Here is a 66,675-nt window from a genome sequence, read left to right as displayed (position 1 = left end):
GGGTGTCGCCACATCAGCACACATCTGCGGCCGCTGACGTAATGGAGGCCCTGCGCCCCTTCCTCCCTCGGGGCTGGCTGATCTCCATTCCCACGGAGGGGAGCAGGTATTTCCAGATGTGCGGGCCTGTGAGCCGGCCTGGAGGGACAAGCTTTCCAGATGTGCAGACGTGTTTGCTGGTCTGAACGGGGCCGGCGGGGCCGGGGGCCGAGGCGCCCCCGGGGGCCCAGGAATGGGATGGGGGGCTGCTCCCGGAGCCTCACCCCCCCCTCAGCTCAGGGGTCTGAGGGCGCCCCACACCGAGCCGTGGACAGGGTGCCAGCTCTGCTCAGGGACTTCAGGCTTGGGGGGCAGGTGCCCCGCACCTGAGTGTCTCCAGACCCACGCCACTCTCCTCTCCGGGTCACCTCGCGGCCCTCCACGGCCCCTCGGGAGGCTCGAGCTCCAGCTAACACCCCTCCGGTGGTCCCACCACCCCTTCTTCACCCTGTAAGCCAGCTCCCACACCCCAGGAGCCAGCGGCTTTGCTGGGGCCCTGGTCCTGGCCGGCCCCCTGCCTGCCAGCGCCCCCTCTGGGCCTCAGTTTCCCCCATCTGCCTTTGGGAGTCAGTGCCCACTCTGCATTTCTAGGATGGGTCTGGGGTCAGCAGGGCTGGCCTGTGCACGAGTCTGGGGGCTCAGCCCTGCGGGCTCCCTCCTCTCTCCCGGCAGCCACAGGCCGCGGCTGTTCCCAACAGCAGGGGGCACTTTGGCTCTTCGGTCGGACCCTCATGCTCCCAAGCAGGCCTCCTCCCGCCCCACACCGGCCTCGTCCCCGGACCCGCAGCTGCTGAATGGGCCCTCTGTGTGCTGGCCACTGGCTGGGACCCACCCACCTTGGGCGGTGGGTCTGGGCCGCCCCGGCACCAAGGGGCGTGAAATCATGGAAACTTCGAGAAATTCCCATCTTACCTAGGTTCAGTCCTGCTCAAATGCAGAGCCACGCTGGCTGCCAGCAGGCATGGCCAGTGCAGGCCGCCCCTCTCCTTGGGGCCACGAGCCTTGCTGTGGCCTCTACACGCGCCTTGTCCTCCAGCTGAGCAGCCCCCAAACCACCCACAGACCCTGCCCGCCTCCTTGGCCTACTTGCCCCCCTCTCAGAGCAGGGCAGGAACAAGTGGGGGCCGAGGCCGGCCAGCCGGATACAGACAAGCACGACCTGGACTGGGTCCTACCTGGAAAGCCTGGAGACTGGGTCTGGCCTCAGAGTGTGGGTGGTGGGCGGCCCCCGGTCAGAGCCAGCAGGGATGGGGGCTGGCTCGGAGGTCCTCGGACCCCTTTCCCCAGGGAGGCTGGGGTCAGGACGCCTTGGCCCTCAACCGGTCCGACTGCCCTCATCTTTCAGATGAGAAACTGAGGTTTGGAAACAGGAAGGGCCTCGAGGCGAGCAACTGAATGACCTTCCGTGGGCCTTCCTCTACCTCCCCAGGCCCCACCCGCACACCTGCGGGAGCCGGGATGGAGACGAGCAGAGCCCGGCCAGCGTCCGCCTGGAGGAGCTACGTCTGAGCCCCAGCTCCGAGCTCCAGGCAAGGCCGGGAGCAGAGGAGACCCAGTCCAGGAGCCCGGAGGGGACTGTCCAGGGCAGCCTGGGGCCGGGAGGCGCTGGAGAGACAGAAGAGCAGGTGGTGGTTCCAGCGGGGGTGGGCGCTGTCCGAGCCCCGGGCAGGCTCTCTGCTGACTGCGGGCACTGTCCGAGCCCCGGGCAGGGTCTCTGCTGACTGCGGGCGCTGTCCGAGCCCCGGGCAGGGTCTCTGCTGACTGCGGGCGCTGTCCGAGCCCCGGGCAGGGTCTCTGCTGACTGCGTGTTCTGCTACCTTGCTGGACTGGCTTCGAGAGGGAGCCGCCCCCACTCCCCAGACTCTAGCACCCACATTCTAGGAGGGTGGAGGGCCTCACTGACCCTGGGATCAAGTGAGAACTGCGGAGAGTTTGAGAACCAGAGCATGTCAGGGCTGGAACGGGCCTGAGGCCCAGGGAGGGGAAAGTGTTTGCTCCAACAAGTCCTGGATGGGGCAGGAGGGGTGCAAAGGGGGTGCACTCATCGTGTAACCTCAGATGCTCTCTTTCTAGCACCACAAAAGCCAGCAGCCCAGGACACCCAGCCCCCTGGCCTTGGAGGACGCTACCGAACAGAGCTCACCTCCCCTGAGCCCCAGCACCAAAGTAGGTCAAGGCCCAGAGCCTGCTGCCTTCTCTTTCCCAGAATCACGACCGAATGGCAGCCCCAGAGAGGCAGCCACACGTCACCTCCAGGAATAGGGAGCACATCCTGCCCTTCCTGCGCTATTCCCCCAAGCCCAGCACTCAGCCCAACCCTGAGAAATGAATCCGTGGAAGGCTGGACTGGTGGACAGGAGCCACGGGGGCCGTGGGGGGGGGGGGGCTCTGGCTGAAGGCTCACGTCTCTGCTCGCTCTCTCCAGCTCATCGACAGAACCGAGTCCCTGAACCGCTCCATCAAGAAGAGGTGTGTCTGCTGTTTTCCAGACTAGGACTTGGGGCTCCCCAGGAGAGGGTTGAAGAGAGGGGTCTGGGGGCCAGAGATTCAGGGGCCTGAGGGGTGGGCTGCACCCGCCAAGGGAGCGAGCATGGGGCGTGACCCTCCTCCCGCCCTCCAGTAACAGCGTGAAGAAGTCCCAGGCAGCCCTGCCCATCTCCAAGATCGATGAGCGGCTGGAGCAGTACACTCAGGCCGTCGAGGTACGCTGAGGCCTCGCCTTTTCTGCTGGGTCCTTCTTCCGTCCACACACCATGGTGCCATCCGACCGAGACCCTCTGTCCAGGACCTCTCTGTCCAGCCGGGACCCCTCCACCCAGTCACGACCCCTTCATCCAAACAATGCGCCTCCATTCAACCAACACCCACCAGCCAGCACCCGTCGGCCGGCCAGGGCTCCTCCGTCCAACCCACGCCCTCCCACGCGAATGCCCCCCCGCCCCCCTCCCCCCCGTCCAGCCAGCCTACAGCCCTCCAGCCAGCCAACGCCCACTCATCCAACCTATATTCTTTAAAAAAAAAAGATTTTACTGATTTCCTTGGGGGAAAGAGAGTGAATGAGGGAGTGGATGAGTGGGGGCAGGGGCCGAGGGAGAAGCAGAGGCCGACGCCCGCTGGGCAGGGAGCCCGACTCGGGGGCTCACCCAGGACTCGGACACCCTGACCTGGGCTGCAGGCACACCTCACCGCCTGAGCCACCAGACGCCCCAGCCTATACTCTCGTGTCCAGCCGTGCCCCCTCCCTCAGCCGCCGTCACTCCGGTGCCCACGCCCCACCGCGGCAGCACTCTTCTCTCCCACCCACACCCTCCGCCTCCACCCGACCTGGCTCCTCCAGCCCGGTGTGGCAGCTCCCTCTCTGTCCCGACCCCCCCCCCCGTGTCCCCTGTGCTCTTCGGGTTGAGAGGCTGTTTCCCAAGGACACCGAGCGGAGGACCGTGCCCGTTTCGTCCCAGCACTCTGCTCCAGCCCTTCGCTGGGAAGGCGCCCCGGCAGAGACGCAAAGACGTGGAGGGAATCGTCTGTCTGTCGGACGGTCCCACACGGGCCTCGCTGACGCGGCTCCTGCGGCCGCTCACTCACGCAGGCTCCTTCTGCTCCGCAGACCGCCGGCCGGGCCTCCAGGCTAGTGCGCCAGCCCTCCATCGAGCTGCCCAGCATGGCCGTGGCCAGCACCAAGAGCCGGTGGGAGACGGGAGAGGTGCAGGCCCAGTCCACGACCAAGGCCCCCTCCTGCAAGGTAGGGCTCATCCCGGGGCGAGGCTTACCCCTCGGCAAGGCGAGCGTGAGACCATCCAGGCTGAAGTGTGGGGGGCACTGGGACGTTTGTGGGGTGGCCGTCGCCGGGCTGGCCCCAGAGTGGAAGGTCATGCGGGACAATGGGTTGGCCCAGGGCAGGTGGACGGGGCCGTCTTCGCCTAGGCCCCAGTCTGGTAAGGAGAGAGAGTTCTCTGTGGTGTAGGGTCTGCACCTGTGACATGTCCTTCCTGTGCCCCCAGGATATTGTAGCTGGAGACATGAGCAAGAAAAGCCTCTGGGAGCAGAAAGGAGGCTCCAAGGCGCCATCAGCAATGAAGGTAGTGTGCAAGCGTGCCTGACAGAGGGACCGCAGGCCCGGCAGTCGAGAGCAAAGAGGAGCTGTCCTCGGTGCACCCGGAGGGCTCCCCAGAGGCAACATCATGGCCCTTCTGTGGCTCTCACCTTTGCTCCTCCTTCCCCAGCAGAGCACCCCATCTGGAAAGAGGTACAAGTTCGTGGCCACTGGACACGGGAAGTATGAGAAGGTGCTCGTGGACGAGGGCTCGGGGCCCTAGGCGGCCCTTCCTGGTAAGTCCAGGGCAGTGGCCCTAGCACAAAGCGTCATGTGTGGGAATGTGGTGGCGTGGACAGGGCCCGCGTGTTACAAGCTGCCAGGGCAGCCTCAGAGCTCCCCGGAACCCGGGCGTGGCTCCGTCTCCCCACCGTGCAGACTCCCCGAACCAAGCCGCATCTTACGCAGATGCTGCTCTCCCGCGGCCGGCTTCAGCTTTTTGCAGCTCCGCGCCGCAGGGGAACTCGGACCTCCTTCCGGAAGGCCGGTGAGCTCATCCTGGCCACTGCACGGGAATGTCCTGGGAGTTGGGTCTGGGTCTTCAAGGGGCAAGAACCTTGGTCTCACTCCCCTGATGGGGGTCCACTCGAGTCTCCACCTCCCGCCCATCCCCTGGTGAAGCAACTTGGCCCAGTGCCACAGTGAGACACACTTTATTAGTGGCCCGAGTCTCGGGGTCCACGGACAGTTCCCATCACACCTCGGGTGACACAGCGGGCCGCCTACTGGCTGCGGGTTCCCTTTCTGTGTCCTGCTCCCAGTCACCTCCATGGCCCTCTCCCATCACTGCTGTCCCCATCGGGGCCCTGACCCTCGCCCTGGCTGCACACCGAGGCCTGAAAGCTGCCGGAGGCCTGGGGTCTCCTTCACGGCGCCACCCACCTCGCTGGGGTGTTCTCCTGCCCCAGCCCTGAGGGCACCCTCCTCCCCTGGCCAGCGAAGCTGGCCCCTGACTCACGGTGAGACCGTCCCCCACCTCCCAGCAGCGAGCCCGCTCATGCTTTGGCCCCTCGGTGAGAGAATCCGAGGGGGCACCAGAAGGGACAGGGCCTGGGGTCCGGCTCCCTGAAATGCGGAGCCTCTGCCTCAGCTCCTGGTGCCCACCGACGGCTGACTCCCCCGACCGGTCCCACTCTGCACAGCAAATGTCAATCTGTCCCCAGACTTCGGCGGCGGGTGGGGGGCGGGGGGCGCCGCGGAGCTCGCCCCAGAATCCTCCCCGCCCTGACGAGCCTCAGAGATCATGTCAGGCTCAGAGACCCTCCCCGCCTGCCTGCAGCCCCTTGGGAGCCCGAGGACGCACTCCTGCCCCTGTTTGCCCCAGGCCCAAGCCTAGGGCCGGCCACGCGGTTCGACCCCCCACCCCCGCACAGCATGGTACGCTTTCCTTCTCACAGGAGCCTTTCCCCCGCCAGCCCCCACACTCTGCCCCCACACGGACCCCTCCCCCTCCCCCTGCCCCCTACCTCATCGCCCTTCCGCTGTTCTCCTTCAGGCCACCCACCCCCCCTGCCCCCTCCTGGCTACCAGCGTCCGTCTGGCCCCAGTGTCCTCTTCAGGGGCCGTGGCCTCTCCCTGGACCCCCTGTCCCTCTTCAGTCCGCACCATGGTCCTGGACCCTGGGGCCACCCGGGCCAATCACTGGAGCCTCCAGCCGGCCGCCGTCCGGTTGAAGTTCTTGGGCTTGGGGCTCAGGTCCAGGACGGGGCGGACGGTGGGAGGGGGCCGGGTGGCCGCCTCCTGCAGCTTCCGGGCGTTGAACCGCGGCCTGCACAGGAAAGGCAGGCGGCCCAGGCCAGCCAGGGCACCAGCCCTGTCCTCGGGCCCGGCCGGGCCGCTTTGGGTCTTGGCCACCGACATATGATACAGCACCGCGTCCCACATCCTGGAGGCCCGGGAGGCCGGGGGCCGGGACGCTGGGCCCACGGGGGCTGTCACCGCCTGCTCCCTGCACTCCGGGCTCTGCTCCGGCCCCAGCAATAGGGGTGCCTCCGCCTCCTCCACCAGCTGCTTCTTGAGGCGCATCCAGCCGCTGAGCTGAGGCTTGGGAGCCACCCTGGGGACAGGGCACGGGTGAGGGCCTGACAGTGGGACGGGGGGTGAGGCCCCACGGGGTCCGGAGCCCAGCTCGGCCTCAGCGGCAGGCCCCGATGCAGGGAGACCCTCCAAGGGTTCCACAGCAGGGCCCTCGGGGGCAGGATCGTGGGGCGAGGGTCCCCAGGAGCAGGAGGTAGGGGCAACAGGCAGCACAACCTGAGTGCTGGCCTCTCTGGGCCCTGAGACCTCAGAGCCCGGGGGCGGCCTGGGTGCGGGGGGCTCCTCAGGCCAGGGACTGGCTGCCTCAGTGGGCAGCGGGCGGATGTGGGCCACAGGAACCAGGGGCTGGGCCCCGGGAGGGCACGGGACTGTGTCTCGGTCCTGCCCCCCATGCCCCCCATTGGGGGCCGTCTGCTGGGGCTCAGGGGTCCTGGCCTGTGGGGATGGCACTAGCCGGATGTGCAAGTGGCTGACGTGGGTGACCCCTGCTGTGGGGGCCGAGACCTGTGTGAGGCCGCTGGGGGGCCGGGAGGGGGCTGGAGCCGGGGCCGCAAGCTGGGGCCCTGTGGCCTTGAAGTGAGCGGCCAGGCTCCTGCGCTGCGCCAAGCTGAAGGGGAGCGGGGATTTCTGCAGAGGTGATGCCACGTGGTGGATGACGGAGCTGCGGGCAGAGCATGGCCGGGCGGCCACGGGGCGCGAGGCCTCTGTGGGAGGTGGGGCCTCCATGGGGCACAGGGCCGTGGGCTCCGGGTCGTGGCTGGCCTCGCTCACGGGGGACAGGGAGGTGCGGAAAGCGCCCAGCGGCACGGGAGGCCCGGCCCCCATCATCTTCCTCCGGGCAGCTTTCCTCAGAAGCTTCTGCAGACGCACATTGTCCTTCCCCGGCTTGGGCAGCAGGGGCGGTGGGGGTCCAGAGGGCCCCTGGGGGCACAGGCCAGCCACGATGAGCATCGGCACACCCTGGGGAGGAGAGAGGCAGCCGTCAGGCTCGCCCTCCTCACGGCCAGCACCCCTCCCGCAAGGGGCACGTGGCTCCCCCATTATGTGGGAGGCCCGGAGGTTCAGGGGTTCCCCGCCTGACCGTCGGGGGCTCTGCTTTCCGACCACTTGGCACCCGCTGGGGGTGTCCCTAGCAAATCTGTCGGCGTCAGCGACTCTGTGGGGCGGCTGCCCCTCACGCTGACTTAGAAGGCCGTCCACAGAGGCCTGGGGCCCTCAGCGGGTGACGGGCGAGGATGCCCCCCGGTGCACAGGCTGGGCCGTGGGGCCCGCGAGCGCGCTCCAAGGGGAGGCACGTGCTGGGCCGGCAGCCGGCCAGGGCAGGAAGAGCGCCTGCCCGCAGACGCGTGAGGGGCGCCGCGCCGTCGCCGGTCAGACCACAGGCTCGTCCACTGCGAGCCAGCGGCGAGGGCGGCGGCCAGAGGCTGCATCATCAGAGGTAGATTGGCCGGGAGGTGGGAGCAATTTTCGCTGAGCTACGCTAAATGGGATATTCCCGCAGACATCCTGGCTGGGGTGGTCCTGGCCAAGCCGCCCGCCCTGGTTTCTGGGCACCACGTGCTTGCGAGGACGTTGACAGATGGCGTCTGGGCCAAGCCGGAGGCCGCCGGTTCGTGGGGGGAAGGAGCCTGGAGCGGCCGCCCTGTGGGGCTCTGTCAGGCGAGCGCAGATCTGCCTGGGGCTTACTCTTCACTGCGCCTGCTTCTGGGGGCCCAGGACCCCAGGAACCGCGGGAGCGCCAGGGTCCACTCTGGGGCTGTGTGGCCGGCGGGCGGGCAGGCGATGGGCAGAACCCCCTCCACCCTGAGTCCCACTGAGGCTCGGGGTCCCGGGGCCCAGCATCGGGGAGGCAAGCTTCCCAGGTGGGAGCAGACACAGCGTTTCGGCAGCCGGAAGAGGGAGGCTGCTGCCGGGCCGAGGGGGGAGCGTGGGCGGGCCCAGGTGGCCAGCGGGGCCAGGCTGGCGGCACGGAGGGCTGGGCAGGTCGCCCCTCCCTAGACCGCAGCCTCGTGCGCCCGCACGCCCCTGTGCTGTGCTGCAGCTCTCCTGAGACCACTGGTACCTCTTGGCAGCAACCTCCATGCTCGGTGGGGGGAGTCCAGCCCGAAGCCCACCCCGGCCCTGCCGCCGGAGCTGCTGCCATGGCCCGCTTGGCCTGCCCGCCCCCTCCATCACCCACTCCAATCGCCACCTCTCCGCTCCTCGACCCCCTGACCTCTCCCCACTCCCGCTCTCTGACGCCCACTGTGCCTCTCGTGGCAGGGGCAGGAAAGGGACTGTCACTGGTGATTGACCCAAGGAGCCACCCATCACAGAGGCCAAGGGTTCCCAAGGAAGGCCCAGGATGGGCCGAGAGAGAGCACCTGCCGGGGGATCTCCAGGTCAAGAGACAGCACCTCCTGCACCACACGCTCGGGCCCAGCCAGCCCCCAGCCCCTGCTTGCAGCCTCCTCCTCCCAGTGCAATAAAGCCCTCGTGTGTGCCAGACGCTCATTCTGTGTTCACTAACTGGGGGAGGGACAGTGTCAGCTCAGTCGTGGAGCCCTCCCCACCCACCCTGGACAGTGGTGGCACCCAGGCCTCCGGCCTCCAGGTTCCGACACCCTGTCCTGTCCCTGCCTTCTGCAGTGTTTGACTCTGGGATCCGAGGTGTATGGTGGCTTAAGTGCGGGGCTCATGACGGTTGAGATCCGGTCCTCCTCTCCCAGAGCACCTGTGATGCTTCCCGCCTTGACTGGCCTGATTAAACTTTACTGTGCTTGAAACAGTGTGCGTTTCTGGTCTTTGTCCCTAGACCGTGCCCCCCTCCCAAAAGAACACCCCCCCCTTGGGGTTATTCCCTATCCTGGCCCCGGGGTGCTGCTCAGTGAAGATTTCGTGGATGGACAGACGTAGGTGGTGGACAATGGGAGGGTGGAGATGGGTGGGTGGATGGATGGATGGATGGATGGATGGATGGACAGATGTATGATGGGTGAAGCAGTGGAAGAATGGATGAGAGTTGGAAGGGTGGGTAGATGGACCAGTGGAAAGATGGCTGGATGGAAGGATGATGGGTAGATGGTTGGATGGTGGTTGGATGATGGTTGGATGGTGGTTGGATGGTGGTTGGATGATGGTTGGATGGTGATTGGATGGTGGTTGGATGGTGGTTGGATGGTGGTTGGATGGTGGTTGGATGGTGGTTGGATGATGGTTGGATGGTGGTTGGATGGTGGTTGGATGGTGGTTGGATGGTGATTGGATGGTGGTTGGATGGTGGTTGGATGGTGGTTGGATGATGGTTGGATGGTGGTTGGATGGTGGTTGGATGGTGGTTGGATGGTGGTTGGATGATGGTTGGATGGTGGTTGGATGGTGGTTGGATGGTGGTTGGATGGTGGTTGGATGATGGTTGGATGGTGGTTGGATGGTGGTTGGATGGTGGTTGGATGATGGTTGGATGGTGGTTGGATGATGGATGATGGACAACGGATGATGGGCGGCTGGGTGGGTAAGTGAGTGGGTGGGTAAGTGAGGGAAGGAGGGTAGATGGACTGATGTGTAAATAGAAAGACAAGATGAATAAATAGCGGGTGGACAGCAGCTGGGGGGCGGGGTGAGTGTGCTGGTCGTGAGTGTGCCGGACGCTGCCTGGACAGACAGCGGAAGGGAGGGAGGCAGCCAGTGAAGGTGAAAACGGGTGCGTGGGAACAAATGGTCGGGTGGTCGCGAGTGGACCAGAGTGTGAAGGGGGAGACAGGCTGGAGGCCGTGCCCCCCAGCCCTGAGCCCTGACGCCCTCACCATCTGGGAAACCCATTCGAAGGCAGGATGGCTACACCTCTGGCATTCTAGGCCTGGCTCTGCTCGAATGTCCATTGTTGAGGTCTTCGGGTCGCAATCCGCCTGCCTCCCCGAGGACAGGGTAAATAGGTCCAAGTCCGGACGGTTCGGACTCCACGGTCCACGGCCGTCGCGTCCCACCACAGCCCACCTCAGAGACTACTCTGGGGGGGGGGTCTTCCCCCAGGGGACACACCGCTCTCCCTTCTCACCCAGCTGGATGGGACAAGGGCAGCAGCAGAGTTGACCATGAAAGGTCCAGGGCTGGACACAGAGCAGGGACCGGAGTGGATGACACCACGGGACGGGAGGCAGGTGGCAGATGGTGCCAGCCACGTAGCCCTGACCCATGCGGGCCCCGCTCAACCTGCCCAGCGCCCTGGGGATGAGGACCCAGGGCTTGATGCCTCTGAGTACCGCTGACCCCGCCGCGTCCGCAATGGAGCCGCCACCTCCCAGAGACTTTGGGACAGAGCCGACCCACTAAAGGGTCCCCAGGATCGGAATGGTCTCTGCCCAAGGGGTCCCTGGCCTGGGGTGTCCTGCCTGCCTGAGAGCCCCATCCGCCCCACCACTCCTCTGCCCCTGACATAGGAGCCAACCTGTCCTCTACAGGTCTTGAAGGAGCACCAGGGTGTGTGGGGTGGCAAGTGCCCAGGGCTGGGGAAGTGTCCCCAAAGTGCTGTGTCAGCAGCTTCTATCTGGGGCCTGGCAGAGCCCAAGTTGGTGGTGCTGGCACCAGCGAGGGCGCCCAGAACCCATTCAATTTCCCTTGGGCCCCGCCACCCCCACCCATGCAAACTGGGGCCAGGACCCAGACTGTGGGGGGCCCTGATCTCTCCCACTCCCCCTGGGGTCACCTCTGAAGACAGCTGGAGCCAAGATATTTGGGGCACCGCCTCTCGTCACAGCCTCCTCCCTGCTCTGTGGCCTCAACAGCTTTGCTGGCTTCAGAAGCTCGCACCCCACCATCCCTGGGCCAAGCTGTCCCCGAGGTCCCCCTAGCCAACACCTTTCTGGGGTGGAGATCAGTCCTCCGCTCCAACCAGGGCTGGGCCACCCCTACCCCTTGCTTCCGCCCCCGGCCTCCAGACCCCCTCCGGCCCCAGAGCAGGGCCCGGCCCTCTCCGCCCACCCAGACTAGGCCGGGCCCGGTGGGCCGGGGTGTGGATTACCTGTCGAAGGCTCTCAGAGGCCTGCGGCCTGTCCAGCAGTGCCGGCTCAATACTGTCCCGCTGCACCACGGGCCTGGTGCCCGAGGAGGAGGTCACGGATGCCCAAAATAAAACCTGTGCGATTCCTCTGACCTCAGCGCCCGCTCCCTGGCTCGCCCATTCACGGGAGAGCACCTGCCAGGGGCCAAGGCCACTAAGCGGGCAGCCACCCTCCTCTGCTGGCCGAGCAGGGCCACTGCAGGGTTCGGGCAGGGCCACCGCAGGTGCAGCTGCTAAGAACCACGGGCCCCAGCAACAGGGCAGCCAGCAGCTCCCAGGAGCCGGGCACCCGTGTGCTGAGCGGTGCCGGGTGCACGCAGGGCCCCCCGGGCCAGACTCCAGCAGGGCCTACGGACAAGGCCAAATGCTCCAGGATGTGCTGTCCTCACATGTGTGTCCACATCTGTCTGTGTGTACAGGTTCGGGGGCTGTGCTCAGGTCTCCGAGCAAAGCAGCAAGAGCCAGTGAAAGCCCCACCATGGGGAGGAGGCTGTCACGGTGAGCCCGCAGGAGCTACCGCGGGGGCTTCCCTGGAAGGGACTCTGCGGGTGGTCCCACTGGGCAGAGTCGGCCAAGGGTCAAGGGCGTGTGACCCTCCAAGATCTTGCTGGTCCAAGGACCAGGACAGGTGGAGGGAACAGCACTCAGAGAAGGAGGATAGGGCCGTCCCCAGCAGCTCGGGCCTCGGGGGCAGGCGGGAGAGGGTCTCTGTGTCCCTCGCTGAATGGCTGTAGGTATGCCTGTCCTGTCTTGGGTCCCTGTGGCCTTATCCCCAGTTTGGGGGGACTGTATGGGGTGCTAGTGGGACCCTTCCAGAAGGCTCCAAGGACCACGGGCCGTGCGGAGCTGGGGCTGGGGCACGAGTCTCCTGCCCACCAGGCTGTCGTCCCTGACTCGAAGCCTCCAGAGGGCAGGGGCCTCGGTTGTGTCTCCCCAGGGTTCACCCTGTCCCACGTGCTGGGTCACCAGCTGTTGCCCTGGACCAAGCTGTGCCGTGGACCCCACTGTCCGTGCTCGGCAGCCCCTTGCCCGGAGCCCTCAGGTCTAGAAGGAGGTACCCGACGGCTGTGGCCCTTCTCTCGGTTTCCCTCGCTGAGGGGCAAGCAAGGGGACCATCCGAGGCCCGGGCGAGATGTCGGCCAGCCGGACGGTGCCACCTAGAGTCCCGAGGATGGAAGGTGCCACGTGGAGTTCCACGGACAGAAAAGCCAGCCCCGGGGCGCCTGGGTGGCTCAGTTGGTTAAGCCACTGCCTTCAGCTCAGGTCATGATCCTGGAGTCCCGGGATCAAGTCCTGCATCGGGCTCCCAGCTCCACGGGGAGTCTGCGTCTCCCTCTGACCTTCTCCTCGCTCATGTTGTCTCTCACTGACTCCCTCTCAAATAAATAAAATCTTTAAAAAAAAAAAAAAGAAAGAAAAGAAAAGCCAGCCCCCCCCCCCCCAGCACAGAGCCGACCGTGCGGTGAGCAGCTCGTGGAGCTTGGCTGTGGGGCCAGAGGCCCTCACGGTCTAGACCCCCAGACGGGGAGCTCCCAGGCTGAGGGCAGAGGTATGGCCCTGGCCTTGGGGAGGACCAGCCCCTGGGGTGACGAAGACCCTCAGTGCTCGAGCTCCTGCCTGGACCGTAACTTCTCGAGCCCGTCTGTGCCGCACGCCCCAGGTCTGGGCACTAAGCAGGGCTCAGACCTGACAGACGCCTGGCTGAGGACTTGCAGAGCCCTCCACTCCACGGGAGACCCGGGCCCTCGGGCCACGTGCTCTGACGGAGGAGCAGGTGGGCTGCGGCGAGGGACACTTGCCCCAGACGCCGCAGAGGGCGGGCGGCTGGGCTGGGGGCGTCAGAGCCCCAGGCTAGGGCTGGTTGAGAGCCCTGGGCCACCCAGTCCGTCCTGTCAGCCCTCCTCAGCCCGTCAGGAATGTGCCCGCTGTCAGGGGGGTGGGGGGGTAAAAATAGAAGCTGACACTTCCTTCTCCTTCTCCACATGCGTCTGCCCATCCGTGCCTCCTTGGGCCCCCTCCTCTGCTGTTCCTATACTTGGTAAGGGGCCTGCATGGGCACAGCCCCTTCCCGCCTGCCCCACGCGCCCGGCCACCCAGTCCCCGGCCAATGGGCTTCTGGGCAAGATCAAATGTCACTATAACATGAGGTGGTGAGCCGGGCGGGCAGTGTCTGAGCCGTCCTGTCCACAGGGAGCCCCAGCCCTTCTCTCCAGACTCAGCCACAGGTTGGTATGGCGCAGGGCTGGGCAGGACTGGCCGGCCACTCGAGGCGCGTCCGGGGTTCTGGGGTGCGGAGGGGCCAGGACGCCGTGATTCCACATCTCCGCTCTGAGCACGGCAGCTCGGGGAACCCGCAAAGCTGCCCAGGGTCCCGAGGGTACTGGCGCGGAGGGTGTTGCTCTGAGATGTGAACACGAGCAAGCTGTCCCAAACCGCAGCCGGGCAGCCGGGGGGGCCCGGGGAGGCGGAGGGGCCTCCCTGGAGGTAAGGGGACGGAGAAGTGGGGGTCGAGGCCAAGAGCCCCGGAAGGCCACTGCCCACAGCTCCGAGGGCCGCCCAGTGCCGGGTCCTGGCTCACCCCCGGGGCCATCTGGGCCTCTCCACGGGGCTCCAGTAAGCGCAGGGGCCCAGGCCAGCTTCTCTCAGACGCCGGGGGCTCTTGGCCTCAAGCGGTCATCGCCTCCAATGCCGCCAGGTGTAGAGACCAACGCGAGGGGTCTGGTGGAATTCACCCCAGGAGCGGTTGCATGGAGAGAGGTGGCTGGTGGGGGCTTCAGGGACAGCTCCTAGAGGCCAAGGAAGGAGCAAACAGGGCCAGGCCAGGGTGGACTGGGGACCTGGGATCTATCCCACGGCCCTGGACGCATCCCACCGCTGCCCATGGGGGAGCAGCACGTGCGCCCAGAGGCCCCGCCCAGGCTGCTCGCCCTCCACACGGCCTCGCCCGTGCTGCGCCCCCAGCACCCTCACCGGCCAGCTCCTTCTGCACACCCTCTGCCCTCGTTGGGGGGGAAACCCGGGAGAGGTTCCCTGCAGGATAGGATGGGGGACCGAGGCTGTGCGGGGTGACGCAGCCGGGCAGGGACTCCCTCCTCCCCACCCCGTCTGGTCACCTGGGAAGGAGGTGTGTGTCTCCAAGGAGGTCTGACCTCAGCGGCTATATTCCCTCTACCCCACCCCCCAACGCCAAGGGCAGAGCATGAAACGGACATCTGACTTCCTGCCCAATGGTCGAAACGCTGTCCCCTGCCCCCCAGCACGCCCCACCCCAGCCCCTCCCAACAGATGGCGAGTTTGGGGGACAGAGCCACTCTGCAGTGTGGCCTCCGGGGCTCCCCTGGACGGGGCGGCAGGATCCCAGAGAAGCCGCAGCCTCTGCGGGGTCAGTGGGGCTTTGCCGCCCTGACTCACAAGGGGCTTCCAGGCACCCCACCCGGGGATACGGGGGTCTTCCTGCGGCCCCCCCGGGCTCCAGTCCAGAAAGCAGGAGAGCAAGGTGCCGGAGCTCAGGCCGGCCTGGGACACCGGCGGGGGCCAGTGGGAGCGGGCCAGGTGGAGACCTGAGCCAGTGGCCGCCCTCAGCCCCCCTCCCTGCATCTTGGGTTTCTGGTCAGAGGCGTCTTGGCTAATTCGGGTGCCTATTTCTGGACACCTCAGCTGCCACAGGCTTCTTAAAAATAACCCACCCCAGGCTCGGGCCACCCCGCCCCCTCCTGAGGCTGCTGACAGGTGTAGGGCCCGGCTAGGGTCAGGGGGGCCAGCAGGACGAGGCCCTGGGCTGTCACGGACCCTCCCACCCCGGAGAGTGGCCCCAGGGGGGTGGTGGGGGGTGAGGGCGGGGCCCACCAGGAGGCTGAGACCCCCAGCTGTACGCAGGGGGGAGGCTGTAACTTGAGGGGGCAGCAGAGTCCTGTTTCGGGAAAGAGCCATATCTCAGGCTGGGGTGTGGGGAGCAGAGATCTGGGGGTTGACGTCGCATGGAGCTTCAACGGCTCTGGAAAAATTAACATTCTGGACGGAGGCTTCAGACAGCCGTTCCCACCTTAGTGGTGTGACGGACACGCATGTTTAAATGATGAGCTTGTGGTTTCCTTGTCCGGAGCTCCTGGGGGGCTGGGGGCCCAACGGTCGCGTTCCACTGGAGCTGCGCTAGGCCGGCGTGAACTCTGTGTTTTGAGCCCTGGGCCAGCTCACGGAACCGGGGTCCCTGAGCGCCCAGACTCACCTGCGCACGTGCGGCCTGGCCCAGACGTGGACAGATTCAAGAGCATCCACGGGGCCTGGGAAAGCAGGCGGGGGGAGGGGGCGGCCAGACGGGGCTGTCCACGCTGTCCTTTTGCTCAGGACCCTGGGCTAGGGAATGCACAGAGAAACAGCCCAGACCCAGGCCCCGTGAGCTTGGGGCCCCAGCTGCTCCGGGGCGGGGCTGGGCGGGGGGTGGAGACAAGGAGAACGGATTGTGCACCTTGTGATTTGGGGAGGGAGGGCAGCACAGGGGCCGTGGGGGGCTCCCAGGGCATCCATGTAGGAGAACATGGGGTCCCTGCAAGAAACCGTCAGTTGGGGAAGGGAGCTCTGGGTTCACACCAGGAGGGCTGTCAGGGCGCCGGTGAGGCCCAAAGACCCAGGAAGCTCCAGCAGGTCTACAGGGACGGGGGGTCCCAGTAAACCCCTCAACCACCTCGGCGAAAGGCAGAGGCTGTCAAGAAATGGGCTCCAAGCCCCACCAGCACAACTTCCCTACTGTCCAAAACAGTCTGGACCAGCACCGGGCATCCTGGACGACCCCCTCGGGGAACGCTGTAGAGAGGATGTCTGCCCTGGTGGGGGTGGGCGCCACGACCTCCCAACATCCTGTCCAGCCCCGGGATTCCCAGCTCCCGGCTGGAGCCAGGGCCGGAAGGGCGTGGGGGGGGATCCGAGTTCCCCGAGAAGGACGGGGGGGGGGGCGTTCTGCAGAGGAGGCCCGCCAAGGCCAGAGTGCTGGCCTCCACCCTGTCCCTGGATGTCCCTCACACCCCCAGCCCTAGGAGCTACCCTTTCCAGCACTCCCAGACCGAGGCCATTCTGATTCTGGTCCCGTTCCTTCCCCTGCAGAAACCACCCGCCACCATGTCTGACGAGGAAGTGTGAGTACCAGCCCTAGTCACCACCCGCCTCGCGTGGGGCCCCCGGACCTGGGCTGCGTGCAGAGGCCAGAGGACCTGGGGCTCTTGGGGGACACTGAGTGAAAGCCCAGTTCACCCATTTTCTCTCTCTCTCTCTCTCTCCTCTCCCCAACCCTCGGCCCCCGACAGTGAACAGGTCGAGGGTAAGTGTCCATTGATTTTCCCCTACATCCACACCCAGTGGACAAGTCACACATGAGACAGGCCCATCTGACCGTCGACAGCAGGGCTCTCCTCCAGAACGCCTGGTGGGAAGCCGTGGTGGGAAGCCCGAGCTTTGCTGTGTTCTGCAGTGGGCACCACTGCACACGGGCTCCCCACTCCTGCTCCCGCACCCGGGGCCCTCTTCCTCCCAGGACACATCCCAAGATGTGGTTGTCTCCCAGCCTGCCCTACAGACCCGTCCGGAGCAGCCTTTGGCCTGGGGCCCCACCACCCTCTCCCAGGGGAATCTGGGCCCCCAGCCCCCGCCCCGGCAGGAATCCCAGGGTGTCCAGGGCCCAAGGCCCCCTATACCCCATCCTCGGTGGTTTGGGAGTGGGGCGGCTGGTTCCCAGGGTGGCCCGCTAACACGGCTCCTGTGTCCTATCATTGCAGAGCAGTGCGAGGAGGAAGGTAAAGCCGCCGGCCCCACGCCCCACCCCAGGCCGCCCCCTCGCCCCGGCTCCCAGCCTCAGCCCCACCGCACTCTCCACTCCCGCGGCCCGTCCCCCTCGTCCTGCAGGGCCACTTGCTACCGCACTCCCATGTCCGCATCCGCTAACAGACACACACTCGTCACTAATCCCCCTCCCGGCAGCACCATGTGGACAGAGCTGACGTGTGCGCCACGACTCTCCCTCGTGAACCCCGAGGGCCGGGCTGTGTGGACCCCGCTTGGGTCTCTCTCTGCCTCTGTCCCTGTCTCTCTCCATCCCTATGTCCCCGTGTCTCCCAGCATCCCCGCCTTGGGGCCCCAACCTCCAGGCTCACCGGGAGACCCCTCCCTCGCACAGCCTGTCTTGGGGGGGGGGGTAACTCCCAGTCGTGCCGGGCAGGTGTGGGGCGCAGGGGAGCCGCCGCACCTGGGAACCGCGCAGAGAGGCGGTTCTCAAGCCGGGTGGGAGGCCCTGGCATGCGCTCAGACCGGGGGAAGCGTCCGCGCAGCTCCGCCGGGCAGGCTCAGCTGTAAGTCGGGCTGGGTGCTATGTTTTGAAAATATTTTGAAAACACTTGGCTACCCTAACAACGTGAGCAAAGCATTTCTTTTTCTGTGCTGAAAAGGTAGAAAGACTCATTTCTGAGCGGGCCACGTGGTCCTGGGGAGCCGCCCCTTCCCCGAGAGAAGGCCACGTGGTGGGCAGGAAGGGTCCCCTGCCCCCCCGCTTTCCTCAAAGACCCTCAGTGTCCACGTCAGCTCGGGTACGCACAGAGACCATGTCGCCCGCCCAGGCCTTCCCCGGGCGCTTCTTACCACAGTGGGTCTCGTGCCCTGTCCTCACCCCCATCCCCCGCAGAGCAGGCCTTGGGCTACACCGAAGACACGCCACGCTGGGACGGGCAGGCAGGCGGCGGGGTCCCAAGGCCCATCCGGGGGGGCCCAGTCCCCAAGGAGGGAGAAAGGAGCCAGAGCCCTGGGGTCCCAGAGGGAGTCACAGGACAGAGGTGGGGTCTCAGGCCAGGTCTCCGCAGCTCACCATCTCCGGCCCGGGCGCCAGGTGCCCCTCCTCCCAGGGTGGAGACCTCCTTCCCCACCACCCGGCGTGAACCCCTAAATGACTGTCTTGTTTCCTCTCTCCCTCCTGCGCCCGCGGCTCCCACGTCAGAGGAGGCCCAGGAGGAAGGTAAGCGGGTCCGGCCCCCAACCCCCACAAGTACTCTCAGCGCTCTGCCTCCCCCCAGTGTGTCCCCACCCCCTAAGGACATGCCGTGTGCTCTTGGCCTAACCTCTCCTCTCTCCCCCCGCCGCCTGTGCACCCGGCCTCCTCCACCGCAGAAGTCCATGAGGAAGGTACGGGGACCTAGGACTTCTGGTCCCCATGTGGGGCCCAGGGCCTGGCTGGAGCCCACGCGGGGTGGGGGAGAGGGCAGGGAGGCAGCGAGGTGCCAGCCAGCAAAGGACTCCCACATGTGGCCCTAACATCACCCACTAACCACAGCCAACGCTTGACCAAGGTGGGGGGGTCCCCCAGGGCCAGGCACCCCCTGACTCAGACTGGGCTGCAGATGGGGCTCATGCCCCCAGCACAGGGACACTGGGTCGGTGGCGGGACGGCTGGACCCAAGCTCAGGGTGGGGAACTGAGAGGCCACGGCCGAGTCTGACCCCTGGACCAGGCCAGGGCCCCGGCCAGAGGGCGGGTGAGCACAGGGTGACAGAGGTCCAGCCCATCAGCCCCCAGCAGGGACACTCTGCGACCATCCCCTCCTATCCAGCCCCGTGGGCCCCTCCTCGGGCCCTGTGCTCGGATCAGTGGGCAGGGCAGCCGAGCCCGGCGCCCATGTCTGTGTGCCCCCTGAGGCTAGGACCAGAAGGACAGTGGAGGCAGGAAGTGCAGCCCCTCTGGGGCTGCTTCCCTGGGCTGTGGGCCCTGCCCGGCCAGCTCCCGTGTCCCCTCATCAGGCTGTGGCCAGAGCCCATGAGCCCCTGCCAATATCTCCTGGGGGTGAAGGACAGGCGAGACCCCAGTGTCCCCCACAGAGCCACCCTTGAGCCCTGGTTCCCCGTCAGGTCAGCGAGGCGGGGACAGGATCTGAGGACGGCCGTGCCCGCCAACACTGACCATGTCTCACCATGTCTCACTGGCTTCCCGCATGCCCCCTATCCCTTGTCCTCTGTCACTGACCCTCCCGAATGGCGACCGGTGCTCCCCTAACCTCGGATCCTCCGTCCTTTGACCTCTTGCTCTGCCGCCCTCCCTCCCCCGTGAAGTCCACGAACCAGGTACGTGCCGTGACTTCAGTCCCGTGTGGGCGCCCGTGCACACGAGTGACATGTGTGGGGGTGAGCAGGGGTCTGGGCCACGCAGGGACAAGAGGGGCCGTGGGACTGACGTCCAGCGTGGTTCCGCTCGGGCTCCGCGCCTCCGACTCCCACCGCCCCTGCCCTCAGCCTCCGCCCGGGCTCACCGCTGATTCTCTCTCTTCCCCGCCCCACGGTGCCGTTCCGCAGAGGAGGTCCAAGAAGGTATGTCCCGCCCCTGCGGACATCCCCGCACGTCTCCCCCTGCCTCGCTCCCTGGCTGACTCCTGCCACCTTCCCATGGGCTGGGGACGCCGTGGGAAAGGTTGGGTCTGGGTGCCCTCGGGGATGTGGGGGGAGGCCCTTCCGGGGCCGCAGCAGGAAGGTGGGGGCGGCCGGCCCTGAGCAGGAGCGCAGAGCCCTGGGAGGTGCTGGCCTGGGGAGGAGAGTGCTGAGGTCCACCGGGGGCTTCTGGACCACACAGGGTCGGGTGGAGACACAGGGAAGGCGCCTCCACCCTGCCCCGATGGCATGTCAGAGAGGGCGTCAGGAGGGGGCAGGGGGGAGGGAGGGGGGAGGCCAAGCGGGGTGGAGGGGAAAGTCAGGCTGGGCCGAGGCAGGACTGGAACAGCCAGGGGCCTCGCGTGCAAAGGAGCGATCGCTCAGGCCCCGCATCCCACCCACCGTCTGGGCCACAGCCGGTCTCATCCTGGCGTGAGGAGGCCCCTGGGTGGGCCGTGCCAGGGCGGAGGCAGGGGACACACGGGTTCGAGTCAGGGGCCTTCTGCTTGGCGGGGCTGCGGGGCCTCCGGGCTGGGCCTGAACCGCAAGCACAGCCCTGCGAGCATCTTCCCTTCCCGGGGCCCAGAGAGGCCGCCCGCAGGAAGGCATGTGCCGGCCCTGGCGTGGGGTGCTGCACGCTCGCCGTGCAGGGAGAGGCGTCTAGGACGCTGCGGGCCTGTAGGGGCACACGGTCCGCGGGGTCCCCAGAGCCCACCCTGACGCTGAGAGTCAGACAGGCAGATGGGGCGCGGGGGGACGCCAGGCCGCCCCCGACTAGGCACCGCTGCAGGAGCTCTGGCGCGGGGCCCCTCCCCCAGCAGCTCTCAGCCTCCCCTCACGCACCCCTGCACACGGGGCGGCTCCAGCAGGGCCCCCGGAGAAGGCAAGCACACCTCAGTGGCACCCCTCTTCCCCACCAAGCCCTTCCTTCTGCCCCTCCGTGAGGTTTCTGCCCCCAAAGCACCCCCTTTTCTTGCTCGGTTCCCTCACGCCCACAGCCCCCCCAGGTGTGGGGAAAGGGTGCCATCAAGCCCACTTGTAAGAAGCCAAGGTGCTGTCTATGGGCATGTGGCAGGCTCCCGAGCACCCAGGGGGACCCGAGCCCAGCGGGAGACGAGGGGACGCACCCCGTGCACTCGCAGCCAGCCCCCCATCCCCTGCCTGGACGGCTGTGGGCAGAGGAGAAAGGGCAGGAGACCCACCCCGTGTTCCCGGCTGGGTTTCCTTGGGCTTGGAGAGCCGGAGGGCCCAGAGCAGAGACCAAGGGGCAAGGGCAAGACCCTGCCGGGCTGTGCCAACCCCAGGCTGTGACCCGGCCAGCCAGACACGCCCCGAGAGAAAGCATCCCCACGTGAGGCAGCCAGGTGGGGGCAGAGGCTCATCTCAGGCCTGGAGGCCTGGGTGCACAGACACACGGCAGGCCCCAGGAGGTGGCCACGGGCAAGCTGGGAGGGCACATCCTAGGTCAGGAAGAGAAGGCGCTTCGTCTCCGGGGAGGTCCAGAGCCCTTTTACCTTCGAGCCGATCTAGCCTGGGCCGCAGGGACCACGCCCCCAGCTCCACAGCTCCCGTGGTAGGGAGGGTCTCAGCTTTCCCGGGGGGGCTCCCTGATGGGGTCCAGGCCACTCCCCACACAGCAGACCACTGATGGGGTCCAGGCCAGTGCACACCAAGGGACGAGGGGCCCGGGGCCTGTCCCCACAGTCCCCCCAAACCCCCTCCAGTGCCCCGAGCCTGCTGGCTTCTCTCCTGTGTATGCCCTTGTGCCCACCGCCACTGTGGAGGAGCAGAGGGAGGATTGGGAAGGTCCGGGCCACGGGTCCACTGGCCACAGCCCTTCCGGACTGTGTCTGGATGGCCACGGGCTCTTGGTACCGCCACCGCCCGCCTGTCTGTGTTACTCTTCTGCTCTTCTCCCGGGGTCAGGCCTGACCGTCCCGCCATGGAGCTCCATGGGCCAGGCCTTGCACACACCCACTCAGAAGCGGGGTGCTCAGTGGGGATCGGCCCACAGGCTTGGACAGGCCAGGGGCCTGGAAAGGGGCTGCATCCTGCCCTTGCACTGGGTCCCCGTGTCTGCCACCTCCCATCAGACCACCTCCCTTCCTCCTGCCCTGCTGGTCCCTGAGGGCCCTGGCCTCTGGCTGACAGTCCCTCCTTCCTCTGCATTCCCCTCCTGGGCCACATTCTGGGCCACGCACCCGGAGCTCTCCGCCTGGGACCCCACAGGCACCTTCTCTTGTCACTGGCAGGACAGGAGCTTGGGCAGTAGGTTCCGCTGGAGAGGGAGAAGCGGGCGGGCGCGAGGCAGGAAGCCCAGCCCCCAGGCAAGGGTGCCCCCAGGGGTCTCTGGGCGGGAGTGGGCCACCCCACTTACACGCTTCTCTTCCCTTTCCCCATGCCCGCTGTGGTGGCCAGAGGAGAAGCCGAGACCTAGGTGAGTGAGGGCCCAAGCAGGGCCGGATGCCAGGTGTGGGAGGCCTGGAGGTCAGGACCAAGGTCACCTGGGACCCTGGGGTCCCATGGAAGACAGCGCATTTGGGTACCATGGAGAATGCACCCCGAACCCCTGAGGGAAGGTGGCCGTGCCTGTGCTCCTTGATTTGGTGTTTAAAGCTCTAGGCATCTGACAAAGGGCCCTGATGAAAGTGGCTAGTGCCTTCCCCCACAGGTGGGGGGCAGAGTTCACGGGGGCAGTTCTTCCCCAGCAAGGAGCAAAGATGAACTCTGGGGGCCCGGCCGGCAAGGAAGACTCCCTGCGGGAGGAGGCGGGGGCGGGCAGGGAGCTGGGGGAGACGGGGTAGAGAGAACGGGCTTCCCTTGCCCCCTGCGGCTGCCGGCCTGCCACGGGGTGCCCCCAAGTCCTAGCTGAGAGGCAGCCACGAGAGGCAGCCGGAGGGAGGGTCTTGCTCCCGTGGCCCCTTCAGAGCAGAACCAGGGCGGACCTACCATCTTCCACGGCCCCGGGGCCTCCGGGCGCCTCCTCATCTGGGGGGGCGCCTTTCCCTCATTTTACCCACTTGAGAAGATTTCAGGGATTTTGTTTTTTAACCCGTCAACTCTGACGTCTCGTGCTGGGCGAGCACTTGGGGGACACACGGTGTGTGATCCACGCCCTCACCCCGCAGAGTGTCCTGCCTGCGCTCTGCACGGCCCGGCCAGACCTGGGGTGCCCTCGGGGGTCCGTGGGCCCCGCGGCAAGCCCAGGGTTCGGCCAGCACACTCCCGTCCCCTGCACTTTATTTTTCAGCAATGTTGAATAACGCTGCTGAATCCCAGATATTTTTTAGTTTTAAAAAAATGTTTGTGTTTTCATTATGAAAATAAAACACCTCATTAAAGAAAATTTGGAAAATACGTAAAAGTCCAATGAAGAGAAAAAAAAATCGTCTATAACTCTCCCAGCCCGCCAGCCAGACTGCGGGAAGGCCCGGGGAGGAATTTTACGCGCTCTTTCCGTGCGTTGGGCTCGGAAAAAAAGATTTAAACTCTGAGCTGTTTTTCAAACATCGCACTGTCTATACAACCTTCCATTCTGCTTTTTTAAAATTTAGCACTATTCATAAGTATTTTTCCGTGTTTTTACATAGTCTTCTTAAATATTTTGAATGGCCACATAATATTCCATGAATTGGACAAACCATAATTTTTCTAACCGTCCGTCTTCTGCAGGACATTAAAGCTTCCCCCAATATTTTACTGTCATAAATAACGCCGGGTGGAAAGCATTTTCCGTCTTTCGGGTTATTTCCCTAGGCCGCGTTCCCAGAACTGGAATTACTGGGTCAAAGAGTGTGAGCGTTCTTCAGGCTCCTGGCCCTCGCTGCCAAATTGCTCTCCAGGGACCGTGCCAGGGCGGGCTCCGCCACGGACGTGAGCGGGTCTGCGCCCCGCGCCGCCGCCGCCCGGCCGGGGACACTGATGGATGAGGGGGGCCTCTCAGGGCCGCTCTGTTCGCGCGCCTCCAAGGGCTGCGGGAGCGCCTCGCACCCGCTCACGGGCCGCCTTTCTTCCCGAGACTTGGCGGCGCACGCCTCCTGCCCATTTATCTCGCGGCACAGACGTCTCCACGTGTTCTCAGCCATCGGCCTGCACAAGGATATAAGTCTTCTCTGTGCTTGCTGAAAATATTTTTCTAGTCTGGGTTGGGGTTTTTTTTTCCTCTCTCAATTTTTGCTTTTTTTTTTTTTTTCACATACATAAGTTTTTCATTTGCGTGGAGTCGTCTGGCTATCTTTCCCCTAGCGGGACCTTCTGGGGCTTCTGAGCTTAGGAAAGCCTCTCCTGTTCCAGCATTTGGGTCCATATTCAGTTCCACGTCCTTCTGTGGCTTGTTTTGAAAAAACCGTGTTGTTGTTTTAACTCTTTGCTCCATCTGGAATGTACGGGGGCCGAGCCCGGGGCTGATAGCCGGGGACAGCCGGCCGGGTCCCAGGGTCTCATTTCTTCCCCAAACTGCCTTCTGCCCAGCCCCACTCCTTCAGGTCCCCAGAAGGAAAGATTCAAGAGGGGTCAGAGACCCGGGAAGGGTCAAGACAGCCGTTCCCGACCACAGAGTCCAACACCCCTCGGGGGCCTGCAGTGACCAGGCTGCCTCTGGCCTGACCTGGCTGTGCTTCTTTGTTTGAGAAAGAAAGCGAGACTGCCCTTCCTGCACAGGCCGGGGGTGAAACGGCCCTCTCGATGTCCAGATGCTGGCTAAACAGAGGGACATGAAGAGACTGAAACGTCCTCAAAGGGGTCGGGCCACTCTGGGGACCGTGGGGTATACATCCGACCAGAATAAAGGTCAGGCAGTGGGTCCTCAACTGGGGGCCCCAGGAGAAGGGCAGGACGACCAGCATCATGGTAGCGTCCCCACCTGCCCCCCCCCCACAATGACTCTCTCTCTTCTTCCAGACTCACTGCTCCTAAGATCCCGGAAGGGGAGAAAGTAGACTTTGATGTAAGTTTATGGGACCTGGATCCACACAGCCTCCACCCTTCCAGCCCTAGCCTTCAGCCTCCGGACCCATGAAGGTCATTTGCTCCCAAGCAGCCAGAGCTAGCCCTTCCTGGTTGCAGGCCATTCTGCCTTAATTTATTTCTGGACCAGAGGAAACACCCACAGTGTCAGCCACACGTCTTCCCTCCTCTCCCACGCCCTACCCACCCATCACCCACTCATCCGTCCGTCCGTCTGTCCATCTGTCCGTCCAGCCACCCACCCATCACCCAACAAGCTCCCCCATCCACCAGCTTCCTTCTGTCCGGCCCGTGCAGAGCATCTCGGCCTGACGGCAGAGCCGAGTCAGAGCCCGTCTTTCCAGGGGTGCTGATGACCTCAGAGCTCGGCGGGGCCTGGACTCACCCGCGGGGAGGGTACCATCCCTACCCTGGAGCTAAGGGACCTGGCAGCCTCTGGCGCCCCAGAGCGCAGCGGCCATGGGGATGTGGCGAGGGCTATAGGTCCCTTGTCACCCTCAGCTTTCATGGTGGCCAGAGGAGGGAGGGCGTCCCCGCAGGGCCCAGGAAGGGACCGCCTGCCGCACGGTGGCCCAGGCAGGGTGAGGTGTGAGAGAAGGGGCCCCGTCCACCCACAGGACATCCAGAAGAAGCGTCAGAACAAGGACCTCATGGAGCTGCAGGCTCTCATCGACAGCCACTTCGAGGCGCGGAAGAAGGAGGAGGAAGAGCTGATCGCCCTCAAGGAGAGAATTGTGAGTCCTGGGGAGGGGGGATGGCGGGGGGGGGACGGGGGGGGCAGCAGGTGGAGGCGGGGCCGCCCGGACACCAGGGCCGGCAGGGCTGGGCCCACCTGCTCCTCTGGCCGTAGGAGAAGCGCCGCGCGGAGCGAGCAGAGCAGCAGAGGATCCGAGCCGAGAAGGAGCGGGAGCGCCAGAACCGGCTGGCGGTGAGGCCCTGCCCGCGCCCCTGACCCGACCGGTTCCCTGTCCTCCTGAGCGTCCCCCTGGCACCGGCCGGGGACCGGGGGGGCCCAGCTAAGTTCCCCACGCCCTGCAGAACCTGCGGACAGTGCCGGTCCCAGGGTGGGTCCTCGACGCCTGCCCCGCGGCGGGGGCACCCGAGAGGCCCCGCCCGGCACTGAGGCCCACGGGCCGGGGTCCCCGCAGGAGGAGAAAGCGCGCAGGGAGGAGGAGGACGCCAAGCGGAGGGCGGAGGACGACCTGAAGAAGAAGAAGGCCCTGTCCTCCATGGGCGCCAACTACAGCAGCTACCTGGCCAAGGTGAGCCCCGGCCCCGCCGCCCGCCAGCCCTGTGCGGGGCGCCCCCCTGAGGCCGGCCCCTCTGCCGTGCCCCGCAGGCCGACCAGAAGAGAGGCAAGAAGCAGACGGCGCGGGAGATGAAGAAGAAGGTGCTGGCTGAGAGGCGCAAGCCGCTCAACATCGACCATCTCAGCGAGGACAAGCTGAGGTAGACCCGGCCCTGGGGTGGGCTGGGGCGGGGGGGGGGGGGGCCAGAGGCCGCCCGGGTTCTCCACGGCCGCTGGCGGGGCGGGGGGCTGGGCCCTGCTTCCCCTGCCTGCCCGGCCCAGATGCACCTTCGCCCCCTCCCAGGGACAAGGCCAAGGAGCTCTGGGACACCCTCTACCAACTGGAGACCGAAAAGTTTGAGTTTGGGGAGAAGCTGAAGCGCCAGAAGTATGACGTGAGTGCGGACACCTCGCAGCTCGGCCCCCCGCCAGGGCCGCCCCGCGACAAGTTCCCACCGCCTCGACCCTGAGAAGCCAGGGACCGTGGCGGGGGCGCCCTCTGAGCCCGCCTCCGTGCCCCCGAGCAGCTGGCCCTGCTCTGAGGGCCGTAGGAGAGAGCAGAGGCCTCGTGGCCTCGCGGTCCAGTTTCTGAATGGCCGGGGGCTTGCAGAAAGCACCCCCGGCTGTGCCAATAGGTTTCTTGGATGCAGCTTCTCTGTAAAGTAAGGTCCCAGCCGTGCCCGCGAAGACATCGGCTTCCTCAGAGTCCCTGGGGGACCCAGCCTCGGTCCCTGAGCGGTCACCGCCTCGGGCCCCCATCCAGCAGTTTGGAAAAGGGTCTGGGGCTGGATCATCTCAGGGGTGGCTGCCTAGAGTTTCCTGGGAGGGGCACACAGCTCAGAACGGCAGTCCTGTTCTGATAGCGTCCCCTCGGAGGCCCTGCGGGGCCTGGGGAGCAGGAGAGGTCCTGGGAGCCAACCTGCTCCGTGTGAACACAGACACCTCCAGCTTCCCCAACACAGGCACAGCCCCTGCCCCTGCCCCTCAGTGCCCTCCTAGGTCCCCAGGGGAAGACTGTTCACACCCGAGGGGCGTCTCCTGTGGCCATCCCTACAGGCCACCAAGATAGAGGGTGCGCAGTGACCGGTGACTCCTGGCCCCTTCTCAGGAGCCGTGCCCGAGGGCAGAGGGTCTTCTCCTGTGGTTTGCTCACCTCTACCAGGGGGAGGACGGTCGTGCCAGCCCCGGCACTGCCCTCTCCCCGTGGTCCCCTGGGAGGGCTGGCTGGCAGATGAGGGTCCACAGGGTGGAGTCAGGGACACGCTGCCTCCTGACACACATGTACGCGACCCATGGGGGGGTCCCGGGGGGGCCGGAAGGGCCATGAGGACCCAGGCCTAGGTCAGCCCAGCACACAGCAAGGCCCCGGAGCCTCAGCCCGCTGCCCAGCCCGTTAACAATCTCGGTCTTTCTAGATCATGAACATGCGGGCCAGAGTGGAGATGCTGGCCAAGTTGTAAGTAGCCAGAGCCCACCCTGGACCGGGCTCGTGGTGTGCACTGCGCAGTGAGCCTCCCGCATGGCAAAGCCGGTTCGTTGCGGATGGTGGCGGCGGGCACGGGGACTACGGGGGCCGGCCTCCTGCCCCCACCTCCTCCCCTGCACCTGCGGCCCTCGCTGGCAGGTAGAGAAGGGCCTGCCCTTCCCTGAGCCTCTCCGCAAGGCTGTGGGGAGGAGGGAGTTGTTGGGCCAGGGAGCCAGGGGGCCACGGGGCTGGTCGCTCACAGCCACCAGCCCCAGGGCCCTGCCAGCCCCGCCCGCACCCCGCCTGCCGCAGGTAAGTGGCCGGCTCCAGGGCTGCTGTGTGTCTTGGCCCAGGGCTCCAGCGTGGGCCACCCAAAGTAAGTCAGAGGCAAGCGTCCCCAGGGCCGAGGGCGGGCGTCTCCTGCCCGGAGGAGCCAGGACACAGTAGAGGAGCGAGCGGCCCTGGCGAGGCGGCCGGGCTCCGCTGAAGGAGGGCACGCGGGCCGCAGCTGGCCTGGCCCTGCCCCGACCCGCCAGGTAAGTCGCCGTGTTGTCCGCAGATCATCAACCTCAGGAGCCGCATCGATCAGGCCCAGAAGCAGTGAGTAGCCCTCAGGGGTTCTGCGCCGGGCACGTGGCCCCGTGGGGCTGGCCGCCGTTGCCTGCCCCTGGGCCCCGCGATCTCGGCCAGTCCCGGGGGCAGCCGGCCCTCCGCAGAGCAGTAACAAGACTAACCAGCGGCTGCGGAGGCTACGGGTCCGGGCCCCGCGCCCCTGCACCCGCAGCCTCCATCTGCCCCTCCTCACCCCCAGAGCCCAGGAGGAGGCCGACCGTGGGGACGTGGGCAACCCCGGGCCAGCTCCCCCGTGGCTGGCAAAGCCAGATGGGGTTCCCAGATGTCTCCTCACGGTGCCGCCTCAGCGGTGAGCTGGTCTGGACCATCAGAAGGCCGGGCTCTGTCACGGGTCTCTCTGCAGCCCTGGGGGAGCCTCTGGCTCCCCGGGACGTGAACCCTCTGTCCGTAAGGCCACCCCGGGGTCTGTGGGCTCCGTGACAGCTCAGCAGCTGGGAGGGGCCTAGAAAGGCCCGCACCTTGCTTGTCCCCAAGGGCCTGTGCTCCCCGCCTCACCCACTCAGGGATGCTGCCTCCCAGCCTGGTCGCAGGGACGGTTCCAACCCACACAGGGCAGTGTCCCCAGGACTGCTTGGACTGGGGTTTCCCCTCCGTCCTCCCCGGCCCCTGCTCACTTCCTGCTCCCGGAGCTGGCCTTCTCCAGCCCGGGGAACGGGTGAAGGTGACCCCCTCCTCCCTGGGCTCTGTTGTGTGGAGTGGACATGGGCCCTGTGAGAGCCCTTCCGGAGTTTGCACATGTGTGCCAGCATGTGTGCGTGCGTGTGCATGTGTGTGTGCATGCGTGGAAGTGTTCTCGGGCTGACCTCTGCAGGACTCGGGCCACGGGCACGGCCACGGGTGCCAGGGCTTCTCCCAAAGCCAGCCTTGGGAACTGCATGGCCTCCACCAGCCAGAAGTCGTTCCATAGGTTGGTTCTGGAGCCCACACACCCTAATCCCCACCCGAGGGACCCTGACCAGGCACCCAGGTGCCTCCTGGCTCCCTGGTGTGCAGAGAGCCTCAGACAGACAGGGCCAGGCTCCTAAGGACGGCCACTTGGCAGGGTGCTGACCTTCTCCCTGCTCCATGGTCCAGCTCTAACAGGGGACTGAAGGGCTGGGGCAGAGGCCTCCAGGCCCCGAGTCTGCCAGGCCCTGCCTGGTGGCCAGGAGTCAGGGCCCTGGGCCGCGGACTGTCCAGAGCCTCTCCTGCCCCAGGAGGCTGTAACCTGGGTTGCTTTCTCCAGGCCACAGTCACTGGGGCGATGAGAGCCATCTGTAGAGTCAGCTTCCCTGGCAGGCCTGGGGTCCACCTGAGGTGGGGCCCCGGGAGCCCAAGCTCCTGTCAGGGGTTGGAGGGTGTCCTCTGCTCTCTGGTCCCTCCCCTAACCACACTAACTGTCCCAGCACAAGGCACCCCGGCCCAGCTGGGCCAGGAACAGGTGAGTGACTGGAGCTTGGAGTGTGTGCCTGTGACTTCAAAGCCAGACTGGACGCTTTGCCCCGGTAGTGGCCTGAGTGGGCTGAGCTGTCAGGACTGGGGGTGTGTGGGGGGCCAAGGAGGGGCTGGGCTGGGGGCCCAGACATGCAGCCGCTGACGATCCACTTGCTTCCATTTGCAGTAGCAAGAAGGCTGGGGCCCCAGCCAAGGGCAAAGTCGGAGGGCGCTGGAAGTGAAACAGCCAGAGAAGGTCCCAGAGGCAGCGACCCTTGGCCCGCGCAGCCCGTGGGGCAGTGTCCGGCCCCCACGCTGGGGGGCAGAGGCCCCCCCGCCAAACGTCTCTGTCCTGGCTTCCCCCATGTCCTGGGGTCTGTGAATAAAGCTGACGGACTCCCTTCCCAAGTGTGTGCTGGCTCTCAGACACGGGGCTCTGGGGGGCACGGACTGGAGGAGAGGCTGAGCGGGTGGGCTAGGGAAGACAGAAGTGCAGGTCGGGGGCCCAAGGGGCACTGGGGGCTCCCTTTAGGGGTCAGGGCACATGGCTTCAGGGGACTGGGACGCCCTGCCCGGCTCTGCCAGCGGCTTCCACATCTGCCCGCCCCCCGACCCACAAGGCCCTCTGACCCTCAGATCTGCACCTCAGCCAAGGTCTTTGCCTCCCCCCCCCCACCGCCCGAGAGTGGTCCCTCAGTGCCTGAGTGCACTCTGCAGCCAGTTTGGGGCAGAAGAGCTTTGCCTTTGGAGCGGTCTGGGGGGAGGGGAGTGGGAACACACTAGGAGTGCTTACAGGCGTGCCCTGGAAATGTGGGGGCAGAAGCAGGGTCCAGAACAAGGGGGCGCACACAGCCCGAGGGGCCTCTCGTCTCCAGAGGAAAGCAGCAGGAAAGCACGTGTCAAGAGGCAGACTCGGCGGACACAGGCCGCTCTGTCTGTGTTGTAAGAGAGCACAGTGCACAGCTGTGTAATAAATGTGAAAATCCTGACCAAACAGAATTATGGAAAATATAAATCACAAAACTTGGATGGAGACGGAGAGCCTCGCACAGCGGACTATTCACGGACGAGGCTTCCAGAGTCGGAGCCGCCCCTCCGGGAAGGCTCTGCGGACTTCAGGGAAGGAGGGAGCGTGCGCTCGGTCCGCCGTGGGGGGGGGGGGGCCAGCAACAAGCGCGAGCCCCCAGACAGCACATGCACACGCGCGAGCCCACCCCAGCACACGTATCTGCACCCCACACGAACGCACATCCCGCGTGGGGCTCACCAGTTTGCCAGCACACACGTGTCCCCCAGTACATGCACCCCAGCTCCACACACCGCCCTGCACACAGACACGCTCCCAGCCGACCGGCTCAACGGAGGGCATGCAAGGGAGCATCGGCGGGACCCACGGAGCCTAGCTCTCCATCTCTCTTGTTCTGAGAGGCTGCCCTGGGGTACCTGGGGTCAGGAGGGCCAGCAACCCCCACCACTGCAGGGGTGAGCTCCCGAGGTATCCGCCAGCCGCAGGGAGCATGAACAAGCCTGGGGTCTCGGAGGGAGCTTGGAGAGCACATCTGCGTGGCTGACAAGCCGGGAGGGCCGGAGGGATGGGGGCCGATTTGAACCGGACAGTCCGGCGGGGGAGACGGGCCTTGGTGGAAGGCCATTCTTGCAAACGGGAGCACACGTGAAGCTTTCCAGGAGCGGCTCAGCCTCAGCCTGCGACCAGCATGTGGAGCCCCAGGCCAGCCCTCTGCGGCCCGTCCCGGCCTGTGGCAGGGGACTTATCATCATCTGTTTAGAAACGGGAACACACCTGGGGCCCCGCCTGGCACCTTGCGGCGGACATCAGGAGGCTGGGCAAGAGCCCCGGGGTTTGGGGTGGGGGGAGAGGTCAGAAACCGCTTCGTGATCGTGTTCTTGAAAACTGCGTCCGATGGCCAGTGTCCGGGGGAGTAGAACATCACCGCCTTGACTCGGGGGGAAGAGGCAGACGTGAGCAGACGGGTCTCGGTCCCGAGAGGCTGAGCCGCTGGAAGTGCAAGGAATTGTTTTGGATGACGTCATCCCCTCTCCCCGGGTTCTGGAGTCGTAGGTGCTTCTAGACGGTTCTAGAGCAAGTGACTGATGTGTCTGACTCTTGGTCTCAGGTCATGATCTCAGGGTCATGGGATCGAACCCCGTGTCGGGCTCCAGGCTCAGCGCTGGGTCTGTTTGAGATTCTCTCTCCCTCTCTTTCCTCTCCTGCCCTCTCTCTACAGCAAATAAATGAGTAAAATCTTTAAAAAAAAAAAAAAGAAAAGAAAAGGACAGAAGGGCAAAAAAGTATTTTGTCTTACCTACTTGTGCCTTAAAAAATTGGCACTATTCCCAACCAAATGATCATCTACAAAAAAAAGAAAGAAAGAAAACAAGCCAGAAATTCTGAATCATCAAAACCAAGAGTTCATGCAGGTACGTGAGAGCATAAGATAGAAGGGCTGAGAGTTAGAGGACAATATTTAAAACTACCGTTTACAACAGAAATGTAAAAACGTACGATAATAAGGATAAATCCAGCCCAATATGTGCAGGACGGCCAGGCATAAGAAAATCGCTTTATTGAGAACATCTAAAAAGCACCAATACCTGGAGACAGTTTTATGTTCCCTAAGAGAAAGCGGTCCTGTCTTAAAACTGTTCATTTTCCCTAAATTAAGCTATGCATTCAGGGCAACTCAACCACGTTCCCACAGGGGCGCGTGTAAATCCACGCGTATCCTAACATGCGTGGGGAAGGAGAGCACAACACAGACCGTGTGAGGGAGACGCCGGCTCCCGGGTGACACGGGCGTGGACACGGAGCCTGAGGACAGCCCCGCACACAGGGCCACGGGCACGCCGGCTGTGCTGGGGCAGGCGGGCGCCGGGGGCCGAGGGACGGACGGACCAACTCTGAGAATGAATAAGGGGACGCCGTGCAACAGCTGCGCACGACGGTCCCGAAGTCAGTCCCTGTTTGAAAAACTGAGCCTGAGAAGGGAAACATCCCGACGTGGAGAGCGTCGGAAATCTGTCGGAACAGGGCGGTTTCTTCAACCAGGTGTGAAAGCTCCAAAGCATAGGACAAGACTTTGACAAATGCCACGGGTGTAAAGTATGTTTTAAGAACATGAATCTCTCCGGGTCAGAAAACAAGGTCCGAGCGAGCGAGCTCTGACGTCCTCGTCGGCTTCGTGTGGGGGCTCTGGACTCAGGCAGCGCCAAGGCGCCGGCAGGAAGGGGCCCCAGGGAACAAAGGGTGAGGCCGCACAGGGAGAGGGGCAGACGGGGGGCTCAGCTGCCTGGCGTGGGCTCCAGACAAGGGACTCTGTCTGTCTCTTCCTGCTGTCTCTTCCCACATCTATGCCAAAAGATGCCGTGAGCCCAGTGGACCGCAAGCCAGGTGTTGGGAGTGGGAATCTGTAGCACATCCCGGATGCAGGCCAGGGTTGGCCGGGTCGGATGTATAGAAGGAACTTCGGGGCACCCTTAGGTGAAAGGCAAGCCGTTGAGAAAAATGGGCAAAGGGGGTACGGAGTTCACAGAGAAGAGCCCGGATGGTCAGGGAATGTATGGGAAGTGGGAGACCACGTTTACACGGCCACGAAGCACACGAGGGGGGCAAAGGACAGAGGTGGGTTAGGGGAAGGAGGGGCTCATGCTTCTGGGAGCACGCCGGCTGTGTGTGCAGATGAGAGAGGCTGGGGCTGGAAAGGCTCCCCTTCGCGGCCCCAGGTGCCCAGTCAAGGGAGGCGGGAGGCGAGGGTCAGGACGGGCAGGGAAATGCCGCGCGGCCCTGAAGGGCGCCCCAGTCCCCTCTCCAGGCAGTGAACGGAGCACCCCTGCCGACGACTCACCTTGAAAACGGAGAAGCAGCTGACAGCACGCTAGCCAGGCAGGAGCCCCCGGCAAGGGGTCACGCTGCAGACCCCCCCACCTCGGAGACAGCCTGAAGTTCAACCCGATTTGATTCATGAAGAAACCGCCCAACAAATCTGGCTGTGGGACCCCCCTTCAAGACATCTGGCTCAGACTCTTCGAAACCATCCCTGACCTGAAAGCCCCCCACCCCCAAAAAAGAAAATTAAAAAAGAAGGAAAGGGCACGAAAATTAAAGACAATGCGTCAACCTTGATCACACGCCACTTCCAAAGCCCCACGCGACAGAGGACACTTTGCCACCCATGTGTCGGTGGCATGACGGTGGACACACGGTCATGGAGGCAGAGGTCGATGCTCTGAGACTTGTCGCAGGCCTCCCGCGGGGCTCGGGGGCTGGGGGGTGGGAGCAGGTGCACCGGAACCGGGTCTGAACGCAGCCAGCACTGGCCCCGCGGTGGGCTCCGGCGCTCAGCAGAAGGCGCGCGGGGGCAGCTTGCCCCACCTGCTCCACTCCTCGGGGCGTGCCAGTCCCGCTCCTGGCGCAGGTCGCTGGGGGCGATCCCAGAGAGTTCAAGCCTTCCCCCGGGGTGCAACAGCCTGGTAAATCCTGGCAGAGGCGCAGATGGACAGGACCTACTGCTCCACGCAAGCCCTGGCCAAGCTTTGAAAGCACGGCACAAGTAAGCGGCAGAAGGAAAAACTTGCTTACACAACATATTTAAAAATATGAAGAGAAATTATCCGTGCCTCGCTGTGGGGAGCACACGTGGCAGATGCAGAGTCCCCTCCAGCAGGGGAAGGGGATCTTATTGTGAAGGGGTGACCCAGAGCCCTGAGACAGGGCACATCATGCTTACTTCTCAGCCAAGCGGTGGGCAGGGAAACGCAGGTTCTTCCTATGTTTACTTATACCTTCTGGTGCATCTGAAATAGTTCATAATTGTTCAACATCGGGGGCAGGGCACTTGCCAAAACTCAATCTTTATTTCTGAGAACAAAACAAAGGCTCGAGAAACTATAGAAATTATAAATAAGCACTTCCTTTATCTACGTTTGGTGGTGGAACACGAAGGCATTTCAGTCCAAGACAGGACCCAAACGAGGATGCCTGCTTTTACCATTAGTCTTCAACCCTGGGCTGGAAACTGAAGACAATGAGAGAGATGTTAAACGGAGATAAGATGTATAACTTCTGGAAAGGAGGAAACCGAACTACCACATTCCTCGGAGCCCCGAGAGAGTCAACGGAAGAGCTTTCAGAATAAATGAGAAAACTCAGGAAAGTAGCCAGATGCAAAATACATATTTTAAATAGACATTTTTTATTATTTTGTAGCAACGACCAGCAAGAAGATAAACTAGAACAAAAACACAGTTCTCAAGCACAACCAAACCAAACAAAGAGCATAAAATACTCAGCAATAACCCTCTTAGGAATGTCCAGGGTCTGTAGGAAGAGAAGGACAAAGTTTAATGAGAAACATAAAAATGAACTTTGAAAAAAACACGAGAGACAGAGAGAGAAAAACACAACTTGTTCTTGAGGAAGTTTATAAAAAATCAGTTCTTTCCCAAATCGATGTATAGGTTTGCCAGGTTTTTCAACCAAAATTCGAACAGGATTTACTTGGGAGAGGAGGGTGAGCCAGGGAGTGGGGAGGTCATTGGCAGGATGAATCTCAAATTCATAGAGGAGGAAAAATAGCCAGGGATAGCTAAGAAAAATTTCTGAAAATTAAGAGCAGATTTCTCAAGTGAAGGTATTACGGTTGATATGCGCTGAGAGCTCCTTGCAGACCCAGGGTCCGACAAAACTGCTCTTGCTTTGCCTCATGCAATGTTCGTAGTAGACCAAAGAGGCAAATATTCTTGTCACTTGCCCTCTCCAGAGGAGCCAACCGAAGCTCTGATGGGTTACAACAAGTCCCAAGGTCACGCAGCCATGAAGCGTCTACTCAACCATAGATGGTGAATGACAACTCCACATGCTCTGCTCTTGATGGCTGTAAAATTTCTTCCAATCCTACAGTATGTATCAGCACAATAGCACGTACGCGTAAGCTTCAGAAAGCACCCCATCGGTGCAAGTGGGCTGGTAGGATACTGAATGAAGGAGGTTGAGAGAATCAGACGTGCGTGTGAAGAAGACAAGGCAATGAGACTTTCACTCCATGCCAAATACCAAAATACATGTCAGGAGAATGAGAGAGTTCGGTATGAAAAAAATTATTAAAACTAGAACTAGTGAGAAATGTTAGGTGCATGTCGATCTGGGGAAATTTTTCTAAGCTCACAAGCAATGGAAGCATCAGAGAAGTCAAGGAAAAGCTCGGTAAGTTTCATTACTTGGAAATGTTGAGTTTCTATATATCAAGAAGTGTTTATCAAAAGGCAGACACCCAGTTCTAGCCAGGATGGAGTAACAGGAGCCAAATCTTTCCTCCTGTCTGAAACAACCCAAAAAGGAAAACAAAAAAATGTTTTTCAAGAGTGTGGACATTAGGCAGTGAATACCAGTGTTCCCAGGGAGATGGGAAGCAGTCAGGTTGGGTCCTACGATTGCCCAGCTTGCTTTCTTGAGAGAGTTTCCAGCCCTCGGTGCAGGAAGGAGGACCTAGGGAGTGCCCAAGAAGAGAGCGCTGGAGACATGCAGAGGTGTCCTCCAGCATTCAGCAAGGTGCAGGCACAGGTCTGGACAGAAACTGTCCGAGGCTAAGAAGAGAGCCACTGGAAAGGATTGGAGAGGCCTATGCCTCCTGCTCACACAGGGGTGGGAAAAGGGTCTGTGCCCAGCAAACGGACTGGAAAAGTGAATAATTCATGAGGCATTGGGAACTCAGAAATGTCTTGTCTCAGTAAAAGGAATAATTAACCCTAGATAAATAATGGAGCCCTTGCTCCAGACCTACCTTACAAATCAGAAAGAGAAGACCGGAAAGGACCAAACTGTGCCTGGGTAATTTAACTGCCCCTGAACAAAGCTCTAGAAGACTGGTAGAAGCATAAAAATACCCCACTCCCACCAAGGAAAAATTCATCATGTCTGGCATCTGATCAAAAATGATCAAACAGGCAAAGACATAGGAGAACGTGACCGACGAGGAGGAGAAAATCCATCAAAACCAACTGTGATAAGTTAACACTGTAAACTTAAACCCCTAAAGCAACCACTAACATAAAATGAGTAGTTCCAGCTCACAAGCCAACGGAAGAGATAAAAGGGAAGAAATCAGACTTGATGAACCCAGAAGAAGGCAGAAGAGGAGGAAAGGAGGAGAAAGAATGGGCGAGGCAAGTGGAAAGGGAATGACAAGATGATCGACTCACGGCCAACCACACCAGGGTGCCAAGGGTACGTTAGGCATAAGCTCAACTAGGAGGCAGAGATGGTCAGAATGGATTTAAAAAGCAAGACCTCACTCTGTGCTACCTACAAGAAATGCATTTTATTTTATTTCAGTTTTATTTTAATTCAATCAATTAGCATCTAGTGTGTTGTTCGTTTCAAAGATGGAGGTCAGTGATGCATCAGTTGCATATCCTACCCGGTGCTTATTCCATCACGTGCCCTCCTTAATGCCCACCCCCCAGTTACCCCAGCCCCCCTCCACAACCCCCTCCAGCAGCCCTCAGTTGGAAGAAACTCGTTTTAACAAACAAACACACCAACTGGTTATAAGGAATGACAGAGTTACATGAAGCCACAACCAAGAGAACCGAAAGGAGGTGGACAAATCCTTGATCTTGGTCAAAGATTTCAACACCCTCTCTAGATAATTAATAAGACAAGCAAGCACAAAATCAGCAAGGACATAGAAGACTTGAACAATACTACCAACCAACTTGACTTGCTTGACATTTATAGAACGCTCCTCTCAAATACACATCATTGACCAGTGCAGACTACGTTCTGGGCCATAAAACAGAACTTAATTAGTTGAGAAGGATTCAAGTCACATAAATTATATTCTTTGGACATAGTGGCATTAAGCTAGAAATTAATAACAGAAAGATCCTTGGAAAATTCTCAAATGTTTGGAATCTAAATAACACACTACTACATAATTCATGAGTCAAAGGAAAATAAAAAAGGCAATTAGGAAGTGTTGTCAACTGAATGAAAATGAAAATGCAGCTTAAGGGAACTCATGGAATGCCATTAAAGCAGTCCTGAGGGCCATATTTATACCACCACATGACTGTCATAGAAAGTAAGAAAGGTCTCGAGTCAATGACCTCAGCCCCCACCTCCAGGAAAGTTGAAAAATAAATGCAAATGAAACCCAAAGTAAGCATCAGAAAGGAAATAACAGAGATCAAATGAAAGTCAATGAAATAGAAAACAGAAAAAAATAGAAAGAACTCTTTAAAGATCAAATCAAAACTTGGTTTTTTGAGAACATCTATAAAAATTGACAAAACCAATCAATTTAATTAGGAACGAGAGAGAGAGAACGGGAAGTATCAAAATCAGGAGTGGGGAAGGTGACATCACTACAGTTTGAACAGATGTTAAAAGATAAAAGAATAACAAGGAAATATTATGAGCAACTTCACGTCTATCAATCTGATAGGTTAGAGGACGTGGACACGTTTCTTGAGATCAAATCTGACTCAAGAAGAAGCAGACGACCCAAGGAGCCTGGCACGGATTAAAGAATTGAAAGTGCAGCTAAAGCCTTTCCCACAAGGAAAGTTGGCTTTGCTCTTGGATTCTACCAAACATTTAAGGAAGGAACAATAGCAGTTACGTACAAGTTCTTTAAAAAAAAATTGAGGAGGAAGGAAGATTTTCCAACTCATTCTATGATGCCGGCATTCTCCTGATACTAAAACCAAAGACAATACAAGAAAACTACAGACAGCTATCCCCCACCAACACCAATGCAAAAACAAAATTTCAGCAGGTGGAAATCAGCAATGTATGAAATGGATTATATACCAAGTGTGGTTTATCCTAGGAGGGTCGGGTTTGTATAACGTTCGAAAATCAATCAGAGTAATTCACCATTATTTTAACAAACTAAAAAAGAAAAGTTGTAAGGCCATCCCAATAGGTGCAGAGGAAACATTGGACAAAATTCCACATCCATTCCTGATTTTAAAGAGAGAGAGAGAGAGAATTTCTTAGCGAACCAGGAATAGAGGGCACTCCCTCAACCTAATGCCCGCCATCAAATGGTGAAAGACAAAGTTTTCTTGCTAAAGGCAGGGGCAGACAAGGATCTACTCACCCCTTCCTTTTCCCATTGTATCGGAGGTTCTTGCCGGTGCAATTTGGCAAGAAAAAGTCACACAAACTGTAGAGGAGAAAGGAAAACTGCTTTCTTCACAGACAACTGGATCATCTAGTCCAGTGGAATCTACAGGAAAAGCTACAAGAACTAACAAGGGAGTTTATCAAGGTTTCGGGGCACAAGGTCACCCTACAAAGTCAGTTATACTTCTGACAAATAGCAATGAGTGATCAGACACTGACATTTAAAAAACACCGCTTTCTAGTAGTATCAAGAAATAGGGGGAAATGAGACATAGGGTATGGAAGAGCTACATCTTGAAACTACGAAACGGTGCTGAGAAGTTAAAGACCTGGATGAAGACAGGGATGAGTGGTCTCCACGGACCGGAGGCGGGTTCAACACTGTTAAGACGCCAGGTCTCCTTAAGTTTACCCCGTGGATCTAATGCAGTCCCAGCCAAAGCCCAGCAGGTTTTTTATGCAGAAATTTATAAGGCTTTTCTACAATTCATATGGAAATGCAAAGGACCCACACTAACCAAACCAACCCTGAAAAAGCATGAAATCGGGCTAACATTCTGAGAATTAGGATCAGTCTAGAGTAACCAAAACGGTACTATTGGTGTAAAGATCTTCAAATAGATTGGGAAAATAAAATAGACCCATACATATGCAGAAATAATAGCTCTCCCAATAAATCATGCTAAAATAGGTGGATATCCACCTACAAGAAGGAAGAAAGAGGAGGAACAGGAGGGTTATTTGAATACAAAATTAACTCAAAATGGAGTGTAGACCTAAATAACTATAAAAACATAGGGAAAATCTTAATGAATGTGGATCGGCAAAGATTTCCCAGATATAATACCAAACCCAATCCCCCGCCGCACCAAGAAAGACTGGCTGAAGTTCATCAAAAATGTTTAAAATTTGCTCTTCAAATTTTATTGTATTTCACTGTGAAGAGAAGGAAAACCTAGGACACCAGCTGGGAGAAAACCTTAGCAAAACACGTTTCATAAAGGGCTGATCCAGAAAACAGAAAGAACCCTCACAACTCAATAATAAGAAAGCAGATAACCCAGCTTTTAAAAATGGGCCAAAGATCAGAACGGGCAGCTCACGAAACAAGACAGATGAATGGCCAGGAGGCCGTGACTAGAGGCACAGCTCTGTCACTGTGGGAATGCAAGATAACATCACAGGATACCACTCCATAAGAATGGCTGAAATTGTAAAACCCTTTAAACATAACAAATGCTGGGCAGAATGGGGAAGGGCCTCACATCACTGGTGGAAACGTTGAACCATACCCTCGGCAGTATCTGTTTTCTCAGAAAGTTACACATACACCTGCCATGTGATGTGGTCATTACATCCAGGCATTTCCCCACGAGAAAAGGAAATGTTTGTCCTCACAAAGACTTTCACATGAATGTAAATGGCAGCTTTATTTTTAATCGTCAAAAACTGGAAACAGCCCAGATGCCCATCAGCAGATGAATGCGTAAATGAATCGGGGCCCGTCCATACCATGGAGGTCAGAAGGAATGCAGGGCTGAGGCGTGCAAAGGCATGGATGAGTCCCAAAATAGTGATGCTGGGAGAAAGAAACCAGACAGGGAAGAGGACAAGCTACATGCTTCCATTTATAGAAAACTCCAGAAAATGCAAGCTAACCAGGTCATTGGTTGCTTGATGGGGCATGGGGAGAGGCGGAGGGAGAGATGAGAGAAGGGGTTACAGGGATCCAACGATGCTTTTGGGGGTGATGGTCTCCCTGACACAGGCACGGAGCAGGTGTGGGGACTCCTGGGGAGGGAACCCCACCCTCCCTCCAGAAACCTTCTCAAGCCCATTCCCACCCACAGTTCCTATCCTCAGGGGAGTCCTTCCATGAAAATGGGGTGGCAAGGAATGAGGTGGCCTTCACTCAGGTGATGAGGGGGCTCTGAGGGCCAAGGGCTTCCATGTGCCACCACCGGGCCTTTGCACATGCTGCCCCCTCCCACCTCCTGCTACTCTTCCCCGCACGCATCTCCCAAGAGCATCTGATGTATCTCGCTGGTTTACTTGGGTGCCCTTTGCCTCACTTGGGGGACATGACCACAAAGACAACGACTTTATTGCTTTTGTGCAGTGCTGTGTCACCAACTCCTGGTAGGTTCCCGGACAATATGGGTACAATAAATAAATGAGTGTGTGAATGAGTGAGTGCACACGCAGAGGCCTCTCTGCGACCTCCTCCCCTCTTGGTCTGTAGCCTGAGGTCACCTCCAAGCTCACCTCGTCCTTTCCCTCCTGCCCAGGGTCTCCCACTGCTGTCTGAAAGGACCCCCAGCTCCCCAGCCTGGCCTGGGAGGCTCAGCATATAAGCCGGCCTCACAGGGTGGCTCCTGCCTGGCCCCACTCCTTATCTAACCACGGGGGGGCTCCGCCTCCCCTGGGCCAGCTCCCATCACTCCTGAGGCTTCCCTGGCACCAGCACATGGCGGGGGGGGGCAGGTGGGGGTGTCAGATGTTGGCCAATGAACACACATGCGAAGATAATAGAAGTACATTCCTGCACGCCTGTCACTACAGCCAACATCCAAAACGCTGACACCACGAAATGCTGGTAGGAATAAGGAGCAGCGGGAATGCGCTCTCAGCACCGGTGGGGACGCGGGACAGGGCAGCACCTCTGGAAGCCAGCTGGGCATTTCCTTGCAAAACTAAACGCACTCTTCCATACGATCTAGCAGGGGTGTTCCTTAGTGTGTCTCCAAAGGAGTCGAAAATTCCTGTCCACCCAAATGGCTGCACACAGCTGTCTGGAGCAGCTTTACTCGGAATTGGCAGAACCTGGAAGGAGCAAAGCGGGCCTTCGGCAGGTGGACGGACGAATGGTGACCCACCCACACAAGGAAGTATCATCAGTACTAAAAAGAAATGTGCTGTCGAGCCATGAAAAGACATGGAGGAGCCTTAATCGGATCTTACTGAGTGAAAGAAACCCAAGAGAAAAGGCAAGGCCCTGGGAGATCCCAACCATGCGACCTTCCGGGAAAGGACAGGCGATGGCGATGGCGGAAGCAGAGGGATCAGTGGTTGCTGGGGGCTGAGGGTGGTGAGCAGGAGGAGCACAGGGGATTACGGCCATGAAACTGCTCCGCATGAGCCCATGATAGTGGATTCATGTCCTTATACTTTCCTCTAAACTCACAGAACATCCAACGTAAGAGTGAATCCCAAGGTCAATGGTAGACCTCAGTCAGTAACAATGTCTCAGTTTCGGCCCATCGATTGTAACAAAGAGACCAGCCAGCGCAGGCTGTTAACAGTAGGGAAGCGGGTGGGGAGACACTAGAATTTCCTGGTACTTTGTGTGCAATTTTTCTGTAAACCCGAAAATGCTCTAAAAACAATGTCTACTAAAAACAAGTGAAAACAAACCAATAAAAAGTTATCGGAGCATGGATCTGATGAGACCGGGGAGGGAGGAAGACAGAAGGGCTCTCCGGTGCCCCCCCGCGCGGGCAGCAGCCTCCGCTTAGAAACCCCAGGCCTGCTGGGGAGGAGCCCCGTGCGCAGAGAATCAGAGGGGTGGGGGCCGAGGGTCGAGGGCACGGTGGAGACCCCATCCCTGCCCGCACCCTCCGTGAGGACCTCAGCTCCCTATTCAGACGTGACCCCTCTCCTTGGGGCAGCAGCCCTCCTCAACCCACGCCGAGTCCACTGACAGCTGTCCGCCACTGAGCCTCACCCAACTCGGAGGCCAGCATCCAGCCACACCTCCAAAGGCCCTTCCCAAACAATGACATGCCTGGGAGGTCAAACAGCGCTTCCTAAAAAGAAGCCTCCTGGCCCCGGGGACCCCCATAATCCAGCTCCCTCACTCTCCCTGCCACTCAGCGTGCTTCCTCTCCACTGACTTCTTCCCACACAGAGCCTGGGGGCCTGCCCTTCTGCCTTCTCCGGGCCTCCCCCAGCAGGCAGGCCGCCCCCGCTGTGGCAGCGAACCCGTCCCCAGTGCCTGCCCCTCATCTTCAGTATCTGCATTCCAGGGGAACCCACTTATGCCAAACACAGGGAGAAGGAGGGCGCTCCAGCCCCTCTCCACGACCCAGGCTGTCCTTTACTCAGCCTGGGGCAGCCATCAGCTTCAGCCTCCCTGCTGCCTTCCGCACGATCCACCCCGACCCTAGAGGTGAGACCCTTTCCCTAATTCCTAGGGGTCCATTCTCTCCCTGAAGATTGCCTGACACCCCCCTCATGTCCTCCTGGCTCTGAAGAGCATTGAAGTTGCTGTTGGTGCCGAGTCAACGGGCCACTGTGGTGGGGGAGAGGCAGCCAAGGGGATGGAGGAACGGCCAGAAGCCATGATGCACAGGAAACAGGTCAAGCGTGGGGCCTCCGGCTGGAGGAGGAGGCTGCAACCTGGCCCTCCCCAAAGGTCTTCATGCAGGTTGGGAGGAGGGGGCATGAGGTCCCAGATGTGCCCTACAGAGAGGGCGTCCCCTGAGTAACGGCTGTACGGGAAGCTGTGCGGCAAAGGGGACCCAGGGGTGGGAAGAGGGGCCCAGGGCTGCCTGGAAACGCTGTGAGGGGCCTTGGAGCCCCAGATCAGGGAAGGGGTAAAGCCACCCTGGCCAGGTGGAGAGACGGACCTCACATGAGGGCCACGCACCCACCCCTTTCCCACTTTCCCTACCCCCACCTCTGCCAGCAGCTGGAAGACTGGCTGCCCATGGTCTATAGTTCCTGCGGGCACCAGGGCATGGCCTATGGGGTAGTGTGTGGTGCAGAAGGGTGTGGCGGGGCACATGCGGGACTAAGAGGATGCTGCGGGGCGTGGGCGGGGTGTGAGGGGCAGAGAGCGGGCAAGGCGAGGTACCGGGGCGAAATGGGTTCTAGACGCTCAAGGGTGTGCGGGACTTGGGAGAGACGCCGGGGGCCTCTGGGCTCTTACAGGGCATGCAGGTCAGCGGTGCTGCTCACATGGGCAGGCCAGGTAGGGGCCAGGTGCGTAGGGCAGGGACAGTGGGTGGGGCAAGAGCAGGGGGGTAGGGACGTGGGTCGGGGGCGATGAGACAGGAAGATGGGGCAGAATGAGACAGGTGCAGTGAGTGCGGCAGGTGCGGTGGGCGGGGCGGTGAGGTAGGTGTGCAGTGAGGGGCGGTGGGCGAGGCAGTGGGCGGGGCGGTGGGGCAGGTGCGCGGGGCGGGGCCGGGGCGGGGCCGGGGGCGGGGCGCCGCGGCCCCTCCCGGAAGCCAGGGGGCGCTGTGATGGGTCCACGCAGGCCATGCGCGCCCCTCCTTCCGTCCGCGGCCCGGAAACCGGCGATGGCGCGGAACGTGCTGTGAGTGGCGGGGGGCGCGGGCCTGGGGGGGTGGGGCGGCGGGGAGGGGGCGGTGCCGGTCGGGGGTCTGCGGACGCGGCGCCCACGTGGGGCGCACGCGAGGGAGGGTCGCCCCGCCCGCGTCGCCGGGACCCCCGCCCCGCCCCCCGCAGGCCCCCCCGCAGGCCCCCCGCAGTGCAGGCGAGCGGACCGGCCCCGAGCGAAGGAGCGCCGCCTGCACGCATGCGCGTTGGCCTGGCGGGGTGGGGGGTGCGCCGGCAGGTGCCGAGGGCGGGCGCGGGCCGGGGGAGCAGGCAGGGCGGCGGGCTTGGCCGCGGGTCGGCGTGTCCACGCGGCGGCCGGGGCGGCTCGGGAGGGGCGCGGGGGAGTCACCCTCGGGGCCCCGGGGAGGTAGGGCCGGCGGCAGCCCGCCAGGGCGCTGTGCTTGGAGCAGGCCGGGGCAGTCGGGAGCTGCCCTTGAGCGGGGTCGGGCTTGGGGAATCCGCGGGAGGGTCCGGCGGGCCGAGGGGCAGGGGGCCCCCGGCGGTGCGGGCCGGGCGTGGAGGGCCCGGAGGAGGAGGCCTTGGACGCCAGGGGAGAGTCCTGACCTGCCCGCCTTAGGCCCCTGACCTCTGACCCTCACCTGGGCGTCCCTCCAGCCCCAGGCGGGGTTGAGCCCTGGCGTCCTTACCCGCACAGCTGCCCCAGGGCTGCCCTTGTCCCCCTGCAGTGCTACAGCTGGTCAGCAGGGGGAATAAGTGAGCCCTTGGGTGGCCGGCCATTGGCCCTAACTCCAGTGGAGGGTACAACGAAGCAGGCCTCTTGTTCCCCGGGCGGGAGAGGACAGGCCCGCAGCCTTCATCAGCTGTCCTTCCAGCCTCCCCCAGTGCCCACCCTGCTGGGCAGCTGCCACGTGGCAACATGCCATCTGCCCGTGACCATTCCGTCCTACAGGTGCCCTGGCCTCCCAGAGCCCCCGCACTGCCCACAGGCCCCAGGTGCCTGCTCGGCCCTGAGGCTCACTGCTCCTCTCACCCCCTGGTCCTCCTCATCCTCACCAGCACAGAATTTGGTCTCCCTGAGCCCCCCTTTCAGGATGCCACAGGCAGGGCTGCAGAGTGGCCCCCAGGCTTACCGGTGAGACCCGCAATGGCGCCGGGTCCCTGCATGCCCAACCCCCCAGGCCCGGCCCCCTGCACACCGAAGGCGTCCTCCTCCCCTGGCTGTGGTGGCCGTGGGTGGTGACCTTTCACTGCTCTCCAGCGGCCTCTGCTCGTTCTGGGTGGGGGAGTGGGTTAACAGGGCCTGGTGATGGGTGCTTCTCCCCACCACGCAGAGTCTGTGCAAGTGACGCCCGCCCCTGCTGCGGGGTGAACCGGGGCTGTGGCCCCACGGCAGGCCAATTGCTTGAGGCACTGGACAGTCCTTTCCTAAGGGCCGCAGCCCACACACGTTGGTGGGTACACGAGTCTTGGGGCCCACACTGGGCCAAACCGTGCAGTGAACCAAGGGGACCCTGGGGCCCTGGCCTGGGGAGAACCGCTCCCTTGGCTTCCTGCTGCTGCTGCGGTGGGTAATCGAGCCGTGGTCCGCCAGGGGCGCCCCGGGGTCCTGTGTTCTGTGTCTGACATGAACGCATCCCCCCCCCAGGTACCCTCTATACCAGCTGGGTAACCCCCAGCTCCGTGTCTTCCGAACAAACTTCTTCATTCGGCTGGTGCGGCCCGGCACGGCCCAGCCCGAGGACACCGTGCAGTTCCGGATCCCCATGGAGTAAGCCCCTGAGGAATGCAGGCCGGGGAGTGTCGGAGTGTCCCCTCATTCTGCCGGGGTCACAGAACCTGGCTCGTTTGTGGGGCTTCTCCCGCTGTGGAAACACCACAGGCAGCCCTCTGAGCTGCTCTGCAAATATTGACCGAGGGCTTGCTGTTTGCAGAGCCTCGGGTGAGGCCAGGCTGCCCCCCACGCCCTCCCATCCCCCAACGACTGCCCCTCCCCCCGCGAGGCGAAGCCCCATGGAGGCCCCACACTTCCTTGCCTCCGCACTTGAACTGCATGGAGCTCCGTGCTGTTCCCAGGCGCCTGGCCCCAGGCTCTCCGAGCTGTTTACTGCAGCTTCCAAAAACCTAGTTTTCCTGGTGGTTCCCTTACCGAGGCCCCCAGCACCAGAGGGACACACAACCCTGTCCCCAGACTGCAGGGCCCTGCTGCAGAGCCTCAGGGTGTGACTGTCCCAGGGCAAGGGGCTGGGGGTGGCTGGGCAGGGCCATTTTCGGTGGAAGGAGGAGGGGGCCTCGCCCACCAACTTTTAGGGAAGGGCCTGGTGGGATAGCAGCTGTGCATGAGACTGGCCCTGGAGGGCTGGGCTCCTGGCAGCGGGGGGGCACCCCCACACTGACCCTTCCCTGGGGAGAGCTCTGCCCGGGAGCCTGGCCCCCAGTGAGCACGAGCTCCCTGCGGCCTCCCCCTACTTGCGTGCGGGGGAAGGGAGAGACCGCGGGTGGGTCACATGGCTGCTGTTCATCTCAGCCTGGCTGGGACTTGATTTTCTTCCATCTCTACCCCAGGATGACCAGGGTAGACCTCCGGAATTACCTTGAGCGTATCTACAACGTGCCTGTGGCCGCCGTGCGGACAAGGGTGCAGCATGGTGGGTGCCAGGCCCCTGCTGCCCTCGGTGGGGATGGGCGAGGCCAGGAGGCCTCATCCCAGCCTCTGCGGGGTGCTGGTTCTTGCCCGGGAACCGAGGTGCTCGGGGTTGCCGTGGCTTCCCGGGCCCACACTGCCGATGGAGCAGAGCCGGGGCTGGAGCTCGGGTGGGCAGCCCCGCTCCTGCTCTGGGCTCTGCCCTCGGCTGCCTCGGAACCAGGGTCAGCAGAGCGCTTTCTTCTTGGTTCCCTGACCCCCTTGTTCTTCTATCCTGGGCCCCGATCCCCCACTGCACCCTGAGTTGTAGGGTCACTGTGCTGACAAATGGGAGAAGGGGTCTCCTGATTTCTTCTAGACCCATTCGGGAGCGGAGACGCACAGTGGTGACGCCGTCTCCTCACGCCCACTCTGGACCCACAAACCGGTCACGTTCGGGTGCGACCCACTGCCCTCTGTGGGAGACCAAGTCTAACGTGTTTGCCTCTTTCTAGAAAGTGGGTTCCTGGATGAGTTGGACTGAAGGTCTCGTGCTCGTAGTACAGTGTGTTGTGCGCCCCCCGACAGGTTCTAACAGGAAGAGGGACCACAGGAACGTCAGGGTGAAGAGACCAGACTACAAGGTGGCCTATGTGCAGCTGGTGAGTGGGCTTCGGGCAGAGGCCCACGTGCTGGGCGTGACTTACCACCACCGTGACCTTGGTGCGGGGGGCGGGGTGGGGGACGTGTTTGTGCAGCGGCCCCCGCCTGGGGCCCAGGGAAGCCCTGAGAGGCAGGAGCTCAAGGCCTGTGGCGGGCGCGGGGCAGAGCCTGCACTTAGTCCTAATCCCAGCGAAGCCCCAGGCGGAGCTGGGGCTCAGAGCACAGTCCGTCCCTGGGAGGAGAGGGCGCAGGCCCGCTCTGTCGTGCCTTTGGACTTTGAATGTGCTTTGGGCTTGGGCAGGCCCACTCAGGCCCAGGGGGTCTGGGCTTAGATGGAAACCAAAGCTCCTGGCTCTGGAGAGCGTGTCCTCAGAGGGACAGGGCCCTGGAGGACAGGGACGGGGGAGGCAGTTGATGGCTTGGATCTTAGAGCTGGACCCGCTGCAGGCGCCCCGGGGTCCTGGCTGAACCCCCTTCCCTTTGGGCTGGGCTGTATGGCTCCAGCACATTCTGCCAGGTTCTCTTGACCGTGTCTCCTGCCTGTCCTGGGGCATGGGGAGAGGGTCCACTGCCCATCTCCGTCTAGGGGAGAGGCAGACCCCCAGCCCCAGAGCCCCCTGCTTAGACTCCGCCCTTCCCACGGGGACCCCAGACGAGCTTGGGCAGATGAGCCCTCCCGGAGATGGCCTGTCCCCCACCACCTGTGTGCAAACCTGCCAGGGTCGGCCCTGCAACCAGGGTGCATTCGCTGCCCCCACTGTTTGAAACCCCCGAGTGAGGGGGTGGCTTCTAGATTCTTCCATACCGGTGTTGACTGCCCCCGCTGAGCCTGCGGCAGGAGGCGGCCGCCCGTGGCCGCTAGATGGCAGTAGCGCTATTGTGCAAACCTCGCCGGGGCGGCCGCCTGTTAGGAGAGCGGGTCAGCGTGGCAGCTTTTCTGAGAAACAGTCACAGTTGTTGTCCTAAACAGGGGCCCGTGTAATTATTTGGCCTGATATTTGCCGTGCTTAAAAGCAGCCAACCCAGGTGGAGAAAGCGCCCGTTGGCCATATAAAGGCGCCTGTGTCCTGAGTGTGAAATCAGGCCATCTGTCTCTGTCACGCGTGCGGGCAGACACCCCCTGCGCGGGCACTCGCCACCCAGCCCTCCGCGGGCCAGCGACGGTTACAAGTGTCTTCTGAGTCCGCCGAGCCCTCGCATTCTTCCCCGGGCCCCACCGCAGCCCGCTCCGACCCCGCGGCCCAGCTGCCACGGGGCGCGCCTCTTTTCCCACATGAAGCCGGGCAGCGCGGCCGGGGGCAGGGACCCCACTGGGCAGGAGTCCTGCGGGCCCACAGCGACATTTCGTCGTGGGCCCCCTGCCCCCAAGTCCTGCATGCCCCGGCCCGGCCTGCAGACCAGCAGGAAGCTCAGGCCCTTGCCCCCCGAAGGGGTCCCTTCTCTGCCCCCTGCTGCCGGGGCCAACCTCTCCCAGCGTGTCCCCGTGGGCCCCGCTCTGGGGCTTCTAAAAACAGAGTTAATTGTAAAGCACACAGAGGGTCAATCGCGAACACAAATTAAGTTTCCGAATCTATTTTGAGTTGACTGCTGCGGAAGAGCCCGTCAGGCGGGGCGGGGGCCCCATGTTTCCCCCCGACAACCTGATACACATCTCTGCGGGCCTGCGTCCCCCCCCACGGCCCGCTGCACGTCACCAGCCAGCCAAAGCCCTCTGGGGCCCAGGCGGTGGCCCGGGGGGCGCTTGGGAGCGCCGGCCCAGGGCCGGTTCCCACACTGCTCCTTCCCCGGCCTGTTCTGCTGACCCACTCTGCGCCGTGAAGGGGGGTTGAGGGTTCTCGTTGGAAAAGCACAAGGTGATGGTCCCCAGAGAGGGGCGCCCGCACGTGGCCCTGGTCTCTGGTGAGAAAGGAAGAAGCCCCACCGGCTCCGTGTTCCCGGAGCTCTTGCAAACTGGCATCTTGGTGCTTATATTTTAAAATGTCGTTTTGGGTCCTCCCCTCAGAAAACCAGCAAAATCACCTCGATGTGTTAAACATAAATCCCTGTTCTGGGCAGTCAGCCTGCGTGGAAACTGCCGCCCTTCGGTGTTTTACAAAGAAAGAAAGTGCCATGTTGAGCGGGTGAGCTCGTCCTGCCCCCGGCCGGCTACCAGGGCACACGGCCCCGCTGTCCACACTCGGGCCCGCACGCCGCGCCATGCGACCAGAATTTATAAACCTTCCCTTCTCGGGTGGGGCGTGTGGGCTGTTTCAGATCATACTTGGCCGCCTGCCCAAAGCCAAATTTCTTTACAAAACAAGGGTCTCCAAGAACCAGTGCACTTTACTGATTTTACTTATTAAAATTTTCCAGATACGGATGCTGTCCTCCATGCTTTTTTGCCCGTCTGGAAACAGACAGCGCTGCCCTGGTGTGCGCCCCCCCTCACTCCCCCACCCCCATGCCCTGATCTTGGGGGGCCGCTCGTGAGCCAAGGCAAGCTGAAAGGCACCTCACTGTGGCTGGGGTTCCCCCTCCTCCGCGCCCGCAAGGGCCGGTGCCCTGCACACGTGCTGGGGGTCTGGGCTGGGGCTTGGCCGACGCTGGCACATTCTGAACTTTTAGTGAAAGACGTAAAACCAGTTAATTTGCAAAGCCGGTCTTGATTTATAGACTGCTGCATATGTACATTTCTTTGTACGTTATATGCGTTTTATTTGCCGAGCTCCGAGCCAGGAGGAGGGGTAGGCTTTAATGTGGGTAAAGGCCTGTAGGTATTTTGGATGGAAAAAGTCTCAGCGCGGCACCAGACGTGATTCGTGCCGTGTTTTCCTGTGCCTCGCTCTTGCCCCCCGGTCCGACCGGGCCGCCCCCACGCCCGTGAATGGGCGCTTTGCTGGGCTGCTTTTAACGAGGCCTCTGCCTTTGCAGACACCCCTCCATAAAGAGATAATGCCGATGAAAAGGGGGCAGTGTCCAGTGGCCGGCCGACATGTTCGCGCTCCACGCGGGGACAGTGCCCCGGACTTGCGGCCGCGTGGCCATCTCCAGGGGCTTGGGGCAGGAGGGTCCCGGGGCCAGTGTGGTGTCCAAACCCAAGTACTTGTCTCCCCGGCAGGCCCACGGACAGACCTTCACGTTCCCCGACCTGTTTCCCGAGAAAAAGCAGAGCGCCGACGGCAGCCCCAGCGGTGACGACATCCAGGACAAGCTCCTAGAGGAGCAGCGGCAGCGGCAGCGGCAGAGCCAGGATCCCCGGCGCGGCGGCGTGCCCGGCTGGTTCGGCCTGTGACGGCCGCAGTAAAATCCCACGTGTGGAGCAAAGCCCCAGGCTCTGTGTCCTCTGTCCAGCGCCCCCCGCACACAGGGCACCGGCCTGCAGGGACACGGTCCGGCCCTGGGAGCCTCAGGCTGGGGAGGGGCGGGGCTGGGGCCCAAGCGGGGTCTTCGTGAGGCAGCTCGCCAGGAGGGGCAGGGCGAGCGCCACGGGCCGGGAGCCGGTCCCGCTGAGGGACCGGGGGCACCGCCAGTGGCTCTTGAGCACCGAGGGGTCTAAGGCAGGACCCAGAGGAAGCCGTGTTCAGCAGACCAACCTAACGGGGCGGGAAACGGGGGAGAGGTGGAAAGGCCCACCGGCTGGAAAAGGCCCCGGGGCCAGGACAGCCCGGGCAGTGCCGTCGGCACCCTGGGTGGACAGTCTAGAAGGACCCGCAGGCGTGCGTTGAGGGGCTGCGGCTGGGAGATGTGCCAGCGGCCAAGCTGGCCAGTGGCTCTGTGCGCCACAGGCCCCTGTGGTTGTGCTCCGTGAGTCCTGGGTGCTGTGCGCTGAGCACGGTGGCGGGAACAGGCCACCCGAACTGGGACTGCCGGCGTGAGTGTGCCTGTGGGCAGGCTTCATGCAGCCCGGCTGGGCCTAGGGACTTGGGAGCAAACGGGAAAGCACCGGCGTACTGAGCCTGGTGGGCCACACGGCCCCTGAGCTAGGACGCGGTTGCCCCCAGCCCCCGGAGCCACATCCTCTGGTGCCGCTATGACCCGAGGAGAGCCCTGCTGCTTCCCTCCTCGGGGGGCCTTGCAGGGGCAGCAGGAAGTGGGGGCTGGCTCCGCAACCCCGCTCTGCCCTGAGGGACACCCAGACCGGGACGCCGCGTCACGTGGGCCTCACGGCTCCCTCCACTTGGAGGGTGAAGGTCCGGGCCAACGCCGCCTTTCAGCGTTGATTTAAAGTGATGGGGAAGGTCCGGAAGGCGCCCGGAGAGCAGAGTCAACGGTATTCTCCTTAGAGAAATAATTCATGGGGCCCCGCAGCCCCGCGGACCCCAACTCAAGGCTCGGAGAGGAATCCCATCGCTCATCTGAGCACGTCCGGCGCAGGCCGCCGCGCACACCCGCACACGGCCCAGCGCCTCCGCCAGCTGTTCTCCCCATGGGCGCCCGGCTCTGCAGCCTCCCAGAGACCCCCGTGTCCCCCCACCCGCTCCAGCCCCAGAGGCACGGTCATCTTTCTGCGGGGGGAGGAGGAAGGGGCCGGAGAGCAGCTGTGTCCTTGGTCTCCCGTGCACCCTCCCCGCCTTGCCCCAGGCCGGCAGAGCCCCCTCCCTGCCTGGGGCCCCAGCACAGGCCCACGGGAATGAGGGCAGCGGTGGGGGGGCCTTGCAGGTCCTCAGGAATCCAGGAAGTGGGCCTGCAGCTGGGGGCCTGCTCCACCCCACCCCCAGGCTCAGAGCCTCAGGCAGGAGCTGGCTGGACGCCCCTCCCCCTCCGGGCTGCTCCCTGGCTGGAGGCTGAGGAGGGAGAGGGCCTGTGACAATAGCCCCGGGGTGTCCTAGCCGTGACTCAGTGTCCCTTCTGCACTCTGCTTGGGGACCAGAGTGGGGTGTCTCCCACACTGCAAACAAGCGGCCGGCAGGCCCTCCTTGGCTGGACACCTCGCCTGGGCCTGGGTGCCCCTTCCTGTGGGGACCGTCCCGTGGGGAGCAGGCAGGGCCCAGGTTGTGGGGGAGTCCCTGGGCCGAGGAAGAGTGAGGCCCCCAGTGCTTCCCCCACCCCCCGCGAGCCCCCCATCTTCTGGGATGTTCATGTGTCGCCATGTGGGAGGTCTGTTTACTTTGCAAGAGGGAGTGAGAGACTGGGGGACGCCAGGTTATAGCGGGCAGAGGCCGGCAGGGCAGGCTGAGGGGGGCTGGGGCCGGGAAGGGCCCTGGGGCCTGGCGCGCTTGCTCTGCCCATTTCCCGGTGTGTGCGGATGAGGTATGGCTGCAGCGGGGTGGGTGCCCAGGCCCCCGGGGACGCACACCAGACCCCCCTCCGCGCCCCCCCCAGCAGCTGCAGGTGAGGCCCAGCCGCCCAGGGCCATCAGGACGGAGGGACGCCCGTCTGGCCGCCGTCTTTCCGTCAGCGGCTGGTTTTCCTCTTCTAGGGCCGAGGAATCCTCCCCCAGGGCTGCGCCACGCTGTCTCCCCAGCTCCTAACACAGGGCTTAAGTCTCTGACTCCAGATAACAGCGGGGAGCTGGGGCAGGGTCCCCACGCCACCCACACACCAGGCCACGGGGCCCTCTGCCGGGAAAGTGCCCACAGAGCTTTCCACAGCCCAGACCCCCTGTCGGGTGGGCTCCCCGCCTTCTGGCCCCAGTGTGCACCCCCTCCCCATGGGCCCCCACCCCAAGCGGAGGATCCAGGCCCAGGGACGCCACACTTCCTCTTGCCCCACCCCCACCCTGCCCCAGGGCCTCCTGGAAGGCACGTCTGGAGTGACCACGCTCCCCCCACTTCCTGGCTTTCATGTGACCCTAAATTCTGCTAGTCTGTGCAGGAGCATAACCGGGGAACGGCCAGCCCCGTGAGCCCGCCGAGGCAGACGTGACGGCCCCGTGTCCCGGCCCGGGGGCTGGGGGCTGGGTGAGGCGTGGGTGGGTGCTGGGTGGGGAGCGCCGGCCCAGGGGCCCCGCTCTCTCGCCTGACCCAGGGCCTCCCTCCCGGCATGCAGGGCAAGGCTCGCACGTCCTCTCCTATCTTCACACGGCTTTCTGGAGACATAGCTCGCATACCCCACCACCCGCCCCCTGCAAGTATGTCGTGAGGTGTCTGAGCACATTCACAGAGCTGCGTCTCTATCCCTGTGATCCGTTTTAGAAAACATGTTTGTGTCGTCCAGAAAGCAGCCCGTGGCCACCCCCACCCCGCCCCACCCCTGTCAGCCTCAGCTCTGCTCTCCATCTCTGCGGGGCCCGGCCTGTGCCCGGCACGTCGCACACATAGGCCCCCGCCCCATGCGGGCTCGGTGGTCGGGCCGGTGTCCCCGGGGTCCGTCGTGCTGTGGCACGTCTCCGGATGTGCTGTGGACGGCCGCCTCGTGCTCCGTGGTGTGTGTGGGCGGGTCCACTCTGTGGCAGACCCTGCGGTTGCTTCCCACTCTGGGTCCGCGATTTGGGGGGCTTGCGTGTCTGTGTACCCCGGGGGAGGACTGGGCGCTCTTCCCAGAGTGTCCCAGGCGAGCCGGACGCTTCTCTGTCCCTACATGTCCGTGGACGCTGTGCAGAGCTGTGAGGCTGTCCCTGCCACCAAGGCCTGGGCTCTGCCAGCGGGGCAGGAGCGGGGCGGGGGGAGCGGGGAGCCTCCCCTCCAGCACAGGGAGGGGTTTTGGCCCCGGGGACCCCAGGCCCCTTGTTGCTTCTTCCCTGAAGGCTGCACCTGGGGCACCCTCCCCTCGCACACCACCCCGCCCTCACGCTCCACAATCCTTGTTTGCCCAGGTGTGGGGCGGCTGGTGCAGTGTGGGCTGCTCCCCACACGTCCGGGGGCCCCGGGCCAAGCCCCGGTCCCCTGTGTGCGGGTGACTCTGAGTCCCTTTGGGGCAAAGAAGGAGCCCTCTCGCACTGCCCCACCAGGCCAGGACACTCTCCCTCTGGGGGCGACCCCAAGCCACACTGCAGGGAGCGCCCTCTTCCGGCCATTGCCAGCCCCGGGGACTGCAGGGCTTGGGGGGCTAAGAGGCGAGGCCTCCTTCCACCGGCTCAGTCCAGAGGGATCAGCAGCCGCTGCCCACCCGCCGGCGGGAACCCCAGCACCGGGAGACCAGTTCAGCGCCTGCGTTTGCTCCCGACTGAGGTCGTCCCAGCACAATCCCCCAAATCACTTCATTATTTCTCCGTAAATAGGGCTTTTCCTAGTCAAAGTCATCAGCATTTTTGTGTTGCCCCACATCTGGCTTTGATTGGCCCCGGCCTCCTCGGATGGATGCTGGAGCCCTGACGTTATGAGGAGAGGCCGGCCGCTTCCCTTGCTTCCCGCTCAAGGCCAGGCCGGGGGAGGGGTGGGTGGGGGAGGGAGACCCCAGGCCTCCGCCCGCAGGTCTGTGTGCTCCCTGCCTGGGCCGGGCTCTGTAGGGGGAGTCCCAGGCTCTGCCCCCCTTGCCCCATAGCTACGTTCAAGGCCTTCCCTGGGCAGAGTCCCGGCCCCGGCCTTCATCTCCGTGGTGTCCCCCGCCCCCCTCCCCCGGCACTGCGCGGGCATTTCATCCCAACCACCCCCCCACACACACCAGGACGACCTCTGCCACGCCCTGTCCCTGAGGGATGAGTGACAGCAAGCTCCCCACCCAGCCCCCACCCCGCAACTCCCCATCACGGAGTCAGCGGAGCCCAGCAAGGAGGGTTCCTGACTCGGAGGAGTCTGGGGGCTGGAGGCCGGGCTCCGTGGCGCTCTCTCCTCCGGCACGCTGGGAGGCGGCTGCTAGCGGGCTCCACTGGATGCCGTGGGCACCTTGACCCCGCACCGCTATCTGGGTCCTGTGACATTGCCTATGGTGCTGGGGGCGGCCCAAAGACCACCCACCCCCGAGCTGGTGGCCGGGTGGCTGAGCGGCAGACACCGGGGACAGGCCTGTGGTGACTGGTGCAGAGCGAGCCGGACGGCGTCTGCCGGCGGGCCTGTGCCCACTGCCCGCCAGGGAGAGGAAGCTCGAAAATCCTCCGCAGGAGCTGGGGCGAACACCGAGGGGGCTCAGTGCCCCCCGGTGGGTATTCGCGGGGCCCCCGGCCCCTTCCTCTGGCCGCTGCAGGCCTTCACTCTGCCGCGGGGGAGGTGCCTCCCAGAAGCCTTTGCAGTGGGCCCAGGGCAGGGGGGACGCGCCCCCTTAAACAGAACAAGGTGCTGGCCTTTCATACCTTGGCTTTACGAAGTGTTGGGAATTCTGACGACCAAACAGCTGGATGTTCCCCAGCAGGTTCTCCCTGGGACTTCACCGGCGGCCAGGGCCCTAAATAATTCTTATAAAAACCATGTCAGCCCCCAACTGTGTGATATCTGATTTGTAGCACTAATAAAACCCCACGTCCGCTGCCAGAGGGGGGGCTGCGCGAGCCCGGTGCTGAAGACGCCGGTGTTTCCCGCCGGGGCACGTGTGCACACGTGTGCACACACACGCCTGCGTGAGCAAGTTAGTGCGGGGAGCCCTGAGGGAGGGGCGGCTCTGGGGCTCCTGCCTCACTCCTGGCCCCCCTGAACCCCACACGCCCGCCGCGGCCTTGTGGCTGGTTGGCCGGGCAGCCTCAGCACAGGGAGGAGGCGGGGCAGCCCCTTCCCACTGGACAGCCTTGGGGAGTGGGCCTGGAGGTGCAGACAGTGGGCAGGGTCAGGTGCAGCCCCCCCGCTCAGAGCTGGGACGGCCCTCAGGCTTCTCTCAACTGGGAGCCGGCCCTGACTGATAATGATGGGGCTCCCTCCTCCCAGCTGGTCCTTGTCCCCAGCAGCAGGCCTGGGAGGAACCAGGGGACCCTGGGCCCAGAGTGCCACCGAGAACGTGCTCTTGAGCACTGGTGGCGTGAGAGCCTGGAAGCACCCAGCTCAGGGCCATCTGGGGGGAGTCTAGATGATAAGCCCCCCAGGACATGGAGGAGCACCGAGGAGGACCCACAAGCAGGGGTGCTTGTTCAAGGCCAGATCAGAGGCCTCCGGGACACACGCTGGCTGTTGGGGATGCCGGCCAGGCCGGGAGCAAGGGCCTTCTGTAAAGACACCCACCACTGCCGGAGCCGTGTGCTCTGGGCCTCAGTCACCCCATGGGGTTCCCTCCACTGTGCCCTCCCAAGGCCGCCCTGCTCTCCGAGGCCGCAACACCATCGGACAGCAGGACATGGAGACCCTGCATGTGAGGGGCCCTCCCTATGTTCAGGGGGACCATGCAGGGCTCCCCGGGACCCCTGGGCACCGGTTCCTGCCCCCCAGCTCCTAACAGCAGGCAGACAATGGCCACCCACTGTGGGCAGGGTCCCCTTGCCAACAGCGTGTTGGGGCACAGAAGAGGCCCAGAGGCTTTGCAAAGAGGGGCTCCTGGAGCCAGGTCCTGGTCCCCCCTCAAGCTTGTGAGGCCCCGGGCTGTGGGCTCATCTTTCCTGGTGTGAAGTGTGGAGCGCTAACGCCAGCCAGGGAGGTGCCGGAGGGCCCCGCTCCCAGGAACCCCAACCCCGATGTCAGGCTCTGCTCTCCACCCACGAGTGTCCCGGTCCCGCGTGCCAGCCCGGTCTTTGTCCTTATGGCTGTCTGTCACCCCCACTCCGTGGATTGCCACGTCCCGGGTCTCTGCTGGGCGTGGCATGTGGGACTGGGCTGAGCTCCCTTGCCTGGCCATGGTGTGGCGGAGCTCCCAAGGCAGGGTCCCACAGGGGTTGGACAGCCATAGTGTGGGAAGGTTCATGGGGTGTCTAACCCCGCATGAGATTGCCCAGACCTGGGAGGCGGTGCCGGAAGCGGGCGCCACACCCCCGGCCCGAACCCACAGCCCCTGCCCCACGGGCCCCAGTCACGCCACATCCTTGGAGACGCCATTGGTTCTGCTGGCTGAGGACAGAGACCTCCCTTCCTGCTGGCCCCTGACCCTGGGGTGGCAAGGGCGAGGTCGGCAGGCCACGCAGCTGACCCGCCCCATCGCGGGCCGTTTCTAGTTTGCTCAGGAGCTCCACGCTCCCAGGGTGTCGGGCTGGCCCGGAGCTTGAGCAATCTCACCCTTGCCCTGGGGTCCCCCACCAGCCCCGAGGGCTGCCTCCTGCTGCCTCTCCCTGCTCTCCTCCCTGGTTTCAGGGGACCCTCCCGATCCCCTGCCTGTTTTCAGGAGGCCCAGCAACCAGAGAGGCTTCCCGCCGCTGCTGGGGTTTTTTCCCATTTAAGGAAACAAGCCCATGGTTACCTGATTCCTTCCTGTGCCCCTCTCCCGCCCCAGAGAAGACATGGCGTTCCTTGTCCTGGTGACCTTCTCCCTCCCACCCCTCGGGGCTCCTGGGCGAGAGGCGTGTGAAGGAGAGGTGGCCGGCCACCCCCCCTGAGGGACTTTGGGAAAGGACCCTGCCCACCGCCGCCTTGCTCTGGGGTACAGGTGTGGCTAAGGGTCCCGTGGGCAGATTGACTGAGGCTCTGAGCCACATGTCCCCAGAGTCCTGGTACCAGGACCCTGGGACCTACACCCCCCAGGTCTACCCTGCACCAGGGGCCACCTGGTACAAGACTGTGCTGAGCTTGTCCCCATGGCCCCCAGGACGGGGCAGCGCGAGTCCTAGGAGGTGCCCCCTAAAAATAAAAACCGGGCAAGAGGCCTTGTGGGGCTGGTCCGAAGGAGGCCCGGTGGGATTACGACCAGCTGCTCTTCCCATCTCGCCTGTCCTCACCTCCCAGAACATCCCCTGCCTGCCCCGGACCCCGCCTCACCCCGGCTAAATCCGCCTTGGCCCCTGGGCCAGGACGGAATGGGAAAACAGCTCTGGGCCTCCTGTGGGGCTTAGGGGGTAAGTGGAGCCGACAGCTGCCCGAGGAGAGTGATGGGGGGCGCCAGGAATGCCCTTTATCTGGAAATATCGTGTTGCCCGCCTGGATGCCGGAAAGCCCGCGAGCCGCCCTCCCCGACTCCTGCGAAGACGGGAATAGCTTCGGGAGGCGGGGCACAGCTGTCCCCATCGCTCAACACGGCCCCTGCCCAAGTGGCCTTTTCTGAGCCCCCTGACCTTGGCCTTTCCCGGGGGCTGCTGGCCGGGGGCTCCCCAGAGCCCCCAGGGGCGGGGGGGGCGGGGAAGGGGACCCTCTGGTGACCCCAAGACCCCAGTGCCGGGCGGCCCTAGCCCCAGGTCCTTTCTGCTCCTTTCTGCTGCGTGCTTCTCCCTGCTCTGGGGTCCTCCCGCCGCCGGCCCCAGAACCGAGGGGTCAGAGACAGCGGGGGCCCCACCGAGTGTGGGGTGCCGTGCAGGGCGGCTGGGGTGCGGGGCAGGAAGAGCGCCCATGGCCACTGAGGGTCCGCTTGCAGGGACCAGACAGAAATGCAGGAAGCCTCTCGCAACCAGGAAGCCAGGGCCTGGTCGCCGCGGGGAAGAGATCCCGACGGCAGGACGGCCGGGCGGGAGGGAGCAGGCGCCGGCGCGGCGCGCTCGGCCTGGCATGCCGGGCCACATGCTTGCCCGCAGGGCTCATGGAACATTCTTGCTGGGGGCCGGGGGCCAGGGCCCAAGGTGTGAGAGGCCCTGGAGGGCGCCGGGCGCTATAACGGCGGCATGGCACACTTAGTCACCTCTGAGGTATGGCTCTGGGCCGCACCCCATGTCATCGCCATGGCAACGCCGGGAGGGGCCAGCAAACAGCCCACAACAGAGGGGCCCCCTGACTCCTGGTCGTCCCCCCGAGGGGCCGGGACGGCTTCAGAGACACCGCCAAGTTTGGGAGAAGAGGCTCGTGGGCTGGCTTGGCTCCAGCCGTGCCTGGGGACCTGGGTGCCCCTGTCCTGTCCCTGTGCTGTCCAGCCCCATGCCAGCACACCTCAGGAGGGGTGGGATCTGGACTGATGTGACCAGGAACCTCCGGGGTTCAGGGTCCCCCAGCATGGGGTTTCTCAAGAGTGGGGCTCAGGGCACTGGAAACCTAAGATCGGGGACCCTTGGGCCATGGGTTCACAGGACACATGGCCCCCATCCGGATCTCCTTCCAAGAAGAGGTGGGGGACCTGGGGACCCTGCCCCAGCTCCCCCACGCCTCGGCATGTTAGGATCCCAGGATCCTGTGGAGGGGGTTGGGGAGGGTCACTGGGACAGAACCGCGGGGCAGCTGCCTGGCGAGGGCAGTAGTGTCCCATGCTGAGCGAGGCCAGTCCACTGGTGGCCTGTAGCCCTGGGGGACCCTGCCCCCACACCAGGCCCATGCATCCCAGGTGCCTCTAACCACTCCCTGCCCTGGAATGCGGTCCCAGCGCTTGGGGTCTGGCCCCCATGCAGCCAAGGGGCTCCCCCGTTCCAGAGTTGCCTGCCCGGCCTGTGCGGGGCTGCTGCTCGGGGGGCAGGGGAGGCCTGGGGCCCGGGGTCTGGCCGTTCTCTGAGAGCCTTTGCTCCCGTGGGGATTGTTGTGGACCCCTGAGGAACACTCCGTCTGCGTCCCTGGAGGAAACCAGGCAAGCACACTTTGTTCACTTTTCCCCAACCCTGAGCCGATACAGGCACCGGGGGCCGAGCAGTGCACTCGGCGATGCCCAAAGCCCACTCCCAGGTTTGGCCGCAGAGGGCTGAGAGCTGATCTGGAAGCAGGGCAGGGGCTGGGGCAGTGGGAGGCGGTGAGCCCCCCAGGACACGGGCCGGGAAGCATAAATGTGCGTGCACCATCTTCCCAAAGGGCGGCGCTGCTGGCCCAGAGGGAGAGGGACGCGGCTGGGAGAGGTCGTGTGCGGCCATGACCAAGCTGCCCTTTCCATGTCAGCTGTCGGCAACCTGAGCCGCGCTGCCGTGCAGGCCAGGAGCCTCGAGGCCTAAATTAGGGTCTGAGGGAGAAGCCACGGGCATCACGGGGACACCTGAGCCACGCCAGCTGCAGAAATGTCAGGTCCCAATGCCAGAGAGGCCCGTCCACCCCCAGGGAGGGCCAGAGACAGGCATTTCCAGGGAGTTCCAGGTCGCCCACCGTGGGGATGGCCCCAGCCTGGGCCCCTGTGCTTTGGCCGCCTCCCCAGCCCGCGGCCACTCCCTGGGCGGGAGGGATCCGGTTCTCTGCTCCTCCTGGGGCTGTGTCTTATCTCTGGGAAAGAGATTATGGGTTTCTGACATTAAATTTTCATGCTCAAGTTTTCAGCATGTGATTTGAAAAGTTTTTTTGTGTGTTTTTTTGTTTTCGTTTTTGTTTTTCCAAATAACACCTGGCGGGGAGGGATGAGGGTGCTGGGGCTGCTCGTGTGAGGCTGAACCGAAGACGGGGAGGACACACTGTGTGGCCGGTACCCCTTCCCCAAACACGAGGCTGAACCCAAGACAGGGAGGACACGCTGTGTGGCTGGTACCCCTTCCCCAAACACGAGTTAGTGACTCGGCATGAACACGGGGTCCCTCTGTGTCTGGGACTCGGCCCTACACCGTTCCTTGTTTGGTGCCAGCCCCACTCATGTCTGCTGGAGTGAGCTCAGCTCTGCCCCAGGATGGGGGAGCCTCAAGGGTTGCGGGCAGGGGACTTCCCTGGGGCCCCAGGCGGTCCCGGGGCCTCACAGCGCGTCCGTCTGTGGGGAGACAGTCATCCAAGGGGCCTGGTCGCGCCGCCCCCACTGCCGGGTAATTGAAGGAGCCTGCACGGAAAGCCCAGTGTCGGGCCCGTCTGTTGGGTCATTTTGATTTGGGGATTTCCAAACATTGGGGCCACGAGAGGTCACCCCGCTGACCCCGGCCTGCCTCATTATGTCTCAGCCAGATTGCTGTGGCACATGATAGAATCCAGAAGCCCGAGGCGGGCAGCGGTGGGCCGGAGGTGGGGGTGGGGCGGCCCACCGGGGGGACTGAGCGCCGGCTCTGCTCACCCCTGCCCCACCCACGCTGGCAGAGCTGTGCCCCCCGGCCCCTGCTGCCCTAGCTCCCCAGCCCAGGACCCTACACCCCAACGCCGGTCGGGCTCAGAGTGCTGCCGGCTCGGTTCCTCGTCAGCCAGGCCCAAGTGTATGTCCTTGCCCGTGCAGGATGCCGCCCCGCCTCCCCTCTGAACAACCCCGTGCCCTGTGGACACCCCTTCTTGGCTTCCCACCACGGATGGGGCACAGCCCCCAAGCCGTCCTACCCCCCACCCAAGCTCAGGTTGGTCCACCTTCCAGCTCACAGAGCCCTGTGGGCCTCTGTGGCCCTATGCCCATCCCCGGCCTGGCAGAAAGGATGGGGTCCCCGACACTGCCAGGCCCTGGCCGGCCCCTCTGTGTCCTGCGTCCTCCTCCTGCCCGAGCGCCCCTCCCCCTGCTTCCCATCACACTTTTCTGGGGGGTTTTAAAGCTTGGGTCCAAGCCTCTTCCCCCCGGGACCTCTCCAGGCCCACACAAGTTAGCGTCTGGAAGAAGTCACCCTGAGGTCCAGCTCTTGGCCACACGCCGCGTTTCTGGATGACCCGGCGTGCCCCTGGCCCGTGACCCCTCCCAGGCCCTCCTCCTTTGCTCCCTTAGGACCCCCAAGAGACCCCGTGCTTGGCCCTGTGGAAACTGACCTCACGTTGTGGCATGGCCCACTCACTTGTCTGTGACCCTCAGAAAGTGACCAGCCGGGGCCAGAGAGGGCAGCTGGGGACACACAGAGCTCTGCCTGCTGCCCACTAACCCCCTCTTCCTGGACAGGCCTTTGAGGTTTGCCTCTGGGCTGCTCTCCCAGCTCCTCGGAGACCCCTCCCTGCAGACCTGCACCACCCAGGACTGCCCAGCATGACCCTTGGTGTCCGGGGCCTGGTGGGAGCTGGTTAGCCCAGAGCTCCGGCCTTCCTCCCTTGGGTGTGGGGGTCCTGATTGCTGCAGAGCAGAGGGAAGGCAGGGCGGCAGGCAGGGGTGTCCGGGAGGCACCCCTGGGGCTAGTGGGGTCGGGCGGCTCCCTCTGCTCTCCTCCTCGTCCTGATCCCAAGGGAGAGGCACACCGCTGTCCAGGGTTTGGGAGGAAGCCATGGGGAGGCGATGAGGAGGGACCCGGACAGGGACAGCAGACAAGGGTGGGTGCCCAGCCGTCTCCCCGGAAATGCTGACAACCCAGCCCGAGCGGTCCGGCAAGCCCGTCCCCGGGCACAGAGCTGGCAGATTTGGTGGCTGTGGTGTCCTAGAAATGTAATGCCTATGTGGGCAGCGAGTTCCTTCCTGTCCCCTCCACGCCTGGCTTCTGGGCTCGGCAGGTCAGCACTTTCTACAAACTCCACACACAGCAGAGCCTAGCCAGGCGGTCCGCGGCACGCCTCCGGAGGGACGCCCGGCCAGGACCCGCCGCGCGCCAGGGGCACGGCCATGCTCCCTCGTGCGTGCTCTCCACCAGGCTGCCGCCCTCGCTGAGACCCCTTCTCTCCGACCCTCTCCCTCTGTGAGCCCTTCCGGTCCACCTCTAGCCTGCCCCTGCTCCCAGTGGGGGGGGGGGGGACCTGCGGAGGCGCCCCCCCTCCCCACCCCTCCAGCCGGGCTTCCTCTTCCAGCCAGCCACACTCCGGCCGCAGAGAGAGGCGGGAAAGCCCGGGGACAGGGCATCCCGGACCCCCCTGGAACCCGGCGGGCGGCCATGGCCCCGCGAGGCTGGATCCGGACGACTTGGGATAGGAAGCCCTGTTCAAGTAAGGCCTTGGCCGTCTTGGCCTGGTAGCGGGGTTGTTTCTGGATCCTCAGTCTCCCCACATTTCCAAGGACCCCCAATCCAGTCCCACTGGGCTTCCTTGAGGACTGTGAAGAGGCTCCGGGGTGGTCCTCAGGCCACAGTGGGGACCCCACGGTGACTCAGGAAGGGGGCGGCCCGGCACATCTGCCCAGGGCGACGCATGGTGGGCTCCAGGTCCAAGCTGTGTGTGGTTCCTGTAGCAACCGGCGCTCCGTGCCAGACCCGAAGCTTGGGCCCGGATGGGGCAGCCACTTCCTTGCTCCGGGGCAGACATGGCCCTGCCTGGCTCCAAACGAGCGAGCTTCCCTGGGCCCCGGGCAGGCTCTGGCTGCCCCTGGGTGTGGATCTCCCTGCAACCGTTCCCAGAGAAACCGTCAGCTCTCCTGCCCCCTCCGGCCCGCCCACCCTGCACCTACCTGCATCGCCCCCCATCCTGGGACCTCCTTGGGAGCAGGTCAGCACCATGCCTGGGCCACCATATCTGCACGGCCTGACGTCCATCTGACCCGGCGTTACCTGCCAGCCCTCTGGCCACGGTGGAGGAGGGATCAGGCAGGACACAGAGGAGTCCAAGAGCAGAGACCCCAGGGCGGAGAGAAGGCTACTGGTCAGACAGGCGGGCAGGAGAGCGGGGAGAACTCGGGGAGGAGGAGGGGTCTTCACGGAGACAACGTGGACGTTAAGGAAAGGAGGAAGCGTGCTGGGGACGAGCAAGGACGGGCCATCGGTCCTGGGGAAGGGCTCCATCACGGGATCGTCCCTGTGGCCAGGTGCCGGAGTGTGGACCCACGGAGCCCTGGCGGCTGCTCCCTGGGGAAGAGAGAGCTGTGGGAGCAGGGCAGGGGCTGCAGAGACAGGAGCGGCACCCATCTGGCCAAGGAGCAGCTTCTTCCCTTCTCGCCGAGGGAAGCCAGACGGGCCGCCATTGTGTAACGCCCGTGTGTGCCCGCGGGCCCCTCTGCTGCCCCGTGGGCTGGAGCAGGTCTGGGCTGGGCAGCGGGCAGGTGGGCAGGTGCAGCAGCAGACGCAAAATTTGAACCCACAAATCACTTCAGAGGTCGGTGGGATGGGGTGGCGAGCAGTGTGCGCTGGTCCCGCGCCCCTCTCTCCTCTTGTGAATACCCCACCAAGAGGCTGGGGCGTCTTTGGGCCCCACGGGGAGCAGGGAGGAGACAGGGCCTGCGGAGATGGTGGTCTCCAGGACTGGCTGAGTGCCCTTCTCCCAGGACTGGGGTCCAGGGCAGGTGCTCCGCTCACGGCCAGAGATGGGTGCCCCGGTGAAGGGGGCCTCATCCCACTCGGCCGAGAGGAAGCCCAGCCCTGCTGAAGCGGCATTGAGTGACTCAGTCACAAGAGATACGGAAGAACCTTCTAGAAAACCTGAGCCACTCACTCGTCCCTGCCCCATGCCCAGGACCCTCCCCTTGGAGCGAGGAGGGCAGAACCCCCTCCAGGCCAGTGTGGACCCCAACCCCCTGCCCCTTTCCTCTCTGGGCTTCTGGGCAGCCCCTCGCCCCTCCCCTGGGTTACAGCTGGATGGCATCCCGAGGAGGTCCCAGAAAAATGCATCGTTGAGCTCAAGACCAGGTTGGAGGGTGGGGGGCAGGACAGGTGGAGCCGTGTGTGGACGGGTCCCGGTTTCTCAGCCCACACTGCTTGCTTGCTTAGGTCTCAGCTTCCAGCCCAATAGGGCTGGGGGCCAGGGATGAGGGCGGGTAGCACAGGGGCTCCTCCTGATGAGGTCGGCTTTTCCCAAAGCCAGTTAGGCTGCGAGCGGGACCCACGGCAGGAGCTTGCTTGTCCCGTGGGAGCTGGGGGCTTGCGTGCTCGTCTGCGAGGAGGGAGCTTCCAGGAGGAGCCAGGTTCTGCTCTCCATCTCCTGGGAAACCAGGCTGGGAGGAAAGAGGTCAGAGTTAGTGGGATTGAAGACATTTCCTGCGTGCGGTGGGAGGCAAGCTCCACCCCGGGCCGCGGCAGGATACCGGGGGCTCCCGAGCCTGCCAGGACAGCCTCTGCAGGTGGGGTCTGGTACCCTGCGGCCCAGGGCCGGAATCCGGGACTCTCCTCGGGTGATGGTTGCTGAAGGGAGGCATGGCCTTCCTCTAGGACGGGTTCCCCGGCCAGCTCTAATGGTCTTCTCCGAGCACGTAGAGGGGCCCTCACTGGTCCTCTGATGCCCCGCTGGACCCTGAGGCCCTTCAAGGACTAGTTCCAGCCTAGATGTGTAGGGACTGACCTGTCCTGAGCTGGACGGCCAAGACGCGGTGGTGGCCGTGCTGGGCTCCGGCCCAGGGTGGTCTCCGGGTTGGTTGGTGCTGGGAGTTTGGGGGAGAGGGCTGCTTTTGCGGCCTGGCCGAGGGGACAGCAGAGATGTCTTCCATCCTGGCCCACGCTCCTCCGTCCCGCATAGACACGGCCGCGCTGGTCTCCGTCCTGGTCCACCCTCCACCGTCTCACCAAGACTCAAGGCCCCGCAGTGGCTGCTCCCACGCCAGCCAGCTGGGAAAAGGCCCACAGCACAGGGTGCACGCCAGGGCGGCCAGGGATTGGTCACTGCCTGAATGTCCCCGGACGGATGCCCGTGTGCCCTTGGGCAGCCTTCCCCTCGGACAGGCTGTCCAGGCCGGGGAAACCCTAAGCCAAGGGGATTAAGAAGAAAGGACAGAATCGGCCGTTCCTTTGGCCGAGCTCATTTGTGCCTCATTTAGTGTATATTTGCCCAGTGGGTAAAATCACGGAGGTTCTGACGCCGAGGTCCGGATGTGCTCCCATCACTCAGGTCAGCCACTCAGAGGCCCGCCCCGCCCCGCCCCACCCCTGCCTCTCCCCAGCAGCCATCTTGCACATTCCTGTGGTCAGCCAGGAGGGCCGCGGGATCCTTCCCAAGCGCCCAGATGACCAGAAGGGGATGTGCGTGCAACCTTCACCACAGGCCCTCCAGCCGGCCTAAGGCCTGGGGTCCTGCCCTGCCGTGTGACCCCATCCCCAGCCTCTTCCCTCCAGGCCTCTGCTCCACGTGGGGTCGGAACCTCAAGCCTCACTCCAGCTTAAGCCAGGGGCCCAACCCCAGATGGCGACCCCTTCCTACACAGGCCCTGTTGGTCCCTGTAAGCTGAAGATGTTCCCTCGAAGGCACCTTGAGCGGGTCCTTGGGGACCTTGGGGCTCCTGTGGCGACAAAGCTGGGATCACAGACCCCATGGAGAGGCCACGGTCGACTTCTCCAGGGTGCCCCCGGCCCCATGGTGTGCTGCTGGAGGCTTCCTGGAGGTGGGGATCTGGGAGCGGGCCAGGAGGTCCGTCCCAGGATGCGGCTGGTGGGAAAGATGTTCCAGACTTTTCTACCTGTCAGCGATGGGGCAGCGGTGGTGGCCTTGACCGCATAACCCAGGCCACCACAGGGAAAGACAGAGGCCCCACGGAGTTGGGAAAGGACCGGGATCCGGCCCCCACCCCCATTCTTCCAGGCTATTCTGCCGCTGTGCTAAACCTTCCACAAACGGTCCTTGGGCTCTGAGGGGAGAGCCCGGCTCCACTCTGCTCTGGTGGAGGGCAAACGTGCTGGACGGGGTGGGGGCGGGCGGTCCCCAGCACTGGAGGCTAATGAGGCCCAGGTGCCCTGCACTAGCCCCAACCCTCACTGGCTGCAGGGCCCCCTCCCACCCAGGAGCGGCTAATGACCACCAGAGGCGGGATGTGAACCCCCTTTGCTGTCAGGGCTGCCCAGGGAAGCCTCCAGCCGGCAGGTAGGCGGCGGGGCTGGAGCCTCGTCCGTCGGAGGGCAGGCTGGGTCGCCTGTCTCGGGGACTTGGGGCTCTGTGCCACATCCCCCCTCTGTCCACCCGGGGTGGGGTCCTTCTGCCACATATTTGCTGTGAGACTTCGGGGAGAACGTCTGGCCTCTCTGTGTCTCGGGCGGCTCCTCTGTGACCTGGAGCTGCCTCCCTGTCCGTCTGCCCGCTGGGGTCAGGGCCAAGGAGGACAGACGCATCCCAGGAGC

At 63.2% G+C, this 66,675-nt stretch overlaps 4 protein-coding genes across 17 annotated transcripts in view; 3 read left to right on the top strand and 1 right to left on the bottom strand.

The window, feature by feature from the left end:
* Nucleotides 1-8,931, top strand: part of LSP1 (lymphocyte specific protein 1) — a 36,109-nt gene extending 27,178 nt beyond the window's left edge. The window contains exons 4-11 of one of the 5 annotated variants that reach the window (XM_082749234.1): nucleotides 1,469-1,664; nucleotides 2,113-2,205; nucleotides 2,465-2,508; nucleotides 2,660-2,741; nucleotides 3,644-3,778; nucleotides 4,038-4,115; nucleotides 4,263-4,365; nucleotides 8,429-8,931. In XM_082749234.1, coding sequence (XP_082605360.1) covers nucleotides 1,469-1,664; nucleotides 2,113-2,205; nucleotides 2,465-2,508; nucleotides 2,660-2,741; nucleotides 3,644-3,778; nucleotides 4,038-4,115; nucleotides 4,263-4,352 — 718 coding nt within the window. In that variant the 3' untranslated portion in view covers nucleotides 4,353-4,365; nucleotides 8,429-8,931. Of the gene's footprint in view, nucleotides 1-1,468; nucleotides 1,665-2,112; nucleotides 2,206-2,464; nucleotides 2,509-2,659; nucleotides 2,742-3,625; nucleotides 3,779-4,037; nucleotides 4,116-4,259; nucleotides 4,366-8,428 lie in introns of all 5 variants that reach the window. The other 4 variants (XM_082749231.1, XM_082749230.1, XM_082749233.1 and 1 more) reach the window with 4 other exon arrangements.
* Nucleotides 5,565-8,422, bottom strand: PRR33 (proline rich 33). The gene has a single exon (XM_082749216.1). It carries the CDS (start codon nucleotides 7,205-7,207, stop codon nucleotides 5,768-5,770), a length of 1,440 nt encoding a protein of 479 aa, XP_082605342.1. The 5' UTR covers nucleotides 7,208-8,422; the 3' UTR covers nucleotides 5,565-5,767.
* Nucleotides 8,932-19,494: 10,563 nt separating the features above from the next.
* TNNT3 (troponin T3, fast skeletal type) lies at nucleotides 19,495-29,761 on the top strand. 4 transcript variants are annotated; one of them, XM_082749263.1, is made up of 10 exons: nucleotides 19,523-19,537; nucleotides 22,013-22,031; nucleotides 24,494-24,539; nucleotides 25,177-25,293; nucleotides 25,410-25,487; nucleotides 25,708-25,821; nucleotides 25,899-26,008; nucleotides 26,152-26,242; nucleotides 27,263-27,303; nucleotides 29,546-29,761. In XM_082749263.1, the coding sequence occupies exons 4-10, from the start codon at nucleotides 25,210-25,212 to the stop codon at nucleotides 29,598-29,600; spliced, it is 573 nt and encodes a 190-aa protein (XP_082605389.1). In that variant the 5' UTR covers nucleotides 19,523-19,537; nucleotides 22,013-22,031; nucleotides 24,494-24,539; nucleotides 25,177-25,209; the 3' UTR covers nucleotides 29,601-29,761. The 4 variants fall into 4 exon arrangements, with proteins under 4 accessions (XP_082605387.1, XP_082605389.1, XP_082605388.1 ...); XM_082749261.1 differs by lacking the exons at nucleotides 22,013-22,031; nucleotides 27,263-27,303 and adding an exon at nucleotides 27,872-27,912 and having other exon boundaries at nucleotides 19,495-19,537; XM_082749262.1 differs by lacking the exons at nucleotides 19,523-19,537; nucleotides 27,263-27,303 and adding an exon at nucleotides 27,872-27,912.
* A 13,921-nt stretch (nucleotides 29,762-43,682) lies between these two features.
* On the top strand, nucleotides 43,683-50,396 carry MRPL23 (mitochondrial ribosomal protein L23). 7 transcript variants are annotated; one of them, XM_082749264.1, is made up of 5 exons: nucleotides 43,683-43,826; nucleotides 45,456-45,578; nucleotides 46,373-46,455; nucleotides 47,019-47,092; nucleotides 50,191-50,396. In XM_082749264.1, the coding sequence occupies exons 1-5, from the start codon at nucleotides 43,753-43,755 to the stop codon at nucleotides 50,362-50,364; spliced, it is 528 nt and encodes a 175-aa protein (XP_082605390.1). In that variant the 5' UTR covers nucleotides 43,683-43,752; the 3' UTR covers nucleotides 50,365-50,396. The 7 variants fall into 7 exon arrangements, with proteins under 7 accessions (XP_082605390.1, XP_082605392.1, XP_082605393.1 ...); XM_082749267.1 differs by lacking the exon at nucleotides 43,683-43,826 and adding an exon at nucleotides 44,007-44,087; XM_082749265.1 differs by lacking the exon at nucleotides 43,683-43,826 and adding an exon at nucleotides 44,012-44,068.
* The last annotated feature ends 16,279 nt before the right edge of the window (nucleotides 50,397-66,675 follow it).

This window comes from Mustela nivalis, assembly GCF_964662115.1.
Source record: "Mustela nivalis genome assembly, chromosome: 9".
NCBI lineage: Eukaryota > Metazoa > Chordata > Mammalia > Carnivora > Mustelidae > Mustela > Mustela nivalis.
Note: the sequence above shows the minus strand (reverse complement) of the source record. Positions and strands in the feature narration are given on the sequence as shown.

Bases quoted from the DNA above. Each gene is read 5' to 3' on its own strand.
- TNNT3 (XM_082749261.1), top strand. From the start codon at position 25,210: ATGGAGCTGCAGGCTCTCATCGACAGCCACTTCGAGGCGCGGAAGAAG. The intron at 25,294-25,409 runs GTGAGTCCTGGG...CTCTGGCCGTAG, and splicing joins TCGCCCTCAAGGAGAGAATT to GAGAAGCGCCGCGCGGAGCG. The intron at 26,009-26,151 runs GTAGACCCGGCC...GCCCCCTCCCAG, and splicing joins CTCAGCGAGGACAAGCTGAG to GGACAAGGCCAAGGAGCTCT.
- MRPL23 (XM_082749264.1), top strand. From the start codon at position 43,753: ATGGGTCCACGCAGGCCATGCGCGCCCCTCCTTCCGTCCGCGGCCCGG. The intron at 43,827-45,455 runs GTGAGTGGCGGG...TCCCCCCCCCAG, and splicing joins GCGATGGCGCGGAACGTGCT to GTACCCTCTATACCAGCTGG. The intron at 47,093-50,190 runs GTGAGTGGGCTT...TCTCCCCGGCAG, and splicing joins AGGTGGCCTATGTGCAGCTG to GCCCACGGACAGACCTTCAC.
- PRR33 (XM_082749216.1), bottom strand. From the start codon at position 7,207: ATGGGGGAGCCACGTGCCCCTTGCGGGAGGGGTGCTGGCCGTGAGGAG.